Raw genomic sequence first — 72,089 nt, 5'->3', positions numbered from 1 at the left:
CACTCAAATGGTTGAAGGATGTCTTCTTCTTGTACCACACGTTCTCTGGGATTTCTCCTTTCAGGGGTTTTAAAGGTGTCTGGTTGATTAAATCGACTGCAGTCTTCACATCTTCACCCCAGAAAGACTTGGGTAGGTTTGCATCTTGCACATACATCTAACCTTCTCTTCAATTGTTCGGTTCATTCTCTCAGCTACACCATTTAGGTGAGGAGTCTTTGGTGGGGTCTTCTCTAGTCTAATCTCATACGCCTTGCAATAGGCTTTGAATGGACCTTTGTATTCTCCACATTGTCTGTTCTCAGACACTTCATCTTTTTTCCAGTTTCACGCTCAACCTGAACATGAAATTCTTTGAATGCTAATAGTACTTAATCTTTGCTCTTCAGTAAGTACACCCATATTTTTCTTGAGTGATTATCAATAAATGTGACAAACTAAGAAGTAGAAGTGCTTGCAACTCGTCATCAATCTTCATGTCTATCTTTGTCAAATTATTGACCAAACCCTTAAATGTGTTCAAGTGCTTTATCATGCTCTGACTATCTCTCTAGTCGCCCTTCACCAGCTTTCTAACAAGAAACGCCTTGTTCCTAGGAGTTTTCTATTAAATCATGGACTCAAGTTTTGACTATAACTCATAAGCATTAGTGTAAGTAAACACATACTCGAATAAACTTCTATCAATATACTTTCCAATCATAGAAACAACTTTTTGATTCGAAAGCTCTCAATCTTTCTTAATCTTACCTGCTGGCATTTCTTTGCAAGAAATAGGTTTCTGTATATCCTTGCAGTATAAGTGATCCTCCATCATAGGCTTTCAGTATGAATATTTACTTGTAGTCAACTTGAACATGTCTCCATCATATAAGACAGCAGCAGTAGAAGTTCCTTCCATCTTGGATCGCTTAGGCTATGCTCCCCAGTTGAACCTGAGAGCTTTGATGCCACTGTTGGGAAAAATCATATCAATTTTTCCTCCTCCGTGTAGATGCAAAATGGGCACTTGCGGAAGCGTATGCAGACAAATATGATATAAGAACAAAATAGAGCAACGATAGAAGAATAATGACACAAAAATTATTTAACGTCTCCACTATAAACAATAGGATTACAATGATCACTCTCTCAAAGAATATCTCTCAATCTCACCCCACTAGGATAGAATACAATATTTCTCTAGTATCTCACTAGGAAATCTCTCTAGTCTCTCACTAGGAACTCTCTATGGTGGTGTAATTTTTAGTGTTTTGGTTTGTCTTCAACTCTTGCAATGAATCTATTTATAGGCCCTCAAGAATACAAGGTATTTAATACAACCACCAACAACTACCAACTACATCACAAATTTTCAACCATCAATTAATTGGGACTACTAACTTTCAACCACCACTAATAACCAACAACTATCTTCCTATTTTTTAATCATCAATTAATTGGGACTACTAACTTTCAACAACTAACCATCTTCCTATTAATTAAGAAAGGAAACTTTCAACATTAAGCCAGGGAGAAAAGATACGTGAATTATATTAATTCTTATTATGCTAATAATTTGAAATAAAATGCATTTTTGGTAGTTATAATTATATGTTACTTAATTATTTCTAACAAATTTTATTCAAATTAAATCATTATAAAAAAATAATAAAGAGTTTTCGTTTGCTATATTTTAAAAATATATATTATATTAAGTTTGATTAATATAAATAAAATATTTTATAATTTAAATTTAATTTAATGTTTTTCAAAACATAATCATATTATAATAGTTTTTTAGTTTTATAGTAAAGTTTAAAATAAAATTAACTAATAAAATATTATTAAATAATGTAAACATTAGCGTAGGCATACTGCCATATTGAAATGCAGTCGAACATCAAAACATCACCAACTAAAGGCTGTTGGATGACCCACGCTGTGCCATATGAAGGTTATTTACTAACATTGTTACTTATGTCCAATATTTTGTCAATAACATTAAATACACTCGTGATTTGATGAAATAGACTTTTTTTCAAGATCTGACGCCACCTCCAAATGTTTCTCAACATTGGATTCATCAGCTTCAGCTTCGGCAGAGTTCCAATCACACATCTCCTCGTACCCACAAACCCTAGCCTCATGTTTGTAATTACGAGATTCAGAATCGTTTTGAGAGATTATAATTATGCCTAAACTATGAAAGTTGTTATCAAATTTGTATATATAGGTTGACTGTTTTGGTTAAGGATTGGACAATGGTGTTTAGGCTAGTTAAGTCTAATTCCATTTCATTTTCAGAGGCAATATTTGCCCAAGATTTTTTGGGTAAACTACTCAGGCTTCCCTGTTGGATGGCCAAGAGAATACTGATTGGTAAAGCATAATCTACTTTTGTTTGTTTAGATATATATATTTTATCCATGTTCTGATTGGTAAAACAAGGGATGAATAATATATATTTTATGAACACTTTTGTACAAGACAGGTAGATGGAATATATATTAGAATGGACAAAAATTATGCATAACTGCACATAAAGAGATTTCAAATATAGACTTAATTTTTTTATTATGTAGAGCTATAATTTAGTTAATTTGCTAGATTGATTTGAAGTATTTTTGGCACTTTAATCCTCTAACAATTCTTGGCACAATTATAGGGATTTTCTTTGCACCAACTTTTTCCTTTGTCGCAACCGGGCGATCGCAACGGTACGACGGATGACAAACTTGTTCCAAAATATCAGAGGAGTCGCCACCAAAGTTTATTTTTAAGAAAAACCTTGGAAAACTTAAATATAATACGATCTTTGAAACCAAAAAATGAGTTCGGGAGTCATTTACGTGTAGGGAAGGTATTAGCACCCTACAACGTCCGTTTAAAAAACGGTTACCTAAAATTAATTGTACAAAATTATTCTAATTTTGAAAAATATTTATTTAACCCCTAAACATTAATTATTTTATTTTAGAAGAAGAAATATTATTTATTGAAATATTATTCGGGTTATTTTAAAAAATATTTTGACTTGACGGGTACGGTTCCCGCTCCTACGTATCCCCGGATGCAATGGGGAACTCAAAGCCACGTAGTTCTATCTAAAAATTATGAAATTAGTTGATTATAATTAAGTTTAGTAAAAGAAAAATTTATTTTAGAATTAAAATCATTTTTCGTAAAAATTATGATGTTTAGGATACAAGATAATGCAGTTATACATGTACCTTACGAGAAAACAATACAGAAAGTGAAGAAAGATTACACAACTATACTGCAAATCATTAAGAAATATTTTATTCGTAAATAGAGTATTTGAATTTTAATTTTGATTATGATTAATATTGAAAGAAATTTAAGATAGCGTAAGCTATACATAAACTTCTTATAATTTATTAGACTATCGAAGGCAATGTAAATTACACATCGATATTATAAAAATTTATAAAATGAATAAATTATAGTAATTTAATTTATCAAAATTTGAAACATGACTTAAGAAAGAAAGAAAAAATTATTTGAATTGATTAAAGAAGATACTCATTTAATAAAAAACATTAAAAATTTTATTTGATAGATTTATATTATATAAAACCTAAGGTAACGTTGGTACACATAGATTTTGACAATTTATAACGCATAAATGTAGAGTCGCTACACATTAGCATTATAAATTATTTCTTAATAAAATAATCTAGATTTAAATTAGTTGATTGATTTGTAAATTAGTATTTAGAAGAGAAATACATCTTGCATTATTATTAAAGTGATTAACTAATTAATTAATGACAATATATGATAAGTTAATATTGCATAAAGTCTTGGTAACGTAGGTACACATAGACTTTATCAATTTATAATACATGACGATAGAGAAGCTATACGTTAGTATTATAAATTGATACAATTATATTATTATTTATTAATTAATTATAAAAAAAATAAGTAATTTAGTATTCACAGTATAAAATAAAATAATCATAAATATAAAATTAAATCGCATTAATATGATACAAATATACAATAAATAAAATAAAAGATAACAATCCTAAAAAATAAGATATATTTTTTAGGTAAATAAAAGATAACAATTTATAATAAAATAAAAGATAACAATCCTAAAAAATGTGTAAAATGTATGATGAAGCTTACTTGATGTTCTTGAAAATTTTTGCTTGCCTCTTGTTCTTCCTCCTTTCCACTAACCTTTCTTTCTCTCTATTTTCTCTTTTTCTCTCCCCGTTTTAGAATGCCTCCTCTCAAAAAAAATTTTAGCCTCCTCTGATGTCTCCCCATGCTCCATGGTCTTTTTTTCCTTTTATTGTTAGGGTTTTCACCAAAAGGCCCAAAATTCTAAATTTTTCCTTTTTTATGTATAAAGTAACATTGGTTCAAGAATTTAATTATTTGTCATATTCTATTTTCCTTTTAAAAATTAATTCTGAAATTTTCCTATTTTATTAAGACAAATTTTTGTTTTTTTATTTTTTTTTGTTTTTTTTTAAACCTTTTGATTCCATTCTTCTTTTGTAATATTAAAATTCAGATTTTTTATTTTTTTATTTTTTCATTTTTATTTAAAAAAAATTTAAATCAAAATTTTAGTGTTCACAGTTGCCCCTCTTTACTCAGTTTTTATCAAAAAATATGTATGAACAAGTTTCATATTAAAGTGATAAAAATTGAGTAAAAAAGTGAACTAATTTTGGTTTAAAAATGATAAGATACATTAAAAAAAAGTCAACACCAGAAGCTATTAGAGAAACCATGATTTTTTATGGTACTTAACAAATAATAACAAGAATTATGAGACAACATTATGCTTTGACTAAAAACTAAGATTGCCCGGCAGATAATGGACTTTAGCCAAAAATAAAAGTTGCACGTAAAGTAAATCAAGTTCTAAACTTTTGACAATAAAGTAAAAGGAACCAGTCAGGTTCTGGGGTTTTGACAAAGAAGTGAAATGTGCTAGTTAGATGCTGAGTTTTTTGAGAGAAAAGTAAAATGTGTCATTTAGGTTCTGGACTTTGATAGAAAAGTGAAAGGTGTCAGTCAAGTTCTGAGACTTTAACAAAAAAGTGAAATGTGCCAGACAGGTTCTGGGCTTTGACAGAAGAGTGAAATGTACCAGGCAGGTTCTAGGCTTTGACAGAAAAGTAAAATGTGCTAGTCAGGTTCTGGGTGTTGACAGAAAAGTGAAAAATGTGCCAGTCAGGTTCTTGGCTTTGACAGAAAATAAAATGTGCCAGTCAGGTTCTGGGCGTTGACAGAAAAGCAAAAAATGCCAGTCAGATTCTAGGCTTTGACAGAAAAGTAAAATGTGCCAGTCAGGTTCTGGGCTTTGAGAGAATGCGAAAGATGCTGTCAAGTTTTAGGCTTCGATAAAAACATAAAGGGATCAGGACAAGAAAGGTAAAAACAAAGACAGAAAAATAAAAGGTTGATCATGTTCTGGATTGCAAAAGAAAATAAAAGGATAGTCATCCTCTGAACTTTAATAGTAAGAGTAAGACAGAAAAATAAAGACATCAATCAACTTCTGAATTTTGATGAAAAGTAAAGAACTCAGTTAGATCATAGCCTTGCACTGCACATAAAGATTGTAAAGCAGATAATGAATTTAAATTAAACTTCACAAGGTGATAATAGATAAAAACAAATGCATGCTAATGTAATGATGCGATTGCATAAACTGGATGAATGTTAACACTTGGAATGAAATTTATTGAATGATGAGGTCCAACGCAATAATAAGACTTATTAAATCAAAACAAGCTTTGTCCTTTTTATTTTATTTTATTATTTTTTTTTTATTTTTTTTCGGGGATGATAATTCTTCCAACCTTATCGAAACATGCACATCAAGGTTCATGAATGAGTAACTTCTTTAGTCAGGATCAATTCTTTCATGAAATTTGAGCTAGGTAAGACATCAATCAAATTGGACTGCCATCTATTTTTGCATCGTCAAGAGGAGTCAACTTCTTCTGTCATGCTAAACTTATCAGGAGATTCATCGAACTTACTGTGTGAATTTTTAAGCTTCCAACTGTAATCATATTTTCTTATTACCCTTTTAACAATTTGCATGTTTCCTTTTAGTATATAATTATTGGAATGACAATAAAAATTCTATTGAAGAAGTTGAGTAAACAAAGTGGTGTATATAAGCTGAATGGAAGGTGACTAAAGACAAAGATAAATATTTTTGGAACATAGGAATGGCTGTAATAAAGAAATGGTGAATTTACAAAGAAGACTTATGACATGAGTAACGAAAAAATACATCAAAGGATCGAAATGACTATGAAAATAGTGAAATATTATGCCGATTAAGTGACGTCTTCCGGATGAACAGTGCTAATCTCTCATGTAAATTGATCATCCATTAACAAAACTGCCAAAATGAAATTACCCCAGTAAGGTATTTTGAATCCATCTTTCGTTTGACTCAACTTTAACCTCTCAAAATTTGCCCCAGTTTAGTATTTCAGTCGATCATATTTCTCGATTTGAAGCCCTTTCTTGCGACTGAAGTTAGTGCCCCTCTGAACCGCCCTTTTAGGTTTTCAGTTCAGTGTAGTATTTATTTGACCTTAACTTTTGCCTGAGCCGCTCTTTCGAGTTTTCAGCTCACCAGCTCGCTCTAACTTTTACCTAGGTCGCCCTTTCGGGTTTTCAACCTAGCGAGCTCTTTTTTTTTTAATTATTTTTTCCTCTTTTTTAATTATTATATATATATTTTTTAAGCATAGTATTTTTTTTACAGCATCAGAATTGATGGGGTTTGGAAGATCTTGTCCATCCATGTTTGTGAGGATTAGAGCCCCTCCTGAGAAAGCCTTTTTCACCACATATGGTCCTTCATAATTCGGGAACCACTTGCCACGATAATCTTTATGCGTTGGCAAAATCTTTTTAAGTACCATATCTCCCTCACTGAATTCTCTTGGGCGAACCTTTTTATCGAAAGCCTTCTTCATCCTCCTCTGGTATAGTTGACCGTGACATAACGCATTCAACCGTTTTCCTTCAATGAGATTCAATTGATCAAAATGAGATTGCACCCATTCTGCTTCTTCCAATTTGGTCTCCATTATTATCCTTAAAGAGGGAATTTTGACTTCAATAGGAAGTACTGCTTCCATTCCATATACCAAAGAGTATGGAGTTGCCCCAGTTGAAGTACGAACCAAAGTTCGGTATCCATGCAAGGCAAATGGCAGCATTTCATGCCAATCCCTGTATGTCACTACCATCTTTTGGATGATCTTTTTAATATTTTTATTGGCTGCTTCAACTGCTCCATTCATCTTTGGGCGATAGGGAGAGGAATTATGATGTCGAATCTTGAAGTTGTCACACAATTCTTTCATCATTTTGTTGTTCAAATTAGTGCCATTGTCTGTTATCAACTTGCTTGGGAGGCCATACCGACAGATCAAATCCTTTTTAATGAATCTCACCACCACATTTCGGGTCACACTAGCGTACGAGGCAGCCTCAACCCATTTTGTGAAATAGTCAATAGCAACTAAAATGAAGCGGTGAACATTAGAGGCTTTAGGCTCAGTGGGTCCAATTACATCAATTCCCCATATTGAAAAAGGCCAGGGCGATGATAAGACATTCAAATTTGTTGGAGGAACATTAATATTGTCAGCATATGTCTGACATTTATGACATGTCTTTACATAACGAAAGCAATCGGCCTCCATTGTCAACCAGTAATATCCCGCTCGTAGAATCTTCTTTGCCATAGCATGTCCATTGGCATGAGTCCCAAATGAGCCCTCATGAATCTCTTCCATGATCTTTTGTGCCTCTGAAGCATCTACACATCTAAGAAGAACCATATCATGATTCCTTTTATAGAGCACATCTCTGTTTAGAAGGAAACTCATTGCTAACCTCCTCAACGTCTTTTTGTCATTTTCAGCAGCATTTAATGGATATTCTTGGTGTTTGAGGAAATTTTTAATGTCATTATACCAAGGTTTACCATCAGGTTCTTCTTCAACCATTTGACAATAGGCAGGATGATCAAGCTGTTGCATCTTTATGAATGGCATGTCTTCCTTTTGACTTACTACAAACATTGATGACAAAGTGGCTAAAGCATCGGCTAATTGATTCTCCTCACGAGGAATATGCTGGAAAGTAATTTCGTCGAAATACTCTACCAATTCCTTGATATAGGCTTGATAAGGGATCAATTTGGCATATCGGGTTTCCCATTCACCTTTCAGCTGGTGAATAACCAAAGCTGAGTCACCATATACCTCGAGAATTTTAATCTTTGACTCTATAGCTGCTTAAATTCCCATAGCACATGCTTCATATTCAGCTACATTATTCGTACAATCAAATAATAATCTAGCCGTGACTGGGATATATTGCCTCTCTGGGGAAATCAGTATAGCACCAATCCCGTGTCCGAGTGCATTAGAAGCACCATCAAACATCATGACCCATTCGTCTTTTACTGAAGATTCTTTCTCGTTAAACAGCGCCATTATATTTTCATCAGGAAATTCATACTGTATTGACTGGTAATTATTCACCAGTTGATGAGCTAGAAAATCTGCGAGAGCACTGCCTTTGATTGCCTTTTGAGTAACATACAAAATATCATATTCTGACAATAGGACCTGCCAACGAGCAATCCTTCCAGTAAGGGCTGGTTTCTCAAAGATGTATTTGATTGGGTCCATTTTTGACACCAACCAAGTCGTGTGACTCAACCTATATTGCCTCAATCTACGAGCTGCCCAAGCCAAGGCATAACAAGTTCGCTCTAACAAAGAGTATCTAGCTTCATAATCGGTGAATTTTTTGCTCAAGTAATAAATGGCGTGCTCTTTCTGACCCGATTCATCATGTTGACCTAAAACACATCCCATGGATCCTTCTAACACTGTCAAATACATAATGAGCGGCCTCCCTGACACTTGCGGCACTAGTATCGGGGGATTTTGTAAATACTGCTTTATCTTCTCAAAAGCTTCTTGACAATCTTCATTCCATTCCATCAGCTGATTTTTTCGTAGCAACTTAAAAATTGGTTCACAAGTGGCAGTTAGTTGGCATATGAATCGAGCAATATAATTCAGTCTCCCCAAAAATCCGCGAACCTCCTTTTCAGTGCGAAGAGGCGGCATTTTCATGATTGCTTTTGCCTTGTCAGGATCAACCTCTATTCCCTTTTGACTTACTATGAATCCCAACAATTTGCCTGATTTCACCCCAAAGGTACATTTGGCAGGGTTCAAGCGTAATTTGAATTTCCTCAACCGCTCAAACAACTTGTGTAAATTCATAACATGGTCTTCTTCGGTCCTTGATTTGGCAATCATATCATCCACATAGACTTCAACCTCCTTATGCATCATATCATGAAATAATGTCACCATCGCCCTTTGATATGTTGCCCCGACATTTTTCAAACCGAAAGGCATGACCTTGTAGCAAAAGGTGCCCCAAGGTGTAATGAATGTGGTTTTTTCCATATCCTCTTCAGCCATTTTGATCTGATTATAACCCGAGTAACCATCCATAAAAGAGAAAAATGAATGTTGAGCTGTATTATCTACTAGCATATCAATGTAAGGCAATGGAAAATCATCTTTAGGGCTGGCTCTATTTAGATCCCGATAGTCAACACACATCCGAACCTTTCCATCTTTCTTGGGAACTGGCACAATGTTAGCAACCCATTGAGGGTATTTGGCCACAGCAAGAAAACCTGCATCAAATTGCTTCTTGACCTCCTCTCTAATCTTCAATGACATCTCAGGCTTCATTCTCCTTAATTTCTGCTTAACTGGGAAACACTCTGGTTTTAGTGGCAATCTATGCTCGACTATGTCAACATCTAGACCTGGCATATCTTGATAAGACCATGCAAAGACATCATTATAATCATGCAAGAGTTTAATCAACTTGTCGTGCTCTTGTTTTTTCATGAGGGTGCCTATTTTGAATTCTCTCTTATCATCCTCAGTCCCTAAATTGATTGTCTCAGTGGGTTCATCATGAGGTTGGATCTCTTTCACTTCTTGATCAACCAATCTTAGAAATTCTGAGGGTAAATCAACATCACTATCATCTTCGACAGCTTGATTAATGGGACAATCAAAATTAGTGGATGAGATATTAGCACTGTTACTTTCAGACATGTCACTTTCGAATCTGCATTGTGCGAGAGTTGAGACAAAAAGAAAATAAACGACAAGATTCAACTGATAAAGAGAAAGACACGAAAGATTACTGAGAATTCAAATCGCATTTAATTTAAATATACTTAAAAGGAAACATGTGTCCTAATTTACAAAAAGAAATCATATATCAGCGTTTTCAAAAAGTAATGATATCCTAAAGCTTTGAAACAATTAACTTCAAGGATTACTTTGAATAGCTATTAAAAATCACAGGTAAATCAATGATCTCCCAATTGCCAACTTCTGTGTTTGGCGGGCAAGTACGGACTAGGTCCACAACCTCTTCTTCAGGTGTATCCACATTAGCAGCAGCAGCCACTGAGTTTTGAAACTCAAATCCAGCACTATAGAAGCTTTTCAGAAGATCACAAATGGGGACCCCTTCAGTCTTAGGCCCTCTACCTTCCAACCTGGCTAATCTTCTTTCTTTCTTTTCCTCCATGACTCTTCTCTTATCAGCTTTAGTGGGCATGTATCACAACCCAAATCTATCCTTATTCTCATGGAGCTGTAACCAGTTTGTTGCTTTCGATATGACTTGCCCTAACATGTATCCATACTGACAACCTCCATCGAGCATGACTTTAGCAGTCATTATGGATGTATTAGACAATCGAGGTTTTAAGATTGGAGCTTCCTCTCCAACATAAGTAGCATTTGCAATCTCTAAAGCCTGAAAAGAGGTCTCTAGAGCTTCTTCAGCAGCTTCAATATAAGGAGTGGACGAAGGCTTCACCAACACATCTTCTTCACCAGAGACAATCACCAACTTATTATCAATGATAAACTTCAGTTTCTGATGCAATGTGGATGGTACAACTCCTGCAGAATGAATCCAAGGCCTCCCCAAAAGACAGCTGTAAGCTGGCGCGATGTCCATTACTTGAAACAAAATCTGAAAAGTGCAAGGACCGATTTGGATTGGGATTTCAATTTCTCCAATGACCTCTCTTCTTGTTCCATCAAAAGCTCTTACTATCATGGCACTGGGTTTCATATGCGACCCATCATAAGGTAATTTTGACAATGTTGCTTTTGGCATCACATTCAGAGAAGACCCATTGTCAATAAGCACTCTAGCAATAATGTGATCTCGACATTTCACAGAAATATGCAGTGCTTTATTGTGCCCCATTCCTTCGGTAGGTACTTCATCATCAGCGAAGGTGAGATAATTGTTTGAAACAATATTACCAACAATGCCTCCAAACTTGTCGGTAGTGATATCATGGCTGACATGAGCCTCATTCAACACTTTCAAAAGAGTCCTCCTATGTGGCTCAGAGTTCAACAACAGCGATAAAAGAGATATCCGTGCTGGAGTTCTGTTTAATTGTTCCACAACTTGATATTCACTTTGTCGAATAAATTTCAAAAACTCACAAGCTTCTTCATCTGACACCGTTTTCTTTATTTCAGGCATTTTCTCTTCGTCGGCGTCTTCAAACTCACCCACTTTGGCTTTCCCTTTTGAGGATCTCTCTATCTCTTTTGTTCGCTTCTTTCTCAGCTCCTCAGGTGTGTAAATACGACCGCTACGGGTCATCCCACCAACACCAGCAATGTTTGAGACGGCGACAGTATCAGAATTGACACCTTGTGTTTCATTTTCCTTAAAATTGCCAACGTAAACCCCTGCATCATACTTCCATGGTACTGCTTTGTTGTCCTTGTAAGTGAATGGAGCCGGTACTTGTATAGTGATGGGTCTAGGTTCGTTGGTAGTTGGGGTATTCATACATTTGGTGTAATGAATGACCAAAGGTTTCGGGAAAGCTGAGGATTGCCCATCGACAGTCAAAACTTCATTTTTCTCTTTAGGGTGTCCAATTTGGACCAGATGCTTGTCCATCAAGGTTTGTAGAACATGCTTGAATTCTTCACAATCTTCAATGGAGTGGTCTGCATCAGGGTGCAAATCACATATATTTCCTTCATGTACAAAACCCTTGATTAAGTCTGTCTTGCACAGCTCAGCAAAAATAATCTTAAGAGGAGTGGTAACCTTTTCAACTTTCCTCTTTAAAACATATGTAGACTCTTCCTCGACGGCATTTACCGATGATCCTCCATGCCTGGGTAGGGGATTACTCCTAATGTTAGGATTATCCTCCTTGAAATTTAGCCATTTGGCATTAATTAGGTCTTGCACTTTGAACTTTAATGCCCTACAATTCTCTGTTGAATGACCAATGCCACCAGCATGATACTCGCACTTAGCGTTTGGGTCATACCCTCTTGGATAGGGCGGTTCTACAGGTTTCATTGGGCAGGGTACAACTAATGAACTTTGGAATAGGCGAGGTAGTAACTCAGTGTAGGACATGAGGATTGGGTCGAATTGAACTTGCTTCCTTTCCTGATTGTTTTGGGGTCTTATTTGGTTGGGATTTGGGTTTTGGTTCCAATGTTGGGGTGGTCTCATGGGTGGTGCTATGGGAAAAGTAGGCGGAGCAGGTTGGTAGGGTCGCGGCTGATAAAATTGGAGACTTGGATTCTGTGAAACAGCATTGACATATGGGTAAGACATTTGAGGGATAGGAAATGTGGGTTGGAATTGAAAAGGTGCAGGGTTAGGTCTGATGAAAGAAACTTCTCTTGGGTGAAAGGCTATAACATTAGTCTCTCCCTCCTTCTTTCTTCCTGGACCATTTGTAAATTTCTTCAAACTGGAGGGTCCGTCCGAATTGTGAAATATCTTACCACTCCTCATTCCTCCTTCCACTCTTTCTCCGATAATCACAATATCAGAGAAGTTTGACGAAACACTTCCAATCATTCTATCATAGAAAGGTGATTGAACAGTATCAATAAACATAGCCACCATTTCTTTTTCAGACAAAGGGGGCTCCACTTGAGCTGCAACTTCTCTCCATCTCTGGGCATATTCTTTAAAAGTCTCATCCTCCTTCTTTAACATATTCTGCAGTTGTAATCTATCAGGAGCCATATCAATGTTGTACTTATATTGCTTTAGGAAAGCATCAGCCAAGTCTTTCCAACTACGAATACAAGTACGCTCAAGATGCATATACCAACTCAAAGCTCCTCCAATTAAACTGTCTTGAAAAATATGAATTAGCAGCTTATCATCATGGGCATGTGATGCCATCTTTCTACAGTACATGATCAGATGACTCTTTGGGCATATTGTTCCTTTGTACTTATCAAAATCAGGCACTTTGAATTTTGGAGGAACTATCACATCTGGGACTAAACAAAGATCTGCAGCTTCCCCAATGCCATAGCTGCTCCCCTCGATAGCTCTCAATCTTTCTTCCAATATTTGTAATTTTTCTCTGGATTGGAAGTGCTTCTCTGAGTAATTGGGCTGGGGTTCTTCTAAGGTCTTATGGGAATGGAATGGTGATATGGCTGGGTTTCCATTAAGGCTAGGATTAGTGATTTGTGGTTGGTGGTGGATCGGTTGGTTTGGGGTAGGTATAATGTGGGGTATATGAGCTTCTTGGGGATGGGTATTTTGAGGGTAAGCATATGATGGGATGGATGTTTGGGTTGGTTGGATTTGTGGATCTGAAGGTTGTGCAGGATTGGGTTGATTTAATGGCTGGCCAGTGTTTTGTAGGTTCTCAGCTATTGGTGGCGTATAACCTTGGGGAAGGCCATATGGGGGAAATTGGACATCTTGTTGATTAAAAGCTTGTTGTGGAGGCCTTTCTACATGCAAGGTCAAAGGCACCATTGTTTCATGAGGAGGAAAATTTTGGGACGGTCCTTATGTAGGGGTAAAACCTGGTGGATAGGTAGGAGTGGGTTGTGCTGGAGGTGCTTGAATAGAGGTCCCCTCTGTGGTTCTTCTCTCTAAAGACTTCAGTGCCTCTAGGATTTGTGCCATTTGTTCTTTCAACTGATTAACATCGTTCCTCAGTTCTTCCTTGTGCTCCTCTAACTCATCCATAATCCTTGCTTGAGCGCGAGTTCTATAAGGATGCTTTAGAAAACGTTTTCCCGTTATATTTGTTTAATTTTTTGAAATAGTTTGTAGTAAAAAAAAGAATTAATCAAAATGAAAAATGCACTAAAAAAAAAAAACCAAAGATTAAAGAATCATCACAGTTGTTGAGCGTCTTCAAGTCTTTAATGGAAATTAATATAGGATCCTCGTCAAATGAAACACACCAAAATATAATCCATAATCAAAGTACATCAGAATTTGATTCAAAATACATCTTCTTTTTCCTACCCATACATAGTCTACCCATACCCAAAATCATTACATCACCCCTTCCTAGCCCTAGCTATCATTCCTTTCATCTCTGAGACCAACCAGTTGCAATGGCTAAGGAAATCTTTAATTTCTTGAGGTATCGTGTAGAAAAAAGTAGTTGTCTCAGCCTTTGACAACATATACGGGACATCATCAATCGCGGCATTAGCTAATGATGAAAGTTGTATGAAGCGCTTGATCCAATACTCAATGAGCTTATCTCTTTCTTCTATCTGACCATCTTTCACTTTCACAATAGCTTCATACTCTTTCATGATTCTGATCACTTCCCATTTTTCAGCATTAATTTCAGCCTCGCATGCCATGACAATTTCCTTTATCTGTTCTTCCATATTTTGCACTCGTGTTTGGACTTCATTGGCTTGAGTCAAAACTTCTTCTCGATCTCTTTTTGCTTTGTACAATGTACCTTTCAATTGTCGTTTCTCATATAAAGCTGCATTTCGCTCCTTCACCCTCATCCCAATTCCTTGCTTGCAGCCTCAAGGCAACGTTGAACTTTGGCTGCATGGCTTTGCACAGACTTCTACTTCTTACAAACCTCTTCATAGGCTTGCTGTTTTTCACTATTTTCTCTTTTCAAAATGGTGCAAGTTTGGCGGCTCTCTCGAAGCTCCCTTTCTACCCTCACATTCTTCTCAATCATTTTAGCCAGTCTTACCTTTAATTCTTTTACTTCTTCATTCTCAAAGGGTTCTGGATTAGATGGCTCACTTTCTTGGGAGGTACCTGGATCTTTGAATGGTAACTTAATCTCTTGGACTCTTTCTTTAACCCATTGACGGTAACTTGCTTTTGCTGCACAACTTCTCACGCCTAGCTCTTTTCCTTTTCGAACAAATCTTGCCCAATCATTCCTTGCTTTTTGGATAAGCTCCGTGAAATTTCCATCTTCATAATAGACAACAAAAGGAACCAATAATTCCTCAGCAGGTGGTCCCATCATAGGATAAGCAAGCTGACGTTGCCCCATAATTGGATTATAATTTATACAACCCCGAGTACCCATAAGAGGAACATTTGGATAATTGCCGCAATGATAAATAATGGCCGTCGACTGTTACCATGGAGTGTGCCACCTGATGTGTCCTTCATTCAAACTAGCTAGGTGATTAGCCCACTCTTGACCATTTTTTTGCCCAATTTGAAACCTCAGCAAATCAGCGATCAGACACTTGATCTCACTTGGCCTTTTAAAGACATGAGCTGTGAGCCATATATAAAGCATAGGTAGACAACATATAATCTTCTTTCCTTTCCTTTCATCGCAGAAACTCAGTGTACAATAAACATCAGCTAGTATTGCAGAAACAGGATTTTCAGATCGATTTTTGCATGCAAGAAACACATCTATCGCTGCTAAATCCACAAAGTTGTCATGCCTTGGGAAGAGGACAATGCCATAAATGGTGAGTGCTAGGACATCCATGAAAGTTTCCCAATGTTCTTTTTCTACCAAATTATGCATGTGTCGTTCAAGAAAATCTCTTGTGAATCCCCTATTCTGATGTCTTTCTTGATAAGCTTGTTGCAACTCTGCTGGATGGATCCTTAAGACATTGGCAATAGTTGGTAGAGATGCATGATGTTCCATAGGGCGATATGGCTGTTGACCCTCCAAAGGCAAGTCTAGAATTTGCTCAAATTCCTCTAAGGTCGGAGCTAACTGAAAATCCTGAAAAGTGAAGCACCTCAATGGGGAATCATAATACTGGGCTAAAGCTGTTATGGCATCTTCTTGCACATTCACTTCCATCAATCTCAAAATATTTCCATATCTCCTCACTAAAGTGAGTTGTTGGACTGTCTTCAGCTTCTTTCCTAACCCTCTTAGACTAGCCGTGTCAGCCATTTTAACTCTCAGATGCAATTTCCTCCTCAGCTCAACTGATCTCACATCACTGCTACTTGATCCCACATTAATTTCCATTTTCTTGAATACTCGAACAATTTTGTGATTCTCAACCTATGAATAAAAAGAAAATGATGAGAAATTATTTCAAATTTTGTATTTGTTTCATTAACATAGGATCCTAGTAGCCATAAGGATTAATATTGATTCTAAACAGATAAATGTCCATATAAGAATCAACATTAATCCTAAATGAATCAATAATCTACTAGGATTTTTATTAATGAAACAAATATGTGATGACTATGATAATGCGAAAACAATATGAATCACCACCCTTTTTAAGTTTTTTTTCCAGTTTTTTCTCTTGATAAATCTAAATTGATACTTATAAGGGTAATGCTTCACATGACAATGCAATTATGTAAGAAATTATGCAAATTGTCATCCTTAACCTTATTTCAAAACTGATTTTAAATTTATTACAAGCGTCGCAAGGATGGCAATAAGCATGATATTCAAATAAATGATATGCAATGATAAATGAAATGATGATGATGTAAGAAAAAATTAATTAAGAGAATCATGTGAATTACTAGTCCTTATATTATTCCAAAAAAAAATCTTCTCCTTTTTTATTTAAAAACTTTAAGGCATTAATAATTCACATAATTTCTAAAAGAATAAATAAGGAAAGAATACCCCCTTTTGTGTCCTATTTCAGGTCACCTAAAGGGTCTAACTTAAAGATCTACAACTTTCTTTTACGTGTAAAAACTCACAAAAGGTGGCTTGTAATCCTAAAAGGTCACTAAAGCTAAGATCCAATCCTTGATGTTGACCACAACAGTAGGGAGTCTACTAGATGCGGGACATCAAGAAAAGGTCAAACTCTAGTTAGGGTTTTCACGATAGCCAAATAGGACATGCATCCAAAATGACACCGCTACATAACCCCTCTAATCCTAAGCATAATCAGACCCGGGTATAGGGCCCCGCTCAAAGTGTGTGATAAATGTGTAAGTGGTAGTGTGTGAGGGAGCATACAAACCTTATCAACTCAACAAAAATAAAAAGCTGCAAAAATTAAACAACACAAGAATATACAAATTATCAATAGTCATCTACCCTAGGATTAATAACAATATCAATATGAGCATACAATGAGATTACGCAATTCATACACGAAATACATGCACGAATAAAAGAAACACTACAATTGACTCAAATAAATAAAAAAGAAAGGGATTAAACAAATAGAAACAAAATAAGACAAATTCGCACGATCAATTATCAAAGGCTTGACTCTCTAAAAGATTTTCCCAGTGGAGTCGCCATATGTCGCAACCGGGCAATCGCAACGGTACAACGAATGACAAACTTGTTCCAAAATATCAGAGGAGTCGCCACCAAAGTTTATTTTTAAGAAAAACCTTGGAAAAACTTAAATATAATACGATCTTTGAAACCAAAAAATGAGTTTGGGAGTCATTTACGTGTAGGGAAGGTATTAGCACCCTACAACGTCCGTTTAAAAAACGGTTACCTAAAATTAATTGTACAAAATTATTCTAATTTTGAAAAATATTTATTTAACCCCTAAACATTAATTATTTTATTTTAGAAGAAGAAATATTATTTATTGAAATATTATTCGGGTTATTTTAAAAAATATTTTGACTTGACGGGTACGGTTCCCGCTTCTACGTATCCCCAGATGCAATGGGGAACTCAAAGCCACGTAGTTCTATCTAAAAATTATGAAATTAGTTGATTATAATTAAGTTTAGTAAAAGAAAAATTTATTTTAGAATTAAAATCATTTTTCGTAAAAATTATGATGTTTAGGATACAAGATAATGCAGTTATACATGTACCCTACGAGAAAACAATACAGAAAGTGAAGGAAGATCACACAACTATACTGCAAATCATTAAGAAATATTTTATTCGTAAATGGAGTATTTGAATTTTAATTTTGATTATGATTAATATTGAAAGAAATTTAAGATAGCGTAAGCTATACATAAACTTCTTATAATTTATTAGACTATCGAAGGCAATGTAAATTACACATCGATATTATAAAAATTTATAAAATGAATAAATTATAGTAATTTAATTTATCAAAATTTGAAACATGACTTAAGAAAATAAAAAAAAAATAATTTTATTTGAATTGACTAAAGAAGATACTCATTTAATAAAAAAACATTAAAAATTTTATTTGATAGATTTATATTATATAAAACCTAAGGTAACGTTGGTACACATAGATTTTGACAATTTATAACGCATAAAGGTAGAGTCGCTACACATTAGCATTATAAATTATTTCTTAATAAAATAATCTAGATTTAAATTAGTTGATTGATTTGTAAATTAGTATTTAGAAGAGAAATACATCTTGCATTATTATTAAAGTGATTAACTAATTAATTAATGACAATATGTGATAAGTTAATATTGCATAAAGTCTTGGTAACGTAGGTACACATAGACTTTATCAATTTATAATACATGACGATAGAGAAGCTATACGTTAGTATTATAAATTGATACAATTATATTATTATTTATTAATTAATTATAAAAAAATAAGTAATTTAGTATTCACAATATAAAATAAAATAATCATAAATATAAAATTAAATCGCATTAATATGATACAAATATACAATAAATAAAATAAAAGATAACAATCCTAAAAAATAAGATATAAATAATGAAATATAAAAAAGGAAATAATTTAAAAAAAATCAACTCAGATATGATATTGTAAAGTAAACGGTATCAAGAGATTTTAAATAAATAAAATAAAATAAAATAATTTAAACAAAGTTAACATAAAAAAAATAAAAAAAATAATAAAAACTCATTCATTAAATAAATTAATAATTATCATAATAACAAATAATAATGATGATGAATAAATAAATAAAACTAAAACAATAAATTATATGTTGAACTAAATAATGATAAAAATAAAATAAATAAAAAAATTTCGGACAAAAAAATAATAAAAAAATTAAAAAAGGATAAAATGGTCTCAAATTTTAAATTTTCAGATTTGAGAGGGAAGGACTTTAGGGTTAGGGGTGTGCTTTTCTCCAAGAAAAACAAAAAAAGGTTATGAAAGGGTGGAGGTGAGGTTAATGGAGGCCATGGTTTTGAGTGGTGAAGGTTATTCAGAGCAAAAGGAAGAGGAATGAGACAAGGTAGGGAAAGAGTTTTTTTATGGTGAGTTTTGTATTTGTGGATGATGATAGATGGAGGAATGGGTGGAGAGGTGGTGAGACATGGATATTTGAAATGGTGGTTTAAAATATATTTTTTTCATTTGAGATTGATTTGATATAGGAAATGTTTATTCAAAATATAAATATGTATGAAGAAGAAAAATGTGTAAAATGTATGATGAAGCTTACTTGATGTTCTTGAAAATTTTTGCTTGCCTCTTGTTCTTCCTCCTTTCCACTAACCTTTCTTTCTCTCTATTTTCTCTTTTTCTCTCCCCGTTTTAGAATGCCTCCTCTCAAAAAACATTTTAGCCTCCTTTGATGTCTCCCCCTGCTCCATGGTCTTTTTTTCCTTTTATTGTTAGGGTTTTCACCAAAAGGCCCAAAATTCTAAATTTTTCCTTTTTTATGTATAAAGTAACATTGGTTCAAGAATTTAATTATTTGTCATATTCTATTTTTCTTTTAAAAATTAATTCTGAAATTTTCCTATTTTATTAAGACAAATTTTTATTTTTGTTTTTGTTTTTTTGTTTTTTTTTTTAAACCTTTTGATTCCATTCTTCTTTTGTAATATTAAAATTCAGATTTTTTATTTTTTTATTTTTTCATTTTTATTTAAAAAAAAAATTTAAATCAAAATTTTAGTGTTCACATCCTTCCTTTCCTTCATAATTATATAATTGTTGTCTATAGATAGCTAGTGGTTACTGTTAATACACTCCCTCAAACGAGGCAGAGGTTAAAGGCAGAGTTTGGTTCAAAAGTGCATAAGAGTATTCTTAGACACAGGCTTAGTATACAAATCAGCAACTTGATCATTGGTGGGAATCTGGTGAGTGACAAGATGGCTAAGAGCAACTCGTTCACGAACAAAGAGATAATCTAGTTCAATGTGTTTGTTGCGAGCCTGAAACACAGGGTTAATGGTCATGTGGAGAGTACTAATGTTGTCACAATATAACAATAGAGGGGAGACAAGTGGAATGCGAAGTTCTTTCAAGAGAAAAGTTAGCCACGTGAGTTCAGTTGCAGTGTTTGCCATTGCCCCATATTCAGCTTCAGTGCTAGAGCGAGAAATTATTGGTTGTTTCTTAGGCGCACTATGAGATAGGATTTCTACCAACGAAGATACAATAGCTGGTGGTAGAGTGTCGAGTGATGGGACAACCAACCCAATCTGCATAAAAAAAGCGAAAAGATCAAGTGTAGTCTTTGAAGTAAAATGAAAGCCTACATCAATAGTGCCTTTGACATATTGTAAGATTCAATGAACTATTTTTAAATGGATGATAGTAGGAAATGTATAAATTGAGATACGTAATTAACACTATATATAAGATCAGGATGAGTAAGAGTAAGCTATTATAAAGAATGTTATTAGACATCGTCTTGGTCATAGCTTCAAGTGGTGTGTTCATTGGCTTGAATCAACCAACTTAGTTCGTTCAAGGATAGTAAGGGCATAGTGTGACTGAGAAAGATGGAGGCCATCAAGTGTTGAAAGTCTTTCAATTCCAAGGAAGTGATGAAAAGGTCTTAAGTCCTTCATGGCAAATTCAAAGTGCAAAAGTTGAAGGAAGTCAAAAACTAAAGTGACAGTGGATCCTGCAAGGAGTATATCATCTATATAAAGGAGGAGAATTAGTGAGTTAATATTAGAGTACCAAATAAATAAAGATGGGTCAGTCATACTACAAAAGAAACCATATTTAAGAAGGAAAGAACTAAAGTGATCAAACTAGGCGCGAGGTGCTTGTTTAAGACCAAAAAAAGCTTTTTGGAGTTTGCAAACATGGTTTCGGAATTGAGGGTCAGCCATGCTAGGAGTTTTCTTCATGTATATGTTTTCATAAAGCAACCTATCCAAAAAGGCATTTTTTACGTCGAGTTGTTGGATGGACCATTTTTTAACAAAAGCTATAGTTATATTTAGTTGGATGGTATTTGGCTTGATTACAGGAGAAAATGTTTTAGTGTAGTCCACGCCATTGATTTGGTGATATCCTTTTGCAACAAGGCGAGCTTTGAGACAATCTAAGGACCCATCAGGTTTGAGTTTGGATTTAAAAACCCATTTAGAGCAAATCACATGCAAGTTTGGAGTATGAGGAACAAGTTCCAAGTTTGATTTTCATGTAAGGCCTCAAGTTCTTCACACATGGCAGCCTTCCATCCAAGATCTGCTAATATATAGCGAATATTATGTGGAGGGCATGGAATTTCTACATTTGATATGGTGATCAAGGCATATTTAGGATTAGGTTTTCTAATTCTGCTTTGTGAGCGAGTAACCATGGACTGAGGAGGGACAACTTGTGGTAGTTTGGTTTGGATAGAAGGGATAGACTCAAGTTCCTATGCTACAGTAGGAGATTCAAGTGCAATCGTTGGTTCAGTTGAGGAACATGATGACTCAAGTTGCGCAGGTTTAGGTTATGAGACTTGTTCAACAAAAGCAACAATAGGTTGTAATGTAAGAGATCGTACAGAAGGTGTTGGTAAAGGACTTGAGCATGGTGGAATGGAAGAGGGAGTTATTGCTATCAAATCTACACAAGAGTTAAAGTTAATATAAAGTAGGCAAGAGTCAAATATGTTAACTACATGTGGTGCAGGAGAGAAAATTGTATTATGACAATTATTTTTACAGGAAAAAATGACTCATCAAAAACAACATGTTGTGAGATAAAAAATTTCGTACTGGAAGGATGAAAACATTTATATCCTTTATGTATATCACTATACCCAACAAAGACACACAATAATTTTTAGAGAAAATTTGTTACGTCGTGTGTCCCATGTGTAAGGAAAGCATTTAGAATAAAAGACTTGTAGTGAAGAATAGTTAGGGTGTGTATAATGTAAGATAAGATAAGGAGTTTCAAAATTAAGAGAAGAAGACGACAGTCTATTAATAAGATAAATAACTATAATAAAAGCTTCAACCCATAGAAATAAAGGTGCTCCACTGTGAAACAGCATAGTCATGCCTAATTCTTATATTATTTTGTGTCCCTTTTTAACCACACCTGTTTGTTCGGGGGTATATGAATAGGATATTTGATGAATAGTACCTGTTAAATGAAAATGAGTTAAAAGTTTGGAGTTGATGAATTCACCTCCTCCGTCAGAATGAAAAATCTTAATTTCTTTGTTAAATTATTTTTTAACATATTGTTCCGAAGATAGATAAGCATGAACAAAATTAGATTTATGTTGTAAAGGAATGATCCATGTATACTTAGAAAAATTATCAACCAAACATGCATAATATTTGAATTTATTAATATTAGAATAAGGACAAGCCCCCACAAGTCATAATGTATTTTTCCAAAGATTCTAGAATTAGAATGCTCAGAAGAAGAAAAAGGCAATTTATTAAGTTTTCCTAATTGACAACTATCATAAAGATGTTCAGATTTCAAAGGTCCAACTAAATCAATTAATCTTTTTATTCTTTAATAATTGTAAAGCTATAGTTTGAGGATGTTCTAGTCATTGATGCCAAATATTTGCTGATCCTAACTTGAAACAATGAAAGAAAAACAATTTAGAAAAAGAAGAGAGAAATATAAGTCACTGTTGCGCCTCCCTATGAATATAGATTTCTGTGTTTCTCGTTCTTTAAAACAAAAATTAACATTAAAAAACTCACAAGTAACAGGAAATTGTTTTGTTAGTTGGCTTACAGAAAGCAAATTTTTGTTAAATCAGGGACAAGTAAAACATCATGAAGTGGTAGAGTAATATTTTTTTGCTTGATAAATGAGTCTCCAATACCATGAATTAGGAGAGAAGAACCATCACCAATGAGCACAAGTGATGAACGAAAGATTTGTCACGAATCCTCATCAAAATATAAACAGAAATTATTGTAATACTAGGGTGCTAACCTAGATCGTCTCCCCTGAATCATTGAATGAATAACCAAATATCAAACATGTAGTGTACAATGTATTTAGAAAGTATGTAAAAAAGAGGGGTTTTGTGATTTCAAGTTCAATCTACTTAAGCAAAAAATTAAATTGCAAAGTTCAATTAATAAAATGTAACAACCCCTAGTTCATTCATGTAGACTCTATCCCTATTTCTCTCAAGATTTAATACTCTTCCTCCTCTCCCAAATTAAATTAATTTAACAAGCAAAAATTAACCTTATGTTTTCATACGAATTAAGCAATTACATTGACTCCAATCTCTTATCCCAAGATTAGGCAATCTTAGAAATAAACCTAGAATTAAGCAATTCAAGTTTAGAATCTCATTAAAATGAATTAGGGTTAATTAAGTAATGTCCCCTTCATTCAACTATTAATTCAATTCAAGAGATTAGGAAGAAGAAATTCATGAAAGAAAAGGAATTATATTAATATTCAAAACCTAGGAATTCAAGAATCCATATGAACTCACTAGAGATTACAAGAAAATTACCCCTCCATAAGGATGAGTCTCACAATTACAAAATGAAACTGAAGAGAAATCAATAACATTAATGCAAAAATCAAAGAGAAGTAAGGAGAAAATGAAAATCAAACCCTAGGTTGCACCCCTTAACTGTCACCCAAGGCCACCCTAGGCTCTCCCGAAAGTATCCTAAAACCCTAAAAAAATCTAAAGGAAAAGGTTCTGCAAAAGTTTCCCTACCCTAAATGGTAAGAATCTATTTATAGTGAAGTGGTCGTCGTCCATAGTAGCTATTATAGTTTCATAGTAGCTACGCCCAATGCTCCTTGCTGTTGACCCTCTCTGGAGTGTTCACTTTGGGTTCATAGTAGCTACGTGCAAGACTGGGTGACTTTGGCCTTCTCTGGAGTGTTCACTTTGGTCTGCCCTGTAGTGTCTACTATGGAATCACAGTAATCACTTTGGTCTAGCTGTAGTGTCCACTATAGAATCCAAAGTGGCCACTTTCAACTCAAACTTTCTCAAAGGCTAGAAATTCATGAAATAAGCCTAGAAATTCCTACACAATTATTCAAATAATCAAAATTACAAATTATATCTATGTAATTCAATGTAAATTAACCAAAAATTAAGAAACTTGTGATATTTGACCAAAATGATGTTTTTATGTCATTTCGATACAACTCTCGTTCTGCAAGATTCATATGACGTTGTCTAGGTGATGGAGGACGTCTTTGCTGAGTGCTTAAGGTGGGTTGGTTTTTATTTTGGTTACTAGGTTTTTGACCTTGAAACCCTCACCCTATTGATGTAAAGACTTAAGGATTCCCACGTTGGTGAGAAGAAGATTTATGAGATTGTTGTTGTTGACTATAGAAGGTCAATTGAGGAGTGTAAGAGTTTTGTATATTGGAATGTCTAGAAAACCAATTGCATCATTGATCATGGCTTTGGAGTTGTGAGATTAATTGAGTATGATTGTCTTGGAGGTTTTAGCATAGTTGTTATGGATGTTTCAAATTCTGGTCCAAGGATTGTGAGAAGATAAAATATTTTTTCTTTGTCTGGGATAGGTTTCCCAATTGCAGCAAGGTTATCACATAGACCTTTGAAAATGTAAATATGTTTACCAATACTTTGTTCCTCTTCCTTGCAGAGGTACGTGATCTGTTGCCACAATGTGAACTCACGTTCTTGTGAGTCGTCAGCATATACATTTTTTAATGCAACCCATATGGCATTGGCAGTGTCTAAGCCAACAACGAGTCCAAGTGCTCCCTCAAAGAGTGTTTCAATTATCCACCCTCAAAGGAGACAATCTGCCTTGTGACTAGTAATGAATTCATTAGTTAATTTTGAGACAAAATTTTCTAAATTTGTTCTATCATTATAATTTAGTGTGGTGGATCATCATTTGTTAGATGACCAACTAAGTCTTGACTTTCTGCTAAGGCTAAGGCTTGTTCACGCCACAGTGGGTAGTTTGTAGGAATAAGTCTAAGAGTGATGAAATTGCCAACATTGAGTGATAAGGATGTCATGTTGCAAGGTGTTCACAAAGGCTTTTGATACCAAGAAGAAAACCAAGGGATAAATGATATATATTTTTATTATAATGTGAACACACTTTTGTACAAGAGAGGTAGATGGAATATATATTAGAATGGACAATAATTATGCATAATTGCACATAAATAGATTCTAAATATAGACTTAATTTTCTTATTATGTAAAGCTATAATTTAGTTAATTTGCTGGATTGATTTGAAGTATTTTTGTCACTTTAATTCTCTAATGGTTCTCCATTGTTGGTGGCACAATTATAGGAATTTTTTTTGCACCAGCTCTTTCCTTCCTTTCCTTCATAATTATCATAATTGTTGTCTATGGATAGCTAGTGGTTACTCTTAATACTTACTAGAAGAAAATAAACTAGTAGGATGTAGATAGGTATTTACTGTGAAAAACAAGCTAGATGAAACTATTAATCAATATAGAGTAAGGTTAGCTGCTCGTGGTTTCACTCAAACATATGGTGTTGACTACCATGAAACTTTTGCACTTGTTGTGATATTTAATACTATTTGAGTTCTCTTATCTCTTACTACAAATTTTGATTGGCCATTACAATAGTGTAATGTTAAAAACGCCTTCTTGCATGACAATCTCTCTAAAGAAATCTATATGAGCATACCACTTGATTACAACTTCTCTATGATACTAGTTTGGTGTGTAAGCTAAAAAAGACATTGCTGAAACAATCGCCAAGAACATGGTTCATAATATTTTGATTGGCTAAGAAAAATTACGGTTATACTTAAAGCAATGCATACCATACTTTGTTTTTAAAACAAAAAAATAATAAGATAACTATTCTTATCATATATATGGATGGCATCTGAACTTGACATGAAGGATCTGGGAGGTCTAAAATATTTTTTAGGCATTGAAGTTGCAAGATCAAAACAAAGTATATTCTTGTCACAACGAAAATATGTTCTTGAACTTTTGAAGGAAACTAGTATGCTTAGTTGTCAACCTATTCATACGCCTATAGAGCAAAATTATGGCCTTGAGGAACTTCCAAATTATGTTCCTATTGATAAGGCAAGATACCAAATGTTGGTTGGTAAACTAATATATTCATCACATACTCGACCAGATAATGCTTATGTTGTTAGTGTAGTTAGTCATTTTATACATAATCCAAGTAAAATTCATATGAATGTTGTTTTTAACTGGGAAAGGTCTTATATTTTTCAAGCATAATCATGCAACTATCTATAGGTATTGTGATTTTAACTGGGACACTAAGGAAGAAAGACGACGATCAACAACTAGATATTTTACCTTTGTCGAAGGTAATTTAGTTACTCAAAAAAGTGAAAAACAAAAAGTTGTTTCACTGCAAGTGCAGAAGCTGAATATAGGACTATAAACTCAGAGGAACTCAGTTTTCTTGCTGAAGGGACTACAAAGTTATATTGTAATAATCAGTTTGCTATCGATATTGCAGGGAAACTAATACAACATTATCAAACTAAATCTAATACAACATTATCGAACTAAACAGGTTGAGATTGACCGCAATTTCATACATGAGAAGCTTGAAAATAAAATTGTTGAAATACTGTGTGTGAAGACCACACAACAGCTAACTGATATTTTAATCAAGGCAGTTGCCAACCAAGCCTTCCATTATAATTTAAAAGTTAAATTATAATTATATATTACTCAATTATCTATAACAAATTTTATCTAAATAACTATAAAAATATAATTAAAGATTTCTTGTTTGCAAGTATATATTAAGTTAATTTAAGTTATAAAAATGAAATATCCAATAGTTTTAATTTGATTTTTTTAAAAATATAATCGATAGGAATTTTTAATCTAATTGTAAATTTTAAGATAAAATTAACTAATTCAATGTTATTAAACAAACAAACACTAGTACGAGTTAATCTCTTGGGAGTTGTTTGCTTTAATATTTCCTAAACACGTCTGTTACGTTGAAAGGGTGATCAATTGGAAATGATCATGCTGTCAAAAAAATTGTCGTGGTCGATCCGCACATCAATCCTGGTGCAAAGTGCATAGTTTATGGTAGTGGTTTTGCCAATGATACAATTCAATCTAACCAGAGCTCAATTATCATGAATCTTATTCGTGGTGAACTACTCACCAAGGCCTCACACAACGTAATTACTGCAATATGAAAATCCAACCCAACCTGATATATCACCAACTAAGGCCGTTTTAAGGTTACTCTCTGTTACAGATGCCCAATATTTTAAAGAAGTTGTGGCCCTGCATAATCCAACTATCTGTTCTAAATTTAACCTTTAGTATTTTGCATGATTGCATCTGATTTACCGTTTTCTTATGAATTTTGTTTATAACGTTGTCCTACATATTTTAAAGACATGGGTCGACTTGTGATCGATAAACAAGTTTGTGTTCACACCTTACATCATGCGATTGTTACACCTAATTTGTAGTTTATTGGCAAGTTGTTGCTTTAAAGACTGTCGCAATTAATTACTAATTTATTTGCCAGTTGTCGCAAATGAATATTTTGTTCAGCTCATTAGAACGGTGGAATTATATATAAACAAGTTGGTAATTGCTCCTTATATTAGACTATTCTATCTTATTCATAGTCAATTTTTTGCCAACCACTGCGAATAAACAAAGACTTAATAGTTGGCCATTGACTTGACTTTGTACAATTACGATTCCTCTATGCATTTTGCCACAAACTAAAATCAATCCACAAGTGCATTGCATTCGTATCTCTGATCTCTGTTCTCTGTTGTCTGTTCTCTCCCCAAAACCATGGCTGAATCAGTCCTCTTCAGCGTGGCAGAGTCCCTCATTGGGAAGCTTGCTTCACTTGCTGTGAAAGAAGCTACTCTGGCAATGGGTGTGTATGATGATCTACAAAAGATGAAAGACACTATCTCATTCATCAACGCCGTGCTGTTGGATGCAGAGCAAAAGCAGCACCAGAACAACCAGTTGCGTGTATGGCTCACGCAGATCAAGCACGTGCTCTCTGACACCGAAGACATTATCGATGACTTTGAGTGTGAAGCGTTGCGAAAGCATGTTGTTAAGACTCACGGCAGCATGTCCAGGAAGGTACGCCGTTTCTTCTCAGGTTCTAATCCTCTCATATATCGTCTTAAAATGGCACATGAGATTAAAGAAATCAATAAGAGATTAGATAAGATTGCAAATGATCGAAACAATCATGGCCTTCAAACCAATGATGTCGATAGGCGTGCCGTGCATACGAGGGAGACCGTGGATCCGAGGGAGACCTATTCCTTCGTAGATGCTTCTGATGTGAATGTGATGATAGGAAGGGAACAGGATAAGGAAAAGATCATTGGACTTTTGTTGGAAGACGATGATGGTGGAAGTCTCTCTGTTATTTCCATTGTGGGAATTGGAGGCTTGGGAAAGACCACGCTTGCAAAGACAGTTTTCAATCATAAAAGGATTGGTGACTCTTTCGACTTGAAGTTGTGGGTGTATGTATCCAATGATTTTGAACTCATGAACGTGCTTATCAAGATCCTCAACTCTAATCCAAACATGAATAAAGAGAACTACAAGGACCTTGGGATGGAGCAGCTAACAAACAAGGTGATAAATATGCTTCGTGGTAAGAAGTTCTTGCTTGTCTTGGATGACGTGTGGAACGAGAATCATGATAAATGGGTTGAGTTGAAGGGTTTAATACAAATAGGTGCCAAAGGAAGTAAAGTCCTGGTGACTACTCGTAGCCGTTCCATTGCTGCCATGATGAACCCTAAACCCTCATACTCCCACCCTTTGGACCGTCTTTCTGAAGTAGATTCCGTGACTCTGTTCATCAACTGCGCTTTTGAAGAAGGAGAACAGAAGAAGTATCCAGAGTTGTTGTTGATCGGGGAAGATATTGCAAAAAAATGCAAAGGGATTCCTTTGGCAGTGAGAACTTTGGGGAGTTCACTGTTCTCAAAAGTTGATACAGAAGAGTGGAAGTCTGTTAAAGAAAGCGAGATTTGGAATTTACCACAAAATGATGGTGACATTTTGCCGGCTCTAAAATTAAGCTATGATCAGTTACCTTCCTATTTAAAACGATGTTTCGCTTGCTTCTCCCTTCTTGAAAAGGTGTTTACTATGAGTAGTCATCCCATTTCTTCGCTCTGGGGGGCACTTGGTTTCCTTCCATCGTCAATGCAAAATAAAACATTCGAAGACGGTGGCAAACAAATTTTGCATGAGCTGCACTCGAGGTGTTTTCTTCAAGATTTTGTTGATTTTAGTAGTACTTGCACGTTCAAATTACATGATTTGGTGCATGATCTTGCAGTATATGTATCAAAAGATGAGTTTCAACACGTGAAATCCCGCAGTGAAAATATATCTGAAAATACCCAACATTTGTCATTTGCTGAAGACAATTTGCTTGGTCAAGCTTCCTTTCCTACAGGTCTAAGATCCATTATTTTTCCTCGTGGAGCCAACAACGAAGCTTCCTTGAATTCATTGTTGTCCAGTTGCAAATACTTGCGGTATTTGGAATTAGGTTATTCTGAATACAAGAGTTTGCCTAGCTCCATTGGTAAGTTGAAACATTTAACATTTCTCGGTCTTGGAAGTAATATTTCAAGACTCCCAGACTCGGTGTGCAAACTCCAAAATTTGCAAGTTTTAAGACTCCGTGATTGCGAAAACCTAGAAACATTGCCCAAAGGCATAGAGAACTTGATCAGCCTTCGACAGTTGCATTTAACCTCTAAGCAATCCAGTTTTCCAGACAAAGAGATTGCAAAATTGACTGCTTTAGAAACTTTATCCTTGATTTCTTGTGACAACCTGACGTCATTACTTGGAGGGATCCAACTTCCTAGTCTTAAATCTTTAATTATTAAGTCTTGTGAGAGTCTAAAGTCTTTGCCATTTCATGTCATTCCAAACTTGGAGAGTTTGTTTATTATCAGCTGTCATAAGTTGGAATTGTCAAAAGAAATTAACGATAAAATTCCCAGTTTAAAATTAAAGTTACTTTTTCTTGGTGATTTACCGCAACTGGTCACTTTGCCTCAATGGTTGCGAGGATCATCAAACACATTGCAATCCTTGGGAACTATGGAATGTGTCAATCTTGAGGAGCTTCCTGAGTGGTTTTCGACTTTCGTTTGTCTCAAAACACTTTTAATCGAAAGTTGCCCAAAATTGATTTCACTCTCTGATAACATGCATCACCTCACAAAGCTTGAATATTTAGAAATTAGTGATTGTCCTGAATTATATAAACGATACCAACCGAATGTCGGGGAGGACTGGCACAAAATATCACACATCAAACGAGTTATCGTTCCTGTGCCAGAAGAGGAAGATTAATTCTCAAATAACGTAGTCAAAAGTTCGAAGGTACTAATTTTCTCTTATTAGTTTTTGTAATGTTATTTAGAGAACTTCTTTTTTACATTTTGGAGGAAGTGATTTTATTCTTTACCTTTAATGTTATTTATTTTCTTGTTTTTTGTACTTCAAACTTATTTTTGCACATTGTACTTTCTTAATGTTATTTGTTTCAATCTGTTTGCACTTTAGTTCCATTCTAGGACTATCTTTTTTATATATTGACAACTGAGCACTTGGTTTATTTTTCCCTACTGTGTTACATTTTGTAGCATCTTGAAGTTTTTTGCAATAAATTATTTTTAGTAATATATCAAAATTTTCTCTTCTGATTGAATACACATATAAAATGGATAGAAACTAGTATTTTAGTAATATATCAAAATTTCTTCTAGGTTACTCAAACGACATCAGTGTTGTCATTGTGGTAAGTAAAATATACTTATAAAATAACTTTCTTCATATAGCAATATATATTGGCTTCTCAAATTAGTAAAGCTGATATGTTTTTCGTCTCTTTATTTGATGAATACTTGGCTAGTATGTTGCTGCTCCACCCATCAATTCTCTGGCATTTGTTTTGGAAGGAGTCAACTATGGAGCTTTGGATTTCACCTATTTTGCTTAGTCAGTGAGTTTTGAAAATTGTTTCTTTTGTATGAATCAGAGCAAGTATCTGAGATGGTGTTCATGAGTCATGAATGACCTTTGACTTTAAAAACAAGGGAAATACAATATTGTGAATGATGATTGACCAGTAACATTCTTACATTATTTCTCATGTAACTTATTGTTCATTCCACGTAATAGGTAAATTTAATAAGAATATAACCATACCAAATTACGGAATAATGTATATAAAACTTTGAGTTTATGAGATGGTATTCATTCAAAACTTTAAAATTTCCTTAGGAGTCGTTTGGAAGTGGGGAAAACTAATTTTATATTTTAAATAAATGTATTTAAAATTAATATTTATTTTAAATAAAATATATAAATTGATATATTGACATAAACTTAATAATTAATTATGTATTTATTATTATAAGTGATATATAATTATTTTAATTTAAAATTAAAAAATATTTCATCTCTTTCTTTTCTCTCTAAAATCTTCTTTTCAAAAATACCCTTAAATTTTAAGTTAGATATAAAATATAAATATATTTATATGATTTGCTAATGGTCCATTGAAAAAAGATTACGTACAAAGACTAGTTAGATCAGTCTAAAAATGTAAATGACATTGACTAAAGCACGTTAATGTTTTTTTTTTCTATTAATTTTTTTTTTGTCATAATAAAGGTAATGACAGTGTAGGGAATGATATCATATTACACATTAAAAATATTTTTTCCATTTTTTTATTTATGTTTTTTTTTTTTTTACCTGCTTAGCTATAGCTTTCGTATTTATTAATTAAGTACGAATAAAACAAATTACATGGTTAATTTGAGAAATTATATGTTAAGTGAGATTTTATTACTTAATTTTTGTTCGTACTATTTTCTAAACATAGCTCAAGTTGATTTCAAGAATCAGCGATTCTATTCTATTCAATATAAGGTTATGAAAGTAGATCAGACATTGTAGTGTAGCTACTTTTTTCTTTTTTTCCCTTTAAAGAAATTTTTTAACAAATTATGAACTCCTCTACTTAGATAATAGCTATCTGTGTTTCTATTAGTGTAATTTCCATTTTGCCAAGAGATCAACCTCAGCTTAGTTGCCATTATTTTTCTAGCTTTAATTTTATGTGAATTCTTATAATCGAAAATGATATAGACTGTGTATTGTAATAGCTTGTTGCCTATAAATTTTAACTTCATTCTATAATTGGGAGCTAGAACTTGTTTTAAAATTGCAAGAAGGCTTAGTGATTTCAACCCTAATATTTATGATAATTTCATTTGGCTGAATAAAATAAGCTTTCAATTTAATTGTTCACTAGAAGGTATACGACTCTTTGAAGTTGAATCCTAGGCAAAATATTGATCAATTAATTTAGTATCAAATTTTAATACTATACACTACAAATTTTATGTAAATTTAATTATTAATTTGTTTTAATATTCTGTGTTCTGAATGATAAAATAATATAAATTAAACTATAATATAAAAATATTTAAAATACACTAATAATATACAAACTTTTTTATATAACTATGAATTATAACATAATAGAAAATTGTTGACTGTTAATGTAAGTTGTGTTTATGATATCTTTTTAAAAAATTACACTAACAATATATCAAAATTAAAATCTCTTTCAAATTAGGAAGAGTATAATAAAAACAAAAAAGACTTTGAATTTAATTTATTTTAATATCCATTTTTTCATAAATAGTTATAAACCCTATTTTATTGTATTTCCTAGTTTTAAATAATGTACTTAAATTGCATGATCCTTTAAAAAATAAACATTTTTATCATAAAAAAAAATTCATTTCAATTCTAGATGGGATATACAAATGTAAAATTATATTTTATTATTATTTTTACATTACTTTTAGTGTGAAAGTATTTTTTTTAAAATATTAAGTTAATAAAAAAAGTTATTTGACAATAAATTTGATAAAGAAAAAGTTAATTGAGCCATGAATTAGTTAAATAAGTTAAATTTAAGAAAAAATAGTGTTTTTGTCTTCAATTTATTTATTTATTTATTTAGTCCATTTTAATCATCTAACTTATTTAAATGTTTCAAGTTGACTATTTTTTTTGTTACAAAAGTTAATTCTGTTAAATTTTTTTTATTTTTTGCCATGTATATCGTGAATATACTGTTCATCATCTTCTTTAGATATCTTATTGCACTTCCTTCACCTCATTCTCTTCCTTTTCTTTTGCTTCCGTCTCCCTTTTCTTTTTTCTTGTATTTATTTTCTGTGTTGTTTTGCAATTGTTCAATCATATGGGGTTAAGAGACAAGGAATTATTTGTAGATATATTTTGAGTATGGATATGTATTATTCATTTAAGTATTTTCAATTTCATATTTATTTTAATTGGGTATTATTGAATGTTGCACAAATGTGAGTATAATTCAAAATACGTTAATTTTAATTTGTAACTCATGTAAAACTTTATTTTTAATTATTATTTCTAACACTGCCATGTGGTCATCCATCACACTTACTTCACCAAAAACAACTACACCTACTAATTTCAACTCTAATTTACAGCAAAATACTCAATCATAAGGTAATGTTTGACTTGCTCTGATGAGTATTGACACCATCAAGGACGCTAGATGGATAGTTTATGGTAGTGGTTTTGCAATGATACAATTCAATCAAACCAAAGCTCAATTATCATGAATCTTATTCGCGGTGAACTAGTCACCAAGGCCTGACACAACGTAATTACAAATGCCCAATATTCTAAAGGAGTCGGCCCTTCATAATCCAACTCTCTGTTCTACATCTAAGCTTTAGTATTTTGCATGATTGCATCTGATTTACCGTTTTCTTTTGAATTTTGTTTATAACGTTGTCCTACATATTTTAAAGACATGGGTCGACTTGTGATCAACGAACAAGTTTGTCTTCACACCTTACATCATGAGATTGTTACACCTAATTTGTCGTTTATTTGCAAGTTGCTGCAAATGAATATTTCATACAGGTCATTAGAAATGTAGAAATTATATATAATTATAAACAAGTTGGTAATTGCTCCTTATATCAGACTATTCTATCTAATTCATAGTCAATTTTTTTGCCAATCACTGCGAATAAAGACAGACTTGATAGTTGGCCATTGCCTAGACATTCTATAAATACGATTCCTCTTTGCACTTGTGCCACAAACTAAAATCAATCCGCAACTGCATTGCATTCCTATCTGATCTCTGTTCTCTGTTCTCTGTTCTCTCCTCTCTCCCCAAAACCATGGCTGAATCAGTGCTCTTCCGCGTGGCAGAGTCACTCACAGGGAAGCTTGCTTCGCGTGTTATGGAAGAAACTTCTCTGGCTATGGGTGTGTATGATGATCTACGCGAGATGAAACAGACTATCTCGTTCATCAAAGCCGTGCTGTTGGATGCAGAGCAAAAGCAGCACCAGAACAACCAGTTGCGTCAATGGCTCACGCAGATCAAGCACGTGCTCTACAACGCTGAAGACATGTCGATGACTTTGAGTGCGAAGCGTTGCTAAAGCATGTTGTTAAAACTCAGGGCAGCGTGTCCAGGAAGGTACGCCGTTTCTTCTCACGTTCTGATCCTCTCATATATCGTCTTAAAATGGCACATGAGATTAAAGAAATCAATAAGAGATTAAATAAGATTGCAACTGATAGAAACAATTTTGGCCTTCAAACCAATGATGTTGATACGCGTGTCGCGCATAGGAGGGAATTGACCCATTCCCACGTAAATGCTTCTGATGTGATAGGAAGGGAACACGACAAGAAAAAGATCATTGAACTTTTGTTGCAAGACGATGATGGTGGAAGTCTCTCTGTTATTCCCATTGTGGGAATTGGAGGCTTGGGAAAGACCACGCTTGCAAAGACTGTTTTCAATCATAACAGTGTCGATTAGTCCTTCGAGTTGAAGATGTGGGTGTGTGTTTCCGATGATTTTGAACCCAAGCACATGCTTATTAAGATCCTCAAATCTGCTCCTAACCTAAATACAGAGAACTATGAGCACCTCGAGATAGAGCAGCTAAAAAATCATGTGAGAAAAATGCTTGATGGTAAAAAGTTCTTGCTTGTCTTGGATGACGTGTGGAATGAGGATCGTGTTAAATGGGTTGAGTTGAAGGGTTTAATACAAATTGGTGCCAAAGGAAATAAAGTCCTAGTGACTACTCGTAGCCATTCCATTGCTGCCATGATGGGCACTAAACCCTCGACTCCTGCCCTTTAGAAGGTCTTTCTGAAGTGGATTCCATGACTCTGTTCATTAAATGGGCTTTTGAAGAAGGAGAAGAGAAGAAGTATCCAGAATTGTTGTTGATTGGGAAAGAAATTGCAAAGAAATGCCGAGGGCTTCCGTTGGCAGTGAGAACTTTGGGATGTTCACTGTTCTTAAAAGTTAATAAAGAAGAGTGGACGTTTGTTAGAGACAATGAGATTTGGAATTTACCACAAAATAATGATGACATTTTGCCGGCTCTCAAATTAAGCTATGATCAATTACCTTCTTATCTAAAACAATGTTTTTCTTGCTTCTCCCTTTTCGATAAGGATGTTATTATTAATAGTTTTAATGCTTCTGATCTTCGGGAGGCACTTGGTTTCCTTCCATCGTCAATGCAAAATAAAACATTGGAAGAGGGTTGCACTCAAATTTTGCATGAGCTGGCCTCGAGGTCTTTTCTTCAAGATTTTACTGATTTTGGTACTACTTGCACGTTCAAATTACATGATTTGGTGCATGATCTTGCACTATATGTCTCAAAAGATGAGTTTCAGCACGTGAAATCCCGCACTCAAAATAAAAATACCCAACATTTGTCATTTGCTGAAGACAATTTGCTTGGCCAAGCTTCCTTTCCTGCAGTTCTAAGAACCATTATTTTTCTTCGTGGGGCCAACAATGCAGCTTCCTTGAATTCATTGTTGTCCAGGTGCAAATACTTGCGGTTTTTGGAATTAGATTTTTCTGAATACGAGAGTTTGCCTAGCTCCATTGGTAAGTTGAAACATTTAAGATGTCTCATCCTTCATAATAATACAAAACTTTCAAAACTCCCAGATTCAGTGTGCAAACTCCAAAATTTGGTAGTTTTACGAGTCGATGCTTGCAAAAACCTAGAAACATTGCCCAAAGGCATAGAAAACTTGATCAACCTTCGGCAGCTGCATTTAACCTTTAAGCAATCTAGTTTTCCTGAGATTGCAAAATTGACTTCTTTAGAAACTTTATCCTTGGATTCTTGCGACAACCTGAAGTCATTATTTGAAGGGATACAACTTCCTCGTCTTAAATTTTTTATTATCCATTCTTGTGGGAGTCTAAAGTCTTTGCCATTTCATGCCATTCCGAACTTGGAGAGTTTGGCTATTTTCAGCTGTCATAAGTTGGAATTATCAAAAGTTCTTGACGATAAAATTCCCAGTTTAAAATTAAAGTTACTTGTTCTTACTGCTTTACCGCAACTGGTCACTTTGCCTCACTGGTTGCGAGGATCTTCAAACACATTGCAATCCTTGATAACTGCTTACTGTGTCAATCTTGAGGAGCTTCCTGAGTGGTTTTCGACTTTCATTTGTCTCAAAACACTTACAATTGCAGATTGCCCAAAATTGATTTCACTCTCAGATAATATGGATCACCTAACAAACCTTGAATATTTAAAAATTGATGGTTGTCTTGAGTTATGTAAAAGATGCCAACCGAATGTCGGAGAGGACTGGCACAAAATATCACACGTCAAACGAGTTTTCGTTCGTGAGCCAGAAAAGGAAGAATAATTCTCATATAATATTTTCTCAGTTTTTGTAATGTTATTTAGACAACTTCCTTTCTACATTATGGACGAAGTGATTTTATTCTTTACATTTAATGTTATTTATTTTTTGTTTTTTGTACTTTAAAATTATTTTTGCACGTTATACTTTCTTAATGCTATTTGAAGAAATTTTATTATATATTTTTATTACAATTTACCTGTTAAATTTTTTTTTTTGATAAAAAAGTATAATTTTTTTAATATCCACGTATATTTTTTTTATTACAAGATTTTATTATTATCATTTATCTTTTATTTAAATTTTTTCTTTTAAAATTTATATACATAAATATTTAATTTATTAAAATTATTTTTAGAAATAAACTTTTATTCTTGACAAAATACCTATGTGCAGGGTCTAAGTTAAAAATATCGATATTAATATATATATATATATATATATATATATATCATATTATTTTAATTAAGAAATTAAAAAAAAAAGAATGTGTTAATGTGTCCATTTCTTGATGTTATTTAGTATTTGAGTTTCTATGTTCTAACTTTACTTTTATTTTTAATGTTTGTATCATTTAAACTTATTGCAACAACCATAAATTGATAAAAGCTAGTTGTTGAAGTTGCCACAAGAGGTCACTCATTGTATAGATTCATTTCATCCTCAGTTTAGTGTTGTTGTCGTTCAATTAGATCTCATGTGAGACAAGGTCATTATCGACAAATAATCTATGTATTTAATTCTGTTTATAGTTTTTAAATACTTTAGTTTAGAAAGTTGTTGTATTAAGATATATTTAGAAATTGTAATCTTTGAATATTTATTTTTTTATCTATGCTTGAACTTTGTTCAATAATTACGTATTGAATTTTTGTATTATTATGCTACTTATGTGAAGTTATATAGGCATATTTTTTTAATAAGTTTTTTTATTCTTAAACAAGTACAAATAATAAGTATAGGTATAGATATGCAAGTATCTAAAAGATAAGAATATGGAAATTCAAATTACTATCCACTCAGATATAAAGCTGGGTATGAGTATATTTTTAGAATGCAGATATAAAGATAAGTACTATAATATCTTACTATACCCTACCCATTTTTTATACTAAACTCATGTAAAAGATGTCAATCGAATGTCAGAGAGGACTGACACCAAATATCACATCATGAGCTAGAAAAGGAAAAGTAATTCTTATATAACGTAGTCAAAAGTTTAAATATATTAATTTTTTCTTATAAGTTTTTGTAATGTTATTTAGACAACTTCCTTATTACATTTTAGAGAAAGTGATTTTATTCTTTACATTTAATATTATTTTTTTCTTGTTTTTGATACTTTAAAGTTATTTTTGGACATTATACTTTCTTAGTGCTATTTGTTTCAACCTATTTGCACTTTAGTTTAATTGTAGGACTATCTTTTTTATATATTGACAATTGAGCACTTGATTTATTTTTTCCTACTATGTTACATCTGTAGCATCTTGAAGTTTGTTGCAATAAATTATTTTTAGTAGTTATATAAAAAATTTTCTTTTGATTGAATACACATAAAACGGATAGAAACTAGTATTTTAGTAATATATCAAAATTTCTTCTAGGTTATTCATAAACAACATTAGTGTTGACATTGTGGTAAGTAAAATATACTTGTAAAGTAACTTTCTTCGTAGCAATATATTGGTTTCTCAAATTAGTAAAGCTGATATGTTTTTCGTCTCTTTATTTGACGAATACTTGGCTAGTATATTGTTGCTGCTCCACCCATCAATTCTCAGAGCAGGTATATGAGATGGTGTTCATGAGTCATGAATGATGATCAACCTTTGACTTTAAAAACAAGGGAAATACAATATCGTGAATGATGATTGACCAGAAACATTCTTACATCATTTCTCTCTTTTTTTTTCTTTGAAAAAAAATCATACTAGGCAAACTCCACTACCTCTTTTTCCTACTATGAATCAATTTATTTCTCCGTTATGGCATGTGTATTTGATATTACTCCCCAATTAAGGAGGCATTGTGTGATCATATTAAGCTTATATATGGTGTCCTCAGGCCTTGGTTTTTACTAGTATCTAGATTGCGTTATTTATTTCCGCGAGTCTAAGGATATGTGCACTATTTTGGAGGTAATTTCGTTTACTACAACTTGAGTTATTGGTCTAATCTTCTACGAGTAATTATTCCTTCATTTCTCATGCAACTCATTGTAATAGGTAAATTTAATAAGAATATAACCGTGATAAATTACGGAATAATGTATATGAAATCTTGAGTTTATGAGATGGTATAGATTCAAAACCTTGAAGTTTCTTTAAGAGCTGTTTGCCAAGGGGTTTTGGAAGAGAAAACTAATTTTATATTTTAAATAAATTTATTTAAAAATTAATATTTATTTATAAATAAAAATATAAATTGATATATTGATATAAATTCAATATATTAATTATGTATTTATTATTATGAGTAATATATAATTATTTTAAATTAAAATTAAAAAATATGTCATCTCCTTTTTTTCTCTCCAAAATCTTTTTTCTAAAAATACTGATTGCTCATGATCCATTGAAAAAAAGATTACACTGACTATTTGAGTCATTACGTAAATGTAAATCACATTGACTAAAGCATATTAATATAAGTGTGTTCTATTTTTTTTTCTATTATTCTTTTTCATTTGTCATAATAAAAGTAATGATAATGTAAAAAATGATATTATATTACACATTAAAAACATTTTTCTTGTTTTTTTTTCCTGCTTATCTATAGCTTTTGTATTTACTAATAATTAAGTACAAATAAAATAAATCACATGGTTAACTTGAGAAACTATATGTTAAGGGATGCTTCATTACCTAATTTTTGTTTGTATTTTTTTTTCTAAACATAGCTAAAGTTGATTTCAAGAATCACCGAATATATTCTATTTAATAAAAGGTTATGATAGTATATTACCTAGTGTAGCTACTTTTTTTGTTTTTCTTTAAAGAAGTTTTTTTTTTTTTTTTTTTAACAATTTATGAACTCCTCTACTTAGATAATAGTTGAGTCTTTGTACTTCTATTAGTGTGATTTCCATTTTGCCAAGAGATCAACCTCAGCTTAGTTGCCATGATTTTTCTAGCTTTAATTTTATGTGAATTCTTATAATGGCAAATGATATAGACTGTGTATTGTAATAGCTTATTGTCTATAAATTTTAACTTCATTCTCATAATTGAGAGTTAGAACTTACTTTAAAATTGCAAGAAGGCTTAGTGATTTCAACCCTAATTAATATTCATGATAATTTCATTTTAGGCTGAATAAAATAAGCTTTCAATTTAATTGTTCACTAGAAGGTATACGACTCTTTGAAGTTGAATCCTAGGCAAAATATTGATCAATTAATTTAAAAATATAATATTATAAAAATTTATTTAAAATACACTAATAATATACAAATATTTTTATATAATTATGAATTATGACATAATTGAAAATTGTTAACTTTTATTATAGCTAAATTAAAAGTTGTGTTTATGATAATTTTTTAAAAAAAATTTACACTAACAATATATCAAAATTAAAATCTCTTTGAAATTAGGAAGAGTATAATAAAAACTAAAAACAAATTGAATTTAATTTATTTTAATATTCATTTTTCATAAATAGTTATAAACCTTATTTTATTGTATTTCCTATTTTTAAATAATGTATTTTAATTGCATGGTCCTTTAAAAAATAAACATTTTTCATCATAAAAGAAAACTTTCATTTTCAATATATGAATGTAAAATTATATTTTATTATTACTACTACATTACTTTTAGTGAGTATTTTTCATCGTGATACACTATATTTATCATCTTTAAATTTCTTATTGCGTCTTCTTTACTCCCTTCTCTTCTTTTTCTTTTTCTTCCTCTTTTTTTTTTCTTATATTTATTTTTTATGTGTTGATTTGCAATTGTTCAATCTTTTAAAATATAAAAAATTATTTGTGGATATATTTTAATTATAGATATGTATTGTAATTTATTTAGGTATTTTTAATTTTATATTTATTTTAATTGGATATTGCTCAATGTTATGAGTACGAATATGAAAGTTTAATTTTAAAAAATTTAGATTACCGGTTTATCAATATAATTTTTTAAAAATTATTCGATAGAATAGATATACTCATAATCATTTAGGATAAGCTATTGATATTAACTATTTTTAAAATTGAGATCATATTCATTATTTTAATTTTAAAATTGGGATCATATAACTATTTTTTATGTTGAACCTTCAAAACAGAAATAAAAAGTATTGCAAATAAAAAAGTTAAGGAACACACTTAACACTGTTCTCATCAAAATTTTATCTCTCTTACCTTTTTATTTTGGAATTCATTTCCATTTCTTTCTTTTGAAAAAAAAAAAAGAAAATAAAAGAAAACATGATAGTTAATGAGCTATTATAAAATTATTGTTGTCTTTCGCTAGAGTTTTACGTGATTGTCTCAAGAATTTACTACTTATCTCGACCTCGTCGATTCGAGAAGTTTTTTTTTTTTTTTTTTTTTTTTTCTGTTCTTTTTGTTTCATTTTGATTTGGAATATATGTTTGGTTTAATTATTACTTTGAATTTGAATTTTGCTGTAAACTTATAACTAAGGGTACGGTGAATTTTATATTGTGAATCTTAATTTTATTTATTTTTTTAGGCGGTGTTTGGTTACAAATTTTTTAATTCTTGAAAATTATGTTTTTAAAGGATGTTAAAAATACATTTAGTATGTCTTAAATATTTTTGGAATATTATACAGTTATTCACAGAATATTTTGATATTTTGTTTAGTTTAAATATCATTTCTTATAAATATTAATATTTTATCTAAAAACAACCCTTTACTTTATTTATGATAATCAATAAATTTTATTTTTAATTTTATTTAATTTTATCTAAAAACAACCCTTTACTTTATATAATTGCATTATTATTAAATATTTGATACGTAACATTATTTAATTGACATGAATTAAATTATTTAAGAATCGATTTTTATATTAGTTAAATCAAAATTTGGAAAGCCATATTCCACCCCTCCATAAAAATGTAGGATAACATATAATCTATGTTATTTATATTAAATAACCTTTTTGAAATTGGGATCACATCTTTCATTTTTATTTTCTAAAATATTTTTAAATTTCTTTTTAATCCAATTATACCTTCTACTTTTGAGTTTTAGGCATATTTTTAATTCAGAGTATATTACTATTTTAATCTTTAAAATTATAAGTACTATGTACTTTTTTGTTTAACTTTATAAAAGTTTTACTGTAATTTCTGTCTTCATAAAATGTTATAATTTTTTTATTTTAATCATCAATATTAAAAAAAATATATATTAAAAAATTACATAACATTTTTATATAATTAAGAATCAAAGTAAAACTTATATAAAATCATGGATTAAATTGAATAGTTCTAACAACCTATCTAGTACAATAAAGTGATAATTTACTTAAATGATTCAACATAAAGCGCCCAAAACTCAAATTGAAAATAGTTTTTATTAGTGATTACCATGATAAAATTCCTAATTGATACGATGATAAATTTAAAAAGTGAACTGTAAAATCCTAATCCATAATTAACAAATTGTTGATGCTTCACAAACACCTCACAAGAAAACGAAAGCCGATCTTACCGGTTCGTGAACCAAACGCGACCCAGAAAAAAACCGAACCGCTTTTTCACACTTTGCGCCTACAAATATGAAAATCCATTCCCTGATTTTTGTTGCACCTTCCTCTGCCGCCCCTCTCTCTGCATCCCAAACTTTGTTTTCATTCTTATCAAATATTAAAAGTTGTTGAAACCCAAAATACAATTTTTTTTCTTTTCCCTTTTTTAAGGTTGTCAACAAGGGAAGACACAAGTTGAAACCTTGAACACTCTACCACCTCACAAAAAGACCAAACAAAGTTTGTTCTTTTCTGCACATAACTTGCTGCTATTACTATAAGGTAACATCAACATTGTTGCCTCAACCTCTTAAAGGCTTCAGCTTTTTAGGCATTGCGATCTGGGTTGTCTTTTGTTCGATCCCTTGCTTATTGCATGATCCTTCTTTTCTTTTCTTATTCCCTTATATATATATATATATATATATATATATATATATATATATATATATATATATATATATGGAGGGGTGTGGTTTTTCAAGTTGGTTTAGAAATTCCGAGTTGTTTAAATTTATATATTTGTTTTCTTTCAAAGGGGTATCTTTCCAAAGATTTTTAATGTGGGATCAGAGATGTTGAATAACAAACCTTGTTGTTGTTGATAAATTGTATCGAAATTTTGTTGGGTTGTGTTGGATTTTTTTTAACAATGCAAGTTTTGGTGTATAGCAGATCCTTCACGTGATTAATCTCTATTTATGCATTTTGATCAGGATTGAATTCTGGAAAAGATTTCTCCATGGTCAGCACTAAGAACCTTTATTTTTCTTTGGAGGATTAGAATGTTGTTAGCTTGTGATGTTGGATTAATCCGGTGTTTTGATTTGATGTATGTAACCCCTTTTTGGCTGCGGTTTTTAGGGAGAAGCTCCAACATTCATTCTTCAAGACCTGCAGAATGGGACTACCAATGGCTTTCAATCTAAAAAGGGAACTTTTGAAACAGCTACAATCATTGGTGATAAAAGGGTATTGAATTATTGATCATACAACATGCTGTAACATAAACATCATCTTTCAACGTGTTATTGTTTACTATTTAGATTTACACCAAGTCAATCTGCTTCCTGAAACAAAATATGGACCTCCATTTGTTTGACAGTATGTCATTGGGGGAACTGATGGTAAAACTTTATCAATAAAAGTTCAAATTCTAAACAACTGTCTTGGGGAATGGTAAGTTTAAGGTTTCTTATCTCATAACACTTTTGTTTCTTTCTCTTCTTCGTTTTCTTTTTGGTTACTGATATCCATTTTAATGTGCAGGATTGATCCCTTTGTGCTAGGCACCAAACCCATTTCAAGTAATGGCCACTCGGCCGTATTTTTGAAAGACCGAGTGCTAATTCTTAAGAAAAATGCTAAGCCAGATGATTGTATATGGTTTCTGGAGGTTGTGTTTTCAGACTCAAGTCCTTAATCTAATGCAATAGAACTATTATTACATGGAAACTCTGAAACAATATTAGATTCCCACTAAATAGGTGTTAAAATTTTCCATTTTATTAATATTGGCAGGTAGACACACAATATGTCAGGCAGCAAAGAAAAAATTTGGGGACTGAGGTTGTTGCATGGAGTAAGGGTGTGGTAGGGCATGCTGAGAAACCTATTATTGTTAGTGGTCCATCTGGAGTAGGTAAAGGAACATTAATATCAATGCTCATGAAGGAATTCCCATCTATGTTTGGTTTCTCTGTGAGCCACACAACCCGTGCACCAAGAGGTACCGAGAAAGATGGTGTCCATTACCATTTTACTGAAAAGAGTGTTATGGAGAAAGATATCGAAGATGGAAAGTTTCTGGAGTTTGCTTCTGTCCATGGTAATCTATATGGGACCAGTGTTGAGGCTGTTGAAATGGTATCAGATGCAGGGAAAGTAAATTGCTCATACTCATAGGCCCTGGATATTTAGAATGTTATACTTGTCGCATGCCAATACTTGTAAATTTATGTTAATGAATGTCTCTTTGATGATGCCTTGCCTATTGCTTCCTATCTCAATCAAATGATTCTAAAATAATAATTAGGCTTTATCCAAGTACTCTTTGAAATCTGCTGATTTTTACACACACTTGTAAGATCTGAAATATATGGATCACCTTAACTTCCTGAGTTGCAATTGCTGCAGCATGCATAATACAGCCTTGTCAGAAACATAGCTATGTTGCATTGCCCTTGATAAATATTAATGCCACATATTGTGGAAATGAACATAATTTCTATCAAATATAACACCTTTTTTACTTTTATTTTATATTCTAAACTTTAATATTAAAGGCCTACATCGGATATTTGAACAAAATATCTTCGATTTATGCAAGCAAAATTAAGCTCCTAAAATACATCTAAGGCAGTGTTTTGTGGTCTTGCTTTTTTATGATAATGAAATTAAATTTTCTCTTTGATAATTGTGAGTGACACTAATATTTATATCAAAACAACCTTATCAGCATTACTTACCTTCAGATTTGACTAACTTTTTACATTTTATTCAGAGATGTATTCTTGATATTGATGTTCAAGGAGCAAAATCTGTGAGGGCTAGTTCTCTTGAAGCCATATTCATCTTTATCTGCCCCCCGTCAATGGAAGAGCTAGAGAAGCGTCTTCGTGATCGGTGAGTTATAGCTTCTCTTACTCATGCCTTTGAAGACAAAACCATCCACTATGTTGCACAAAAGACTCCAATCCTTAATGTTTTGAGCAGAGGGACGGAAACAGAAGAACAAATCTTGAAGCGATTGCGAAATGCTCGGGACGAGATTGAGCAAGGAAAGTCATCAGGCATATTTGATACCATCTTACACAATGACAAACTTGAGGAGTGTTATGAGAATCTGAAGGTAACTCTTAGTTGCCAATATGCAAACTTCCTCACATCAGCCCAGTTTTTCTTTAACTGTTAAGCTTGATTTATAACATCTAATGCAGAAATTACTAGGACTTGATGGTTGTGTCACTCCTTCACCTAATTCAGGTACCCTAAAGTTGTTAAATTTCATCTTAACTTCACTTGTTTTCCAAAACCATGAAGTTATTAAATTGATATCTTTAATTTTGTCAATCCAGCAGCAGGAGAGATCAATCTTCCAATTTACCATGCAGTGTCAACAATTGATGACAAAATCGTCATAAACTCTTCAGGACTACAAAAGGAATCAAATAACCGGTAAGCCTTGTGAAACACAATTATTTATTTAGCAACCAAAAGGGGTGAAATTAAGTGCTGAATTTGTATTTGGTTGAACAGGATCATGTTAGATGTGTCGTCACTTAAAGGGGGTGCACCTGGACGAACAAGAGGACTTGATTTTCAAGTCATCGACTCTTTTTCAGATGGCAATGGGAATGGACCAATTTGACATTCAATGAACTTGGCCAAACTAACTTGGTTTTTCTCCATTCATACGTTATTATAACTTGAGAAAATAGGTCACGATAAGAGGCGCACTAGGTTCATTTCTTAAGATGTTTTTTCATCTCATGTTATGACAGTTGAATTTGACTTGGACCCGTTTGGAACAATTATTTTTCCCTACACAGTCAATGCGAAATTATTTGTGACTTTTGCGGCTATGTTTGGTTCCTTCATCAATGATTCCACAAATATGGGTAAAAATAAGTTAAGAAATAATGATATTAAAAACATTTTTAATTTTAACGCAGATATAAACTAAAATCATCAATGATGCGGAACTTAATGTTCTTTTTGTACGTAAGATCTGGGTATAATAAGTACACAAACATTTGGCATCTCAACCAATCACGTGGAGGAGTAATGCCCTTTAATTGGAGGCCCATATCATATACTGAATTCACAAAAATTGTAGATGTCAGGAACGTGGTTCAAATTCTGATGTATTGTCACACTCTTATATTTATACACTGCTACACTGTTTGTAAGAAGAGTGTTAGGAAATATTCTCTGATATAGATTTATTAAATTAAAATTCAGACTTACTTTTCAACCTTTTTATTATTTTAATAATTTTTAATCAATAATAAAAATGTATATAAAATGCTACTACCATTTCTTTTGTTTCATAATCCACAGCATTTCTCATTGTTGTATAAGCATTTCTTGCTACTTAACAAAATTTTGATATGGCCTTCTTTCCCGCCTCTAAAATGGACACTATGTAGCCAATCTTGAGCTGGCAGAGCCTACAAGTACAAATCTAGTTTCTTATTTTTATAGTACAATTTGCTTTTTCATTTTTATTTTTCTGTGGGTCCTTATGGTACAATTTGCTAGGTCCAGGTCTGGTTTTCCTACCCCACCAAATGTCAAATTGATGCCAAAATTTGAGGATTAGTGGCTCAGAATGAATGTGAAAAGGTGGAAATAATTGGGAAACATTCATAGTGATTAGTAGTGAGGGAGGAGCTGAGGGTGCAAGTGTGCAACTTGCTATCTCCCCACCAAATTTGAGCCAGTGGGGGACCCATAAAGAGCTTCACAGAAGCAACATGGAAAGTCAGAATTGTCCTTCTCTTTCTCTCTGCCACTAACTGTGTGGTGGGTTCTACACTTCACATGCTACTTTAAGATGGGAACTACGGTTTCAACCTACTTTTGCTTTTTTGGACTCTAAACCTGTTTGTTAGTCATGAAAATGGAAATCCTACCCTCATCACATTGCTTTCTCCTCTTCCTATTACTACTTTTAAATTTCAATAATGATATGGAGATGCACACAATTACATATATTTGTGTGAAATTTTGAGACATCATCATCACTTGAAAGCAGGGAATCAGGAATGATTGTCATGGAGAGCTACATTCTCTCTTATTGTTGAATATCAAGAGTTTTTAGGAAAAGATAAACACACTAAATATTTTAATGTATACAATTACATTATTTTTAAAAAAAATCAATTTCTATTAGGGTAATTTTTCAAAAATAAAAATAAAAAGATTTTTCACATTTATGTCATTTTATAATAATTTTTAATCTACTTTATAAATAGCGTTGGGAAGAGATAATTTTATATAAGTTGTGAGCATTTATAACTTGATTAGATAAACTTTTTTTATTAGAATTTTTTATACGCAAATTTTAAATTTAAAATCTTACTTTAGAGAAATCAAGCAAATATTAGAAATCTATTATTCATTAAATAAATAATAATTTTAAGAAGTATTTAGTGTATAATTTTAGTTTTTAAAATTTTGTTTCTTGAGAATCATAGTCTATGCAAATGTTATGATAGAATGTTACACAATTTTTTTTCCCTATGCTTGGTTTAAATATTACTTTTATAAGAATATTAATGTTTTTTTAATATTCTTTTTTTAAAATATTTATTTACTTCCTATGATAGTTGATAACTTTTGTTTAAATTACTAATTAAATAAATAAATAAATAAATAAATATATATATATATATAGCTAACTTCATCAATTATAAACAATAAATTCTGTTAAAAAAAAATAATGCCATGAACTAGCAACTAAATTGACACTTATGATTATGAGTATTTATTCTTAATTAAATTAATTGGACTAAAATTTTAGGTGCCACCGCATTGAGGGACTTAATTGTCTTTAATTCCATACCTTGGATTACAATGATGAGATAGCAACTTGAGGCTTCTAATAAACAATAAATAACTTAACTTTAAGTTTGAAAATATTGAATAATATAATTCTATTTTTGCTTTATAAATAAGTTCTACCTTCAAGAGAATCATGAATTTCTAAGAATATTAGTTTTTTAAAAAATATTTATAAAATATGAAAATTTAATATTAATTTAAAATTCGAAAGAATCAAAAATGAATTTTTCTACTAAATACCTCCTTAGATGGGTCCACCTACATTTTTTGTTTGTCCATGAATCATTATTTCTTTTTTTCTATTATTTATCATTTATCATGAGCAGATATTTGGTCACAAAGTTCATTTCCATGTCATGCGAAGTTAGGACTAAGGAATATTTACATATTGAATTGAATCAATTTTAAAGAGGAAAAACATTTTTAATATACTTCTATCAATTTTTTATTATTCTATCATTTGATTGATTTAATTCCAAAGACAAAGCAATTTGACGTAGATTAATTATTAAATGTTTTAGAAGAAGGTAGATATGAATCATTTTAGATTGATACACTTAAAAGGAATCACATAATGTCACAGTCAGCTTTTATAGGTTACAAAATATATGTGCTATTCTATCGTTTGATTGATTTAATTCCAAATATATAAAGCAATTTGACATAGATTAATTATTCATCATTTTAGAAGAAGGTAACATAACTCATTTTAGAATTGATACAACTAGAATCAGATAATGTCACAGCGTTTATAAGTTACAAAATATATTTGTTTTTTTAACACCATATTAAATTTTTTTTTCAATGTTATATTTTATGTAAATTTAGTCTTTTGTCCTTTAAGATAAATTTTGTTTCATTTTCTATTTTTTATTTATTTTTATTTTTTAAATTTTTTTCACATTGATTTTTTTATTAATTCTGTCACATAACCTAATAGAGATATCCTAAGTAATGTCATTTATTTAATTCAACTTAAATTTTTTATTTAAAAAATATTTAAAAAGGGTAGCGCTTAGGTGAGAATCCTCAAGCCCTAAAATTGCCATCATAGAGCTACTTCATCCAAATAAACATGAACAAGTTAAACATATCTGATAACTCCATTATTGGTGAGTTCCTAACATGGTTGTATAAATACTTCAATCTCTAGCACAAATTTCTATCCACGTTGTTCATGGCAAGAATGTTAATAACGATAGAGAAAAGTGATAAAGTAAAGAGTGCAACAATTGTTGCTCTAAGAGCATGTCTAGTAACAATCACTTGAGATTTGCTATTAATTTGCATTAGAATTGTTACAAGAGTTCATTGAAGAAAAACAATATATATCCAAACACACGTGAAGATTTATATCATTTTTATGATAAATTTAAGATCAATAAAAAATTATTCTTAAATTTTATTCTAAATATTCATTCAATTATTTATTTGATAAATAATGTGGTACTACGTGTGGATAGAATAATATCATGTCACCAAGAGCAATGCTATAGACACACAAAATAAAGAATCGCATGGACTTAAAAATGTTTTATAAGAGTGATTTTTTAAAAATTGTTTTTAAAATTAATATTTCTATTTTATAAGACTGATATTATTTCTTCTACTACTTCATCTTCTTCCTTCAATCACCCCATTCTAAAAATTAATTTTTGAAATTTGTTTTATAAAATAATTTTTAATAATCAAAAGACAAAAAAAAAGAAGAAAATCAAACATACATAAACACACATAAATTACTTTGACATGGTTTTAGATTTATGAATGGAGGTTCTATTTTTTTTCTCTCTTAGATATAAAGTTGTGCTTCCTTTAAATTATTTTGATATGATTTTGCAAGTATGCTGATTGTTTAAGGTCATTCAAATTATTAATTTTTTTTTATGGAAATGCGTTGTTTGTCTATAGCGAACCCTATGAAAGTCATTCAAAATAAATAAATTTTGTTAGGACTGAGAGAATACTTCATTTTATTTTGTTAGTTGGCTTTTTTAAGTTAAGTTTTATAGTATGAATTTCTTATATTCTAATTATTTATATTATTTTCCGCTCTTTATCTTTGCTCCATTGAGATTACTAAAGACTTCTTGAGTTTACTTTTTAGTTTTCTCTTACTCTAAAACAAATTTTGTTTTGTTTTTACTTTCTCTTATTCATCTACTTGTTGCTTATTAATTTAAGTTTTCAATCCTTAGTTCATGAGGTATAAGATTTGGAATAACAATGTGTAGTGATTGAATTTTGTGAAAATTGCACTATGATAAATGGTTGTATTATTTTATTCTCTACAGTTGCTAACTAACGAGAGATTTGATCACAAAGGTTTAGTTTATGTTCTAAACATGTTTTTTGGATTAAAAAATTGAAATGCACTGTAGCTTACTATTACCACAATCTAGCATAAAGAACAAAACATACATGTACAGTTGAGGAAGCTGAGATTGACACATGTACAATCATCATGATTAATATCATTTCTTCAAAAAATAAAAAATCATAATACACCAACAACATTGAAAAAAATATCAAAATTTCATATCACTTGTTCTTGACTTCAACAACAGACTTGGTAGCCTATAGGTTTTATTAAACATAAGAGGTTTTTCTTTTTGGTCGTAAACAGAAGTGTGGTTAAACTTAAACTTGTGTAACAGAGCTTTGAAGTCAGACTCTATTGAGCAAGAATTTTTTTTGTGATTTGAGATCATAAGATTTCAGCCATTCATATAATGATACATATGCTTTATATATATATATATATATATATATATATATATATAAAATTTATAAACTTCTAACCCATGACACAATATAAATAGTCAGAATCATTGATCGTTGACCATACAATATTTTTTCTTATTCAGTGATTAAAACTTTGTGTACAACACACTCCCGTAATTTATTTTTATCTAAAACACACCACCATAAAAACACAGTCTATGATGCAAAGTGTTTTGGACTAGGTTCTTACAACCCAATAAGGCCCAATCCTAGAATTTCTAAAAGTTAAAACAGTATCTTCTTAGTTCCTCATCTTGAGTTTCATTTATATATAATTTCTCATCTTTAGTTTACTTAAGGGCCATGCATAATTCCTCGTCTTGAGGATTTATTTGCTTGAATATTGGAATCCTTTTTAAGTGCACTACTCTCTATCATTTACCTCCCAAGTTATCGCAAAATTAAAAATACCATAGTCAACAATAGGAGTTAACAATATTGACTGTTTGTGAGAAAAAGGTAGTGTTTTCCACCACCTAGATCCAAACTATGAGAAATAATGTTAATCAAGAGTACTGAGGAATAACAAAATGATCTTGTTCGATAAATTAGTCGATTCGTTTAACTCGTTTAAAATTGTGGATTGGACTGAAATTTTCACGATTATAATTTAAATAATTTTTTTTCAGAAATACTTATAAGAGTACATAATTAAGTAATAATATAAATTAGTTTATTTTAAAAAATTGAAGAGATAACGAAGAAATAAGTTATTTTTAATTTATAAAAAAACTATTTACAACTTCACTCACTATTTCTTTTTAAGAAATTTAAAATATAATTATTAATTGATTATTAATCAATGTTGGTATAAATTTATTAATTTAATACTATTTTATAATCTTATTTTTAAGTAAATTACCCTGTCAACTCACACTTTTGTAATTTATTTTCTGTTTTCTTTATCTTTAGTGGATTATTCTGCAAGTTAATTAATCCACTTTTAAACGAGTTCAACTAGTAACTCTAATTCATTTTGAAGAATGAGACAGTACTAGTTGACCTACTTTTTGACAAACTTCAGGTGAGGTAAAGCGGGCAAGTTCACTTTACAACCCTTTATAAGTAACCGATTGATGAATAAGTCTAAAATTCGTAATATAACTAACAAAAGAAAAGAAAAGAAAAGAAAAGAAAAGTAGAATCTATAAAATGAATTGACCCAATTAAGTCTACTTAAATATAAGACTAGATTTTAAAATTTTATGTTCAAATCAATTTTGAGTAATTCATCTGAAATTTTCTTTTAGTTTTTATTTTATGACCCAAATAAAATGTTGGTTTATTTTTACTCAATCTAATGGAGCTTGAAACTCAAACTAAGAACAGAGATATACCATGCTTTATCACTTTTAAATAAGAAGAGATCGATATCAACAAAGCCTTTAGAGTATACTATAAAGAACATGATGAATAACCTTTTACTTGTGAAAATAATGAAGCTAATCCACCTTTTGGCAAACCACGTAAAGAAGTAAGAAAAAAATATTGAGAATGAAGAATGATAATGCTCAAACCTCTAACATGTTCTAATGCTCTAGTAGTATTGAGAATATTCCCAACTCACAAGCCATTACACACATGTCATATGACACACAAGTCAGAATGATTGTTATAAACGAAGGTACTACACGCACACACTAAGCATGCATGATCTTCTTATTGCCCATTTATTCATGGACAATTATCCTCTCTAACTTCAACGTTTAATTGCCTTTTATAGCTACCCTACACCATTCATAATATTTTTTTATAACAAATCATAAATGAAGTAACAATTTATTTTATACCCATATATTATAATTCAATTCAAAATTATTCAATCCATCTATTTGATGCCCCTAAAAATTTATTAGACTCAATTAAAGTAGTAATTTCTTTTCAATTAATTTTTATTTCTAAAGTTTAACTCCAAGATGGTATTAATTAATTTAATTTAAAGAAAGATTTGTTATCATTTCAATAATCAGATGTCAGATATACAATTTTTAATTTTTTATATCTTTATTATCTATTTTATTTTTTAAAAAAATAATTTTTATATATGCTTTTTAAACATATTTTATAAAATAAATTTTAATATTTTGTAAACATTTTTTATTTAAACAATATAAAATACTGGACTCATCTCTTAAATATCGATATTTCAAAGCTACTTGGCTTAATGGATAAGAAAATATGTTGAATAATTCATCATATATTTATTTAATAATAAATGATGATCCAATTTAATCAGTTTATCATAATTTTATAATTAAGTGAATTAATTATATTTATAAATAGATGAATTGAATGGATAGAAAATAAATAAATAAATAAATTGAACTGCAATCGTTATCAAAACTCAACATGTTTACTAAACACCAAGAACGACCAAAAAAATTGAGTCACTTAAAAAATACTATTCTCCCTGAGATGTCAAGATAAAAAAAATATTTTTCAAAAATTTAAAATAACATATTTTTATCGTAAAAAATGTTAAAAAGCACATACATAAAAATTAAAAAAAAAAGTTAATTTTAAATATTTAAACATATTTATATGAAAATCCTTTTATTAAACAATAGGTGACACATGCACTAAAACTGCGTGTCTATGGTGCCGACACCAAATTTATAACTCAGATTATCTCGGAAAGTAAACAATAGAATGAATTAAAATTTTCACGAGGAGTTCCTGCAGATTGCTCTTACGTGTAGAAATGAAAATTAAAATGTTCAGCACCCGCACGAGCTTCTTCATCGGATTCTTCTCATGCATCTCTCTCTCTCTCTCTCATGAACACCTTTTTCTTCATCAAATAATCAATTCAAAACTTGCATGCACATAGGCAAGTTTTTTTGTTACATATTCCATCACGAAGCTATCCATTATCTTTGGATTCCTATTTTGTAGCCGCATATGCTTTGCCATATTTTTAGGTTTTTTTTTTCTGTTCCTTTTTGGAATAATGTAGAAGATAAGGTTGACAGGAATAATGATAGCCAGAATCTTAATTGACAAGTGATGTGATTTTCGTAATGGGATGTAACTTTAACCTAATAGAGACTAGAGATGAGTTGCAAGTAAATTGATGCTACGCATGCACTTGTACAAATATGCATGTAACATATAAACATGATACTAATGCAAAATTTTGCAATATTGTACGAATAAATTCAAATGATATTAACAAAAAAAAAATTCTAAATTAGAATAAAAGTATTAAAACATTGTTTTTATTATATTATAAAGTACACTTCTATTTATAATTTTGAGATATTTTGTTTGTCTTAGCAAATTGCCTTGAGTATTGATGTTTTCTTTTAAGAGTAGGCATACTTCTCTCAATAAAGATTTTAAAAATTCCTTATTCTTAACTCTTGAGAACAACATAAACATCATAACCTAGAAAACTCATGAGGTCAGTATATATATATATGAATGATAATATCTACATATCACCCTAGTCATTCTTCCTACTACGAACCATTATGATTGAAATAAGTTATTTTTCTCCTCAAGTAGTCATCAGCAACATCCCTTTATTCTTAAGTATTCGAAATGAATTGTTTGGTTAGCATTTAAAATGTTTAGTAATAATTTAAAAGACTATTTTATTCTATAATTAATGCATACATATTTTCATAAATATATGTCATAATTAAAAAAAATAATCTTTAATTTACAAATTATTTGGATAATATGCTTTTTAATATATATATATATATATAATTGATTAAAATTCAGGAAAAATAATAAAAATTATTGTTATATATATGCTTACCACTAAATAATTTATTTACTCTTTATATTAATATAAAAATTATTATTCTTATTTATGTTTTATTTTTCTTGATGTTATTAATGTGTTCTTTATACCATGTAATAGTGAAATAAATGACCAAAGAAAAGATTTCAATTTCCAAAACTGAACGCAGTTCGACATAGGGTGCTATAATTGCAAAGTTGCACTAGCAGCTAAAATTGTAGTTTAGTTCTTAGAACTATATATAATAGAATGTGGCATTTATGAAATTGTGAATCCTTTTGTCTTTTTGTACAATAAAATTGATGCCAATATTAAGAGAATAAAAAATATTTTTCCGTGGGAAAACTAGTTCTTGGAAATAAAACACACTTCCTTTGCTTTTTTATTTTTAATTTAAGTTAGTACCATTTATTCTTCTCAAATTACTATATTCTCTCTGAGAAAAAATTAAGAATGTTTTTTTCTAGTTGATTAGTTATACCAGCAGCTTTTTCGCATGGTTCTTTTTTTTTTATCTACTTTATTAATTGCAATAATTAAAAAAAATAGCATCCGGACTATGTATATATATTTTGTTATACAAACGCTAGTGACATATTTTTAATTATTAGTTAAAATTTATTAAAAAATATAAAAATGATATGAATCTTTTTCATTCTGTTCTTTTATAAATTGTTATCAACTAAGAATGTGTTAGAATCTGAAGGTACCGTTCTTTGTTTAGGCATCAGTAATCCTGTGTGTGTGAAAAATGAGAAAAGTCATTACATGAGATGAGGCTCCATAACCGTGGAAGGAATAAATCTTGAGATACAACAATATGAACAACCAAAATTTAATTTCAATAATTATATATATATTAAAATAATAATTTAAACAATATAAAATACACATTTCAACACATTAGTTGTACTTTTTTTTTTCTAAACAAAGATTAAAAATGTTGTGAAGGGTACACAAATATATATATATATATACTCAGATTATGGTAGCATTATGGGTGGAATGCATTTTGATCAGTATCAATGAAAGCTTAAGGAAGAAAAAAGAAGAAGCAAAAGGATTAGAAGAGAGTAAATTCAAAAGCATTGGCCTCCATATTCAAAAGTTACTGTTTTTACACTATTCTTTCTCTATGAGGAGATGGCACTATCCAGGTAACATTAGAGCAAAAGACAGCCAGCAGATGAAAAAGAAACGTATATTTCCTGAAATTAAACATTAATTTGAAAGAATGTTACAGCAATGAAAATCATATTTATGAAGCCAATTTCAGTCAATTCCACTGTAGGTATTTTACCAGAAAGCCCGAGCTGAGATACTAATTGAAACTACTTATGGAGATCACACCCTAAGAATGATCTAGATAAATTAGATAAATCAAATATACAAACATACAAAATGTAACGAGTTTCATGCCTTACAAAGCTAGATTAATAATTAACATCACTTCACAAGAAAAAACTGAATCCAGAAAATTAAGCAAGTATCATTAAGAATAAAAATGTCAAGTCTAATAATTAGGCTATGTATATTCTGCACCTGCATATACTACAAAACAGTAATAAACCCTGTCACCTGAAAAGGATCAGAAACTGAACTGAACTTCAAAGTCCACTTGGAGTAAAACTTCAACTAAGCTGACACATTTTTAAGTGCAGAAAAGAAAAAGAGCTCTATATCTGGTGAAGCGAAAAATGCTATTGGTGATCTCTTGGATGAGCATGTGATGGTTACTCTTCTCTTCTTAGGAGCTGGTGGACATGTTGAGATCTCTGGTATTCTGAATCTCTTACCCTTTGGTGTAGAAGACCCACGTGTACGTATATCTTCCTCATTATTATCAACCTCCTCAATATTCTTAATACCAAGTTCTTTGGTACCTGAAACAGTAGCTGTAGCATTAGGCCTTGCCATTGATTTTTGCTGCTTTTCTTCCTCAACTTTTTGCATCTTCATTCTAGTTCTTGTAGAAGCTGGTGCCATATCTCATGTATTGCTAGCTAGCTAGCTAAATCCTAAAACGGGTCCTTCCTAATTAAACACTTGCACAAAGATTAGTTGAAAACCCGTTTGCATAACTAAAGGGGTATATAGAAAAAGACTCTTACTTTGAATGGTAGAGAAATCCTATAGTGAGCATGCAGGTGTCAGCAGCAACTATCTTCTGGTTTTGAAACATCAAAGAATCTTCATGGCATAAAATTATTTGAGAGGTTGAAAAGTTCCTGTGTGCTGACATAATATAAATGGTAAAAAAAAAGAAGAAAGAAAAACACTAGTACCATAACAACTACTACCACTAGCTAAGAGATTAACAACAAAGTTTTTTATTCAACGCGTTTCTACCAAATCCTTTCTGAGCCCATTGAACCAGCTTTACCCTGTGTGAACTTCAAGCTCAACTTTCTGCTCCGGGTTTTATAAGGTAGCCCCACTTAATAGTATTATTTTATAGCAAAAGTTGGAGAAGACACGTTGAAAAAGAGAGATTATCTTTATGATTTTACTTTTCATTTCCATTTCTTTTAACAGTTACAGATAATAAAAAATTAATATTGTATATAATCATTTTTCTATTTTTTATTTATTTGTTATATTATTTTATATACACATTTAAAAATGAACTTCAAAAGTAAAAAGATCAACTAAAAATTGTCCGCCAAAATTTTACAAAAATCAATTATCTCTTTTTCATTTGTAAACCATAGAACCTTTTTATTTAAAAAAATCCCATCCTTGATATATATATACACACACACATAACCCTAAGCCCTATATATATTAAAAGGAAAAAACAAAGAAAAGTGATAACTATAAAATGAGTGATATAATAATAATAATAAAGGTGTAAAGTTTAAAAATCAATATGTGAAAAGATCAAGATTGATTATCTAAAACATAAAAAAGTGGTAGAGGACATTTAAAGTATAAAAATCATGACGTACTCCTTGAATTTGTTTATTCTACGGTTCGTCACAAATCAAGGACCAAATGGATTAAAATTTGGCACAGTTGTGGCTTGTTGGCACCCAGCAATTGTCCGCATGTTGTATTAACAGAGATCACGTATCTGACGTTGGAAAGTTATGATCTTCATTGTAGCCTCAATCTGCGAACACTAGATTACCTATTTAATAATTCTGAAGGGGAAACTAAACTTACCTAATGTACTACGATATATATTACTTTAGCTCTTGGTGGGTTGGTTGAGAACTCTATCTTACGTAATTAATGCATTCAAACAATCAGCATGGCCCAAAACATAACGGACAAAGCACCTCAACAACTTAACAAGTTATGAATGAGAAGCTCAGAAAAAACAACAAAACCAAAAACCTAACTCAAATATTTAGGTGCATAATATTTGCATGTGTTTGTTTAAAAAATTAATGTACTTAACTAAGACTTAAACCAGTACACATAACTTCTAAAAAACACATACATAATGCAGAATTCCAAGCAAATCCTCAAACTTGTGTTACATGGCAATGGTGCAGGGTAGTTTTGCCCTCCCCCAAAAGAACTACCCCTACACCCAACTTCGTTGATTTGAACTAGGGATGAAAAAATGTGTAGGTACTAACTCACCCCTATCAGGGGAACCTGGAAACTCCCCAGTCATTGTCTCCTACTTATTTTTCTCCAATATTCTTAGGGTGAGGAAATTTGTCCTTGTCTTGCCCCTTTTTTTACCAATTAAATTGTATATATGAGAGCTTTAAATAAGTAAAAGACAAAAGATTAAGAACCAGATTTTATTATTATTATTATTATTATTATTATTATTATTATTACCGGATCGCGATTGAATTTAGATTCAGGACAAATACAAAATATTCTCAAGCCCACTTCCCCATTATTAGAGAAAATTATAATAGAGTCAAATTGGTTTTTCTCAATCAAAGTAGGAATCAGGTACAATATTTTTTCGCTACGTCCATGTGTGTGTGTACGATAAGCTTTCAAATTTGTCCAACTCCAACCATAGCTAAGAGGACAAATAGGTTTTCTCCAAAAGCAAAAGAACGACCATGACCTCATATATTGAGGGAGGAAATGGCTACGGAAAAAATAAATTTTAAAATTAGATTATGAAAAAAAAAAAAAATGCATGAAATAGGGTGTGTAGATCTAGAAGTTGCAAGCATTACCGGGTTGGCTAAAATAGCCTAGTCTAATGAATTAAAATCACATGGAAACACACACACACACCCTTTCTAAAATCTCTCATCGTTACCATTACAATAGCATTCAATAGACCCCTAAGCTTGTAACAAAACAATTGATCGGATTCTATGATGGTGCAAAATCATCAGGCTATAGTTATCCTTCTTCTGAGGCTAATGTTAATGCGTCATAGAAGTCCATGAAAAATTGCACATAACTACTAATTGCACCTAGGATTCCCACAAAAAGTTAAGAAAACATCAATAGCTTTCCAAACTTTCCGCTGCCCAAATTTCCAAATTTCGATGTACATATATTCTCAAAACATGAAACAGAGATTCTAAATCTCTAATTATTTAGTATTAAAATAGCATGCAAAAGATGGTATCAAAACAGTGAGTCGTATTCCATGTATAAGAGCCTGAAATTTACATTCTTGAGAGGCTATATAACTAATGGATCATAGAACTGTAAACAAAATATTAGAAGACTTCTATTTGCACCTAGGATTCCACTAAGGATTTCTCCCTAGTAGTCCACAATTGACAAACTTTTGCCGCAGTTTTCATGTTGAAGTGTAAATTTACTTTGACAAAAAAAAAGTTGTAAATTTTCTTTATTATAAGATCGTATTATATATCTTTATGATAATAAAGCATTTATATATAAACGAGAAAAAGTTATGAGATAAAGTGATTATGAATCGAAATCTGACAAGGACACTTCGCTTTTTCAAACCATAAAATAAAATGAAATTTGGTTCAGACATATATAAATGCAAAATCTAATTTACCTTTTGTAATTTTGACATTAGTTGCAAATCGCAATGATATCCACTAATCATTACACAAATATGTTGACCATAGAACTTAGTTTTAGTCATGTCCTTTACAAAAGGATCAATTGTACCTTTTATTTTTGTTGGTCATTGATCAATATTGCTCTTTTTAACTATCAACTTTCATTCTCCTTTTAGTTTTTGGGTGAAACACAATAGCATTCTCCAGATTTAACGTATGATCTTGTTTGACCCCAGAAAGATTGTGTATAATTCAAAAAAGAGTTGACCAAGAAAAAAAAAAGGAAAAGAAATACCAAAACGCCCACCGTGGGGCTCGAACCCACGACCACAAGGTTAAGAGCCTTGCGCTCTACCGACTGAGCTAGACGGGCAATTTGTTCAATTTTCTCCTGTTGTCCATAATATAAGAAGTATGATAAATAAAAAGATGATGTAGAAAAATTTACTCTTTATTTTTCATATTAAGAGCCAAAATTTATTTTTATTGTAATAAACTATTATTAAGTTTGATAAATTTAATTTTATTTATATCAAATTAATTTAATTAAAATTTTAAAGAACTTATACTCTTAAAATATATGATCCATTCACATCAAGTGTAAGTATAAAATATGATTAACTAATAAAAAATTTATACGATGATTTCATATTAAGAGTCAAAATCTATTTTTATTATAATCAACTATTATTAGATTTGATAAATTTAATTTTATTTATATTAAATTAATTTAATTAAAACTTTAAAAGAATTTATACATTTAAGGAGATTTACATAAAATTTCAACTGTATAAATTAAATAATTTAACAGATAAAAAATTATCTTTTTTTATTATATTTTTTTTTATATACTTTTTAAGTAACTTTTCAATCGTTAGATTATTTGATTTATATGGTTAGAATTTAATGTAAGTCTTTTAAACTTATACTGGTGTCAATATATTCTATCTCTATGTATAATTAACATTTTTGTTTTAAATGTAATTTTACTATACAAATTTTAATTCAACACAAAACAATAATTTTTTAAGCCTGGAATCAATCATAATTGCTTTAAAAAAAAAAACCAACTTTGATTTTAATGAATCAAACAAATATAATTTTTTTCTGAGTTTGAAATCTGCCTCCAAAATAGCTTTTTTTCTTCGTTTATCATTTTTTTTTTTTAAGTTACACCTAATTAATCGAGCCGGGTGTAGAGTGTGGGACAATCCCAAGTAGCAGACCTAATAAAAAATTGCCCATTGACAAGAATATTAGCAGGGCTCATTGCTTTTTGCACCCTTTTATTCTTTTTATACGCTTTTTAATTTTTTTATGTAATTTTTTAAATACTTTTAATAATAATTTTAATTAATAAATTTTTTATTTTTAAAATTTTATAATAATTTTTTATTTTAAAATTCCACCCTTTATTTTCAGTGCTATTTTGTTTTTCTTCTTTTCATTACTTTAAGTTTCACTTTTTATCACTTTTTTTATACTGTATTTTAAGTATCATTATTTTTCAAATACTTCCATTTTTTACGTACTATAAAAAAAATTATCTTAAAAAAATAGCTCATGAATACTACTTAGATTTTCAATTTTTCTCTTCTGAAAATAATTTCAAAATTTATTAAATTTTTAAAAATAAGTTTTTAAAATTAAAATTCTACACTTTTCAAAAAAAATTTCAGAATTTAATTTTTACACTTTCAAGAAATTAATTTTTAATATTATTAAATATTTTTAAAATAAATTTTTAAAATGAGAATTTACACTTTCAAAAATTAATTTTCAGAATTCAATTTTTACATTTCCAGAAATTATTTTTTAAAATTATTAATTATTTTAAAAATAAATTTTTAAAATGAGAGTTTACACTTTCAAAAATTAATTTTCAGAATTCAATTTTTACATTTCCAGAAATTAATTTTTAAAATTATTAATTATTTTTAAAGATAAATGTTTTAAAATAGGATTCTACGCTTATGAAAATTGATTTCCATAATTAAGTTTTTACACTGCCGGACAATAATGTTCAGAATTGTTAATCATTTTTAAAAATAAGTTTTCAAAATTAGGATTTTATAAATTTAGAAATTGAATTTTTATTAATCATTTTCAAAAATAAATTTTCAAAATTAGGATTTTATAATTCTTAAAATTTAATTTTTACACTTCTAAAAATTAATTCTTGAAATTATTTAGCCATTTACAAAAATAATTTTTAAATTAAGATTCTATACTTTTTTAAAAAGAAATTTTTAAATTTCATGATAAAAAAACAAAGAACTTTGAAATTAGAAAACATAGAAATAACTTTAAATCGCCCACCAGGGGGCTCGACCACAGTAAGGTTAAGAGCCTTGAGCTCTACCCAACTGAGCTAAACGGGCATGTTTAAGGTGTTTTGTCTTAATCTCTACGATTCGACAAATAATAATTTGGTAAATTCAATTTAAATTAAAATTGTTCAAGCAAAATAACTTACTTTTAATAGTTTTATTTAAAATATAAACTTATAATCACTTTTTAAACTTATATATATATATATATATATATATATATATATTATTTTTAATCAATTGTACGTTCGGAAACAAACACTTCATATTAGTAAACCAAACATTATGTTCGTTCTCCCAAAATCATATTTTTCATTTGAATTTGAACTTGGATATCTTCCACCACCCTTCTAATAATATACATAACACATAAAATATTTATATCTTTTAATAATTTTTCATATAATATAAATTTAATTAATCAAACTTTTGAATCATCTTATATTATTTTTATAATAATAAATATTAAATTTTACACAATTTGACATTTATAGATATATCATCCAAAATTTAATATTTATTTATATGTTAAAAAATAATACTTGTTAGAATAAAATAAAATGGTAAAATATCTATTAATTTTTTTTATAAAATTTTACAAAAATAATGTATGTAATCATAAGATTAACAGTTATATCAGTTAATTTTATATTATATGAAAAGTTATTAAATAATGTACATATCCTGTTTGACATTTTTCAAGAATTTGGTTGTTTACTCGTTAATAAAACAACCTTAAATTTGAAATCAGACATTCAATGTAAAACAACATCTTGAGTTTACATTCACAAAAAATAGTCGTAATGAAACCCAGAATATCATCTTATGAGAAGAGTATGTATGAAGCATGTCAGTGCAAGCATCACTACAGAATCACTAGGATGGAATGCATCTAAACTAAAAATTGAAAACTTTACTTCTGTATATTAAGTAACAAGGGAATAAGCAATACCCCAACACAGAAAAAAAAAACCATAATGCTCATTCTCATTTATGTGGTGAAGTAGAGGCATAGATGTCGCAGATCTTTAAATGAACCGCAACATCTTCACAGATTACAGTCACTTTCCCATACAGTTAAAGGGATAAAAAACAATGAGCATGGTTTCTTGTCATCTAGAAGTTAGTCCTACTATACACAAAATATGAAAGCAACTAATATGCAAAATAAATGAACAAAGTTCCTAAAACTTGAGCTAGCATCTACACTTCCAATTCTGAGCCATTTTCTTCAGAATCATCTACCTGCAATTGCCTTTGCAAGGCAAATGGAGGTGGTGGCGGATCAACACTCAATGTACCATCAAGTACTCTTACTACCTCCCCCATGGAAGGTCTCCTACGTTCGTCCATTTGAAGGCACCAAAACGCGATTCTTAATGCACGCTCCAATTCCTCTGAATTGTAACCAGCTTCTATTCTTTTATCAACCACATTGGCTACCCTCTCTTCCATCCATTCTCTATATGCCCACTTGCAAAGTTCAACGTGATCTTGATCACAACACCCCGTTAACAAGGTTAAAACTAACTTGCCGAAATCCTCTACATCCTTCTCAGCTGAAAAGCCACAATATGTTGTCTTACCATCTACAATAGCAAACCCAAATTCAGTCACCTTGGCCCCTAAGTTTTCATCCAACATAACATTTTCACATTTCAAATTTCCATGGCTTATAAACTCCCTGCACCCTGAGTGCAAATAACATATGGCCCTAGCCACACTTGAGCATATTTCAACTCTCTTTCTCCATGTTAGCTTCCTGCAAAGAGCAGAATCAGCTATGTACTTGTCCACTGAACCGTTTTTGGCATACTCATAAACCAAAAATCTATGATCAAACTCACAACAATAACCCTCCAGCTTCACAAGGTTCTTGTGGTGGATGCTACCCATCTTCATAACAGCACTACGGAACTTCCTTTCTTCTATGGATGCGTTCAGGTCTTTAACTGCAATCAGGTGATTGTTTGGTAGCAAACCCTTGAACACCTTTGGCCCAATTTGATTCTTGAAATCCCCAGTGAAGCTCTTGATTTCTGAGAAGGACAACACAATTAAACCCTTTGAGTTCTGGCCTGTGAAAGCTAAAGTGGCTTTTCTCCTGGTAGATTTCTTTCTTCTGTAGATGAAGAACCCAATTCCAGCCTGCAGAATAACAAAGACGAACAATGTTCCTGTAGAAGCTCCTATCACACAAGAAAAACAAATCCTAGGAGGTGGATCGGAAGGAGGGGACTTAGTGAGACCTGGGTTTACAGCAAATGGACCTGAACATCTCTTAACAAATGATATTGAGTTTACTGATGGATCTGAATAACCAGTGACATATTCAGTTTTCTTTATCGAACATTGTGGAGTTCCATCATTGGAAAAGGTTGCAACTGTACATTGTGAGTCGTTCAGGCACAACTGTTCACAATGCTGCAAACTACTTGTGATAATAGAATTATCAGGAGGGTAGATTCCATATAGATAAGTGTTTTTGTATGCTATCATATTGAAGCCAGATTCACACTCCTGTTCATCCTGAACTAAACATTTGCCGGTCCCAGTTGCCTCAAAAGGGCATTTGCAATCAACAGAACCTGAGGCATCGAAGACACAGACACCAAGTTGACCACAGGTTGCAAAGACCTTGCACTGATTTTCAACAGCCTGCCAGACCGATCTCCATGATCCTAAGCTTTCAACCCACGAATATAAGCGAAGATTTCCATCCACATGGAGCCTAAGATATCTGTATTTCACAGAATCATTGTGATCCTCTCCAAACACAGACCAAACAGGTTTCAAACTTTGGTCTCTAAGTTCTAGAGCTCCACTGGTTGTAAGGAAAGCACTGAGATTTGAAACAGAAGGGCTTTCACTTGTCCAGTAGATAACATTACTTTCCCAGTGTAACTCTAAATGACCTGAAGCATTCATGTGAAGACTATAGTAACTGGACTTGGAATTCTTGCTTGCAGCTCGAAGCAAAGAATTCGCATATAAACTTTGTCCTGGGAGAAGTGTATCAGATGGAGTATCAAAACTTTGCCAAATGATGTTTTTCCCTTTATCCATCAGAACAAGATTTCCGCTGTCAAGAAGGGCAGCTGAAACCACAGATCGGTGTCGCGTTTCACTGGTCCAAACAGAAACCTCTTGTGAGGAATCAAACAGGACCAATTCCCCTTCCTGAGTGAGTTCAAAGTAGGACATATTACCAACTGTGACCTGAGCACCAGCAACCCAAACCACAGTTTGTTGGCTATATGGTATCGAATTGGAATTGAACCGAATGCCAACACTAAACTGCTTAGATTGGTCTGAAATGTTGAAGAATCCAAATGCAAAATCACCATTGGAGGAAACCCAATAATCATTATCAACCACAGAAAGTTTGGAACCTAATGGAATCTCAGCTTCCACAACAGAATGATACATTAAGAAGCCAATGGAAATACATAGCAAAAATGGTGATCTAAGGAGACAACCCTCTTGCTGTTCAAGCATATCTAGATATGCTAAAAGGGAAAAACTAAGAGTTATAACAATCAGCCCTATTCTCCAAGTCTCAGTTACATGTGAAGCACATTGAACTCCACCTCATAATCATCAATAACAACTGGGAAGAGAGAAGCTAAGATAGAGGCTTTTGGTTTCCAAAGCCCCAAAGTGCTGTTTAGTGATGAAATGATAAAGAACTCAAAACACCAAATTTCTAAGAATATTAGGTAAAGAATGACCAAAAGTTTGAAGGGCAGAGAAGAAAATCTCAAAAGATCCAAGTGGGGTAGAAAAAGAGAGTTTGGTACCTGAAGAATAGTCAAAAGCTCAGAAATTCAAGAAGCTGCCAGCTACCATGAACATCACAAAAAACAAAAAAAAAACTTTGCAATTCCCAGAAACAAATCGACAAGCTAGCAAGATTGCTTAGACAAAACAACTTGAAATTGGAAATTGTTTAGAGCCATGTGTGACTTTGTAGCAAAACGAAGGCAGGAGATTCCTAAGAGGAAGCAAAATAACAGTGAAAAAAAATAATTAAGTTAGAGTGATAAAAATTGAAACTTTAGACAAAAATGGGGCCCAAATTAGGCCAATGAGGTAAACCATTTTCCAGTGTGCAGTAACCGTTCAGGGCTCAGTGAGACAGAGTTTTGAAAGGTGAAAATGATGTTGCAGTGGAAAAGCTTTGAATGTTGCAAATAATTGAAGAAAACAAGAAGATCTCGGAAAAATGAACAAATGATAAAAGCTATTTTCAACAATGCAAAACTCAAACTGTCACAAAATCAATCACTGATAACTAAAAAGAGTTTGCTTGGCATTTTTTAAGAGAGATAGAGATCTGAATAACTCAAAGGCAGACAGAAGGTAGAACTCAGAAACAGGAGAATGTTAAACTTTATTTTTCTTTTCTTTGTGTTTTTTGTCCAAAAAGAGAAAAAAAAAAAAACAAATAATGAAAGGAAAAGAGACAAACTTTGTAACTTGAGTTGAGAAATGAATATGCAGCTGTGAAATGACTTATAACTAGTTAAAGAATGCACATCAAGTTGAGAAGTGTGAATCTCTTAAATATGTGGACCATATGTGATGATTTTGCAGAGTGATGCTTGGTTTAGATGAGGAAATGAGGTTTCTGAGTTATGGAGCAGTGAAGCAATGTGCATGTTAGCAAAGGGAAACTGAAGATGCCATAAAATAACACGACGAAACGGTAGAGAAAAAGTGGTGACTCAAACCAGAAACAGAATACGAGGTGTTGTGTCTGTATAAGGAAGCACGACACTACCCGGAAGAAGAAAAAAAGAGTGTAAATAAAAAGCGTAATTTATTTTTATAAATTTAATGTAATAAATATATTTTAAATAAAATTCTTTTAGATTTGGATGTTTAAATTTTAATGTTTAATCGTATTTTTTATCCTCCAATTTTTGTACTTATTTAATTTTAATCTTTCAGATAAGCAAATTTCGTTTATCCATTAAATTATTTAATTCTTAAAGAAGATAACATAGTATTTTAATTCCTCATATTTCCCTGGCTAGAGTTTGTACAAAATTTTGACATTGTCTCACACTTCTAAAGGAAAGAATCCTCCCTTATGCCTTCTTTTCTCATTCTCCTTTTTCCACAAACCATTGTTATCCCTCATCGACTCCTCTAATGTGCCTTATTATTTTGCCCCAACTTGTCCTAATGTAGAGAGACCAAATAAGAGTGAGAAATAAGTTGTTAGAAGGGGCATGATAAGACCAAATAAGTTGTTACATTTTGTTAGAGAACAATAGGGCAAAATTCTAGTGCTATTGAAATTTCTGTGGGAGTCATAGGCTCTGATTATGTGTAGTCACATTTTCTCGTTGATATTAAATAATATTTGCATATCAATTTTCATCATCAGTAAGATATATTTTCTGGTGTAGTAGCATTCTCATCTTAGTTGTTACAAGTTCCATTCCCAGAAAATAGGATACAAATCCTATATCTATCATATCAAATTAAGATTTCATGCAAACCTTGAATTCCTTAAGTTCTTGAGAATTGTTTCCCGTGACTAAAAGACCATCCATATATATAAACACCATACTTAATTGAGCTTATGCATAAATTTTGTTGAAAAAGAAATGAGTTAATTCTCTTATTCCATTCCTGAGAGGCTTGTTTCAACCAGTATAAAGCTTTCCCCAGTTTATAGACCTTCCTTTACCATATTTCACCTCAAAGGCAAGTGGTTAACACTCATAAACCTCTTCCTCAAGTGGCCCACTAGCGAAGATAAATTTCATATTAAGCTGAAATATGGGTTACCTCATTCCAATTGCCATATAGGTCACTTCATTCCAATTGCCAAAGCTACTACTCCCCCTCCTTCCCCCCTAATAGTTTCAATCCTGGCAACTGGTGCAAAAACCTTTGAATAATCTAGGCTAACTTTTCTGCAAGAATCCTTTTGCCACTAGCCTAGCTTTGTACTTACCATTTGACCCATCCTACTTCAATTTCAGCTTATACATTCATTTAACTTCAATTAGCCACCTGTGAAAAGGTAAATTAATAAACTCCTAAGTCTTGTTCCTCTTAATGGCTCTTAACTCTTCTTTTATAGCTTACAGCCAAGCTTCCTCTTTTACCACATCTTCTAAGGTAATTGATTCAACATCTGCTAATAAAGTAAAATGTACAAAATTCCATTTTGCATTAATGACATTATCTGGACACTCCTCAAAATGAGCAAACTTTTAGGCATCTATTTAGCTCTCAAAGGCCTATGATGAGACTTTGTAGGTATAAGTGAATCATTCCCTTTGTAGCTCGAGACCATGTTGTAGTTAGAGTATCATCTAGCAGAACTTTTACTGCTAGACTGGACATAGTGCTAATTATCTGTCAAACCCACTTCTTTGCCTCATTCACCATAATGTCTTTGCTAACTTCAACTATATTAGTCAAAGGATTATAAAGTTTCCACCAATAGGATGATAGCCAATTCATACCATAGCTTCACTTTTATCTCGCAATTTCTTTCTTCTTTCATCAGGAACATGCTTGTAGCACAAGGACCCAAAAATCCTCAAATGCTTCATAATTGGTTTCCTACCAGATTCTCCAACTGTTTGGTGGAACATATATTTTGTTTTCACATTTATAGATTTATTTTGACTCCAAAATGCTTTTCATATGCTTTGTTTTTAGAGTTTTTAACATTTTCTAGTGATTGAAATAAATTGGGCTTATTATACATAAATACTTTTATTTCGTATTTTTTGCTATTCTAATCTTTGCTTACTCTTTTGGCCATAATTTTTTTCTACAAATATCATTTTTTTGCTTATTCTAGTTGCATTAGATTCTAGACATCTAGGGATTCAAAATGCATGTATAGATTCCCTAGATTTGGAATTATTTTCAATTTTTTATGATTTTTTGAAGTTGAACTAGATATGCTAAATTTTGTATGCAGAATTACATTTGTACCATTGTAATTGAATATTTGTATTTAGGCTTTTAATTACAATTGAAGCTTGAATTTAGGCTATTTAGTTTACTCTAATCAAAACTTAAATAGACTAATGAGGCTCTAATTTAGTGGTTGGACAAATTTTATTTTCGAATTTTTAGATTTGGCTCTAAAACTTCTCTCTAAATCCTTAGTTTTCCTCTTCCTGAATTCTCATCTTCTTCTCATTCACGCTCAGTTTAGTACTTCAATAGAAGGTTAAATCTCTCATTCAATCCACGAATTCAAAATGATGTAAATCCAAATTTAGTTTTGTTTCACTTGCTTCAAATTTATTCTCCTCTTCTCTAATCTCAGATTTGCGATTCATAATCATGATTAACTTTTCTGTGAGTTAGAATTCAAAATAGGATTCGATAGATATTCTAATTTGATAATTATTTACGGATTAGATTAAATGATAATTTAATTTAATTGTAATCTGTTTTAATTAGATTATTTGATTGAATTAATAATTAAATAAGATAATTGTTTAGAGTTGTTTTAAAATGTTGAGATACTTTGATAATAGGAATTACATGCATCTGTGAATCTATGGATTGATTATTCCTATTTTGTTTTTCATCAATTTAATTACGTTTAGAATTTTAATTCAATTGATTCAAATTTTACAAATTCTCAAATTGTTACTTGAATTAGTAAAATCCTGAAATTGAATTTAGCTGAATATGTGTCTCTGTAAATCGACCTAGGTTGAACTCTATACTTCAAATTTCTTAGAGAAAATTTAGTTGTTTTGGTAGCGATTCAACAATCGTTATAAGACACTTATTTAATATATAGGTGGCAATAGTAATTGCTTCAACCCAGAAAGAATCTAGCAAGTTTTTCTCCTTATCTAGTACTATTATATTTCTTCTCTCTGCCATCCCATTATGTTGTGAAGGGTAAGGAGATGTAACCTCATGTTGAATCCCACTTTCTTCACCTCAAACAAGTTTAAAGTGTACTCACCTTCTCCATTAGTCTTGAGCACATGGATAAATGATAAATCATCGACTCATATAGTAATTAAAAGGCTTATGGCTCATTTCACTGAATTAAATCTATAAGTTGGTGCAATTAATTGGAATATTCAATGGAATGTGTGATTACTGTAAATTTGATGCATTATTCAAATATTGATGATTGACATTTGATTTTTGAAAGGATTAGAAGAAAACTGGCAACTGAATTTAAAGAGCAAAAGTTGAATTGCTACAGTACACATTTGTGGGCACATGCAATTCTGATTATGGGGACACGAGTCTAACCGAGTATATAAAAACAAAATTTTTTGAAAAAGATAACATCTTTTTATTACATTTCAAAAACGCAGAATTTTAAGTTTTCGTACAGTTTTTACATAGGAATGATGACTAGGGTATTTTCTTCTTAATTTTCTATGGGATTTTGATGGGAAATAAGGTTTTATCTCTCCAATCCCTTTACTTTGTAGTGAAAAAATGATTCTCACCGTTTATAGTTTTTGATAGTTTCCTTTTATTTTGAACATGAGGATTCATTCTACAATTTATTTCAGTTTCTTCATCTTCATTTCTATTATGTCTTGCTAATTTCCTTAGCGTTGAGGAAGGATGAACTTATTCTTTTACCCATTGCAAAGACATTTCTAAGAATTGGGAATTTGCTTGCAATTTTTTTCAATTTCTTTTACCCATTGCTTGTGTTCAAAATCAATTGCCACTTTACTTTTCAGCCATAATTTTGAACTTTTGTAGAACTCTAATAACTTCACTCTTGATCTTAATTTAGTAAACCACATCATCCTACTAAACTCATCCATAAAGTCCAAAAAATACTTGTTACCTTCTTGTGAAGGTTCTTTAAATGGTCTACATACATCCGAGTTAATGACATCAAGCAAGTCAGTGGCCCTTATAGGATATGAGTTCTAAAAGAATTTTTGGATTATTTACCAATAAGGTGTAACACCTTAATTTAAATTTTCAAATAAATTAATTTCACAATAAGAGGAAATAATAAAATTTTATTTCAAATAGTTTCCAATGCATAAGTTCAGTAAAGTATCTCAAAATAAGAATGGATTATAATTCATATCAAATCAATGCTACAGGACCAATTGAAATACATCAAAATTTTCAAAATAAATTTCTAAGTCCTATAACAGTTTCATCCATCCCTTCACTAAGCCAGTGCTGATCATCTTGGTCACCTGAAAAATAAATGTAAGGGTGAGTACTCTATACTATCACACACAAGCACAGAGACTCACCTCACATATTTCACCCATTTACCAACATAATTCCAGAACATACATTGTACAAACACGATATAACACTTTTAACATTCTATTCCAATTCACATACAAGTGCGCTCACTGCACCATCAAATAGTACACACACGTGCGCTCACTACACGTAACCATGCTCATTGTGACACTGTGATCAAAGATTCCTGATGCCCTCAACCTTAGAGACTTACTCAGTTTATACCATGGATGGTCATCAGATAGTCCCTGCCTCACGGATACAACGTGTGCGATCACGAGCCCCTTGACAAAGATGTTAGTCAGAGACCGAGTCAAAAGGAGAGTGTGTAGCCTGTGGTGCACCCGCGCTCATTGTTGGTGTCACCACTACCCTCTCTTCCTTAAGGTATTTCACACCCCCAGTGTA

The 72,089-nt window shown here is 31.5% G+C and overlaps 4 protein-coding genes, 1 non-coding gene and 2 pseudogenes across 5 annotated transcripts; 3 read left to right on the top strand and 4 right to left on the bottom strand.

The window, feature by feature from the left end:
* Positions 1-5,817: 5,817 nt before the first annotated feature.
* Positions 5,818-13,911, bottom strand: LOC113871420 (annotated as a pseudogene).
* Positions 13,912-15,517: 1,606 nt separating this feature from the next.
* LOC113871419 lies at positions 15,518-16,387 on the bottom strand. Its single transcript, XM_027508517.1, has one exon. The coding sequence runs from the start codon at positions 16,385-16,387 to the stop codon at positions 15,518-15,520; it is 870 nt and encodes a 289-aa protein (XP_027364318.1).
* An 11,862-nt stretch (positions 16,388-28,249) lies between these two features.
* LOC113873483 (disease resistance protein RGA2-like) lies at positions 28,250-31,656 on the top strand. The gene is made up of 2 exons (XM_027511618.1): positions 28,250-30,888; positions 31,421-31,656. Exon 1 carries the CDS (start codon positions 28,294-28,296, stop codon positions 30,856-30,858), a length of 2,565 nt encoding a protein of 854 aa, XP_027367419.1. The 5' UTR covers positions 28,250-28,293; the 3' UTR covers positions 30,859-30,888; positions 31,421-31,656.
* A 3,116-nt stretch (positions 31,657-34,772) lies between these two features.
* LOC113871418 lies at positions 34,773-37,305 on the top strand (annotated as a pseudogene).
* Positions 37,306-43,125: 5,820 nt separating this feature from the next.
* Positions 43,126-46,552, top strand: LOC113872962 (guanylate kinase 2-like). Its single transcript, XM_027510872.1, has 11 exons — positions 43,126-43,317; positions 43,752-43,780; positions 43,900-44,007; positions 44,141-44,214; positions 44,305-44,431; positions 44,557-44,919; positions 45,539-45,660; positions 45,751-45,886; positions 45,975-46,020; positions 46,113-46,212; positions 46,294-46,552. Exons 2-11 carry the CDS (start codon positions 43,778-43,780, stop codon positions 46,403-46,405), a joined length of 1,191 nt encoding a protein of 396 aa, XP_027366673.1. The 5' UTR covers positions 43,126-43,317; positions 43,752-43,777; the 3' UTR covers positions 46,406-46,552.
* Positions 46,553-60,408: 13,856 nt separating this feature from the next.
* Positions 60,409-60,481, bottom strand: TRNAK-CUU. The gene has a single exon. It is a non-coding gene; the product is annotated as a tRNA-Lys (tRNA).
* A 3,159-nt stretch (positions 60,482-63,640) lies between these two features.
* LOC113872762 (G-type lectin S-receptor-like serine/threonine-protein kinase SD3-1) lies at positions 63,641-66,853 on the bottom strand. Its single transcript, XM_027510564.1, has one exon. It carries the CDS (start codon positions 65,934-65,936, stop codon positions 63,642-63,644), a length of 2,295 nt encoding a protein of 764 aa, XP_027366365.1. The 5' UTR covers positions 65,937-66,853; the 3' UTR covers position 63,641.
* Positions 66,854-72,089: the final 5,236 nt, after the last annotated feature.

This window comes from Abrus precatorius, unplaced genomic scaffold (assembly GCF_003935025.1).
Source record: "Abrus precatorius isolate BTA unplaced genomic scaffold, Abrus_2018 Scaffold7, whole genome shotgun sequence".
Lineage (NCBI taxonomy): Eukaryota > Viridiplantae > Streptophyta > Magnoliopsida > Fabales > Fabaceae > Abrus > Abrus precatorius.
The sequence above is the reverse complement of the archived record's forward strand: the minus strand, read 5'-3'. Positions and strand labels throughout refer to the sequence as shown.

What these genes read in the sequence shown, in the direction of transcription:
- LOC113872762 (XM_027510564.1), bottom strand. Translation starts at nt 65,936, where the DNA reads ATGCTTGAACAGCAAGAGGGTTGTCTCCTTAGATCACCATTTTTGCTA.
- LOC113872962 (XM_027510872.1), top strand. An exon ending in GAGAAGCGTCTTCGTGATCG is followed by an intron (nt 45,661 to 45,750) that starts GTGAGTTATAGC and finishes TGTTTTGAGCAG; the next exon opens with AGGGACGGAAACAGAAGAAC. An exon ending in CAAAAGGAATCAAATAACCG is followed by an intron (nt 46,213 to 46,293) that starts GTAAGCCTTGTG and finishes TTGGTTGAACAG; the next exon opens with GATCATGTTAGATGTGTCGT.
- LOC113873483 (XM_027511618.1), top strand. Translation starts at nt 28,294, where the DNA reads ATGGCTGAATCAGTCCTCTTCAGCGTGGCAGAGTCCCTCATTGGGAAG.
- LOC113871419 (XM_027508517.1), bottom strand. Translation starts at nt 16,387, where the DNA reads ATGGAAATTAATGTGGGATCAAGTAGCAGTGATGTGAGATCAGTTGAG.